This window comes from Carassius auratus, chromosome 19 (genome assembly GCF_003368295.1).
Source record: "Carassius auratus strain Wakin chromosome 19, ASM336829v1, whole genome shotgun sequence".
NCBI classification, from domain to species: Eukaryota; Metazoa; Chordata; class Actinopteri; order Cypriniformes; family Cyprinidae; genus Carassius; species Carassius auratus.
The window spans coordinates 24,049,808-24,121,896 of record NC_039261.1 but is presented as its reverse complement, the minus strand read 5'-3'; the positions used below and the strand labels follow the sequence as shown (position 1 = coordinate 24,121,896).

General features: G+C 39.5%; 2 protein-coding genes across 6 annotated transcripts in view; both read right to left on the bottom strand.

Moving 5' to 3' along the window:
* The window catches only part of LOC113119860 (protein capicua homolog), a 24,561-nt gene extending 2,106 nt beyond the window's left edge, over positions 1 to 22,455 (bottom strand). The window contains exons 1-20 of one of the 4 annotated variants that reach the window (XM_026289567.1): positions 22,282 to 22,455; positions 15,213 to 18,929; positions 14,226 to 14,357; positions 13,955 to 14,105; positions 13,674 to 13,767; positions 13,243 to 13,425; positions 11,725 to 11,857; positions 11,327 to 11,611; positions 9,278 to 9,375; positions 6,657 to 7,506; positions 5,631 to 5,770; positions 5,373 to 5,533; positions 4,468 to 4,655; positions 3,987 to 4,388; positions 3,153 to 3,325; positions 2,944 to 3,068; positions 2,342 to 2,493; positions 1,925 to 2,056; positions 1,710 to 1,832; positions 1 to 535 (exon numbers count right to left, since the gene is read on the bottom strand). The exon at positions 1 to 535 is cut by the window's left edge and continues 2,106 nt beyond it. In XM_026289567.1, the coding sequence (XP_026145352.1) occupies positions 264 to 535; positions 1,710 to 1,832; positions 1,925 to 2,056; positions 2,342 to 2,493; positions 2,944 to 3,068; positions 3,153 to 3,325; positions 3,987 to 4,388; positions 4,468 to 4,655; positions 5,373 to 5,533; positions 5,631 to 5,770; positions 6,657 to 7,506; positions 9,278 to 9,375; positions 11,327 to 11,611; positions 11,725 to 11,857; positions 13,243 to 13,425; positions 13,674 to 13,767; positions 13,955 to 14,105; positions 14,226 to 14,357; positions 15,213 to 18,762 (7,344 nt within the window). In that variant the 5' untranslated portion in view covers positions 18,763 to 18,929; positions 22,282 to 22,455 and the 3' untranslated portion in view covers positions 1 to 263. Of the gene's footprint in view, positions 536 to 1,709; positions 1,836 to 1,924; positions 2,057 to 2,341; positions 2,494 to 2,943; positions 3,069 to 3,152; positions 3,326 to 3,986; positions 4,389 to 4,467; positions 4,656 to 5,372; positions 5,534 to 5,630; positions 5,771 to 6,656; positions 7,507 to 9,277; positions 9,376 to 11,326; positions 11,612 to 11,724; positions 11,858 to 13,242; positions 13,426 to 13,673; positions 13,768 to 13,954; positions 14,106 to 14,225; positions 14,358 to 15,212; positions 18,930 to 22,281 lie in introns of those variants that run through there. The other 3 variants (XM_026289568.1, XM_026289564.1, XM_026289566.1) reach the window with 3 other exon arrangements.
* Positions 22,456 to 27,459: 5,004 nt separating this feature from the next.
* Positions 27,460 to 55,178, bottom strand: LOC113119867 (ETS domain-containing transcription factor ERF-like). Of its 2 annotated transcripts, none has more exons than XM_026289580.1 (5): positions 54,654 to 55,178; positions 37,661 to 37,895; positions 31,786 to 31,901; positions 30,747 to 31,684; positions 27,460 to 30,659 (listed from the first exon to the last, which is right to left on the bottom strand). In XM_026289580.1, exons 1-5 carry the CDS (start codon positions 54,673 to 54,675, stop codon positions 30,102 to 30,104), a joined length of 1,869 nt encoding a protein of 622 aa, XP_026145365.1. In that variant the 5' UTR covers positions 54,676 to 55,178; the 3' UTR covers positions 27,460 to 30,101. The 2 variants fall into 2 exon arrangements, with proteins under 2 accessions (XP_026145365.1, XP_026145366.1); XM_026289581.1 differs by having other exon boundaries at positions 37,661 to 37,880.
* Positions 55,179 to 72,089: the final 16,911 nt, after the last annotated feature.

The following is a 72,089-nucleotide window of genomic DNA, read 5'->3' as shown; positions in this document are numbered from 1 at the left end:
CAAGTCGTTAATGTGTGAAAGTGATATTATTATGTAATTGCATAAAGTGTGTGTGCGCGCGTGTGTGTGTGTAACTGTGCATAACAACAGAACATCAACGAAGTGAACGCAATGGCAACGAAATCAGTTAGACTAGGAACGAAGCAAAATCCACATATGTGCTGAACTGTATATCGCCAGCGGAAATGGGTTTACACATTTCTAGAATCCATCCCTACATTCGTCTTTAATTCTTTTGTTTCGCTCGTCTCCTTCGTCATTCTTTATCTCGACTCCTGCGGCTCGCCCATGTCTTTCTTTGGCTCTTCCGTGGCCCTGCCCCTCTCATCCGCATCGGAATTCTCCCTGGCCGCTGGATTGGATGGTCCGGGAGTAGAGGCGGAGTCAGAGCTTCCACTGGCCACGCCTCCCATGGTTTCCGAACTGCCGGCATTCTGCATGATCTTCTGCCTTACCTCGCGGATCTTCAGCTGCAGGCACACCTTGCTGGGAAACGTGTCCGAGTGGCGAGCTTGGAAGGCAGCTGTGGCTTGCGCTGTACCAGAAAGAAAAAAATATGAGATTTACGGGGGGGGGGTTTTCATTTGATGCTGACAGTTAAAAACAAAAATAAATATGTATATCATTTTTCATTTTTCATCATATCATTTATCATTTTTCATAAATTTGATAACTGTAAAAAAAAAAAATGTTGAAAAAAATATATTAATTATAAAAAAAATGTTTTATTGATTTATAAAAATGATCTTTTATCACACGTTTTTAAGTTTATATCTGGCTTTTTCTCAGAATTGATATGTAAAGTCAAAATTGAAACAAACTCTGAATTCTGGTGGAAATATTTTAAAAATGTACATTTTAACATTACTACAGTCGTCAGTGTCACATGGTCCTTCAGAAATCATTCTTATATGCTAATTTGCTGCCCATTTAATTCTTACTCTTACCAATGTTGTGAACAGTTTTTTTTTTTTTAGGATTCTTTGATGAATAGATCATTAAAAAAAAAAAAAGATTTATTTGAAATTGAATTTTTTCGCTAAACAGTAGTATGATTTCAATGGACCCTTTGTTTTGTCCAGTTTTTTACTGGACAGCAGCATCATAAATCCTTCCAAAAAAAAAAAAAGTGTATGCACATTTATAACACTATAGTTTCTATTGTATTACCATTGCGTCAAATTACAAAAAATTTGTTAACGCTAATGCGGGGGTGCTTCTGATGCAGTGACGGTACATTAGACATTATTCTGAAAACACTATCATGGAGTTTTCTTTTGCTATTTGAGGAAATGGGAATGCAAAAAATATATTTGTGGTACTCTCCCTATGATGACTTCCTCTGCTGAGAAACCCGGAAATGTTAAAAATGACATGACATACAGCCAGGTGTATGGTGACCCATGCTCAGAATTCGTGCTCTGCTTTTAACCCATCCAAAGTGCACATATACAGCAGTGAACACACACACACACAGTGAACACACACACAGTGAACACACACACCCGGAGCAGTGGGCAGCCATTTATACTACAGCACCTGGAGAGCAGTTGGGGATTCGGTGCCTTGCTCAAGGTCACCTCAGTCATGGTAGTGCCAGAAACTTAAACTCTCTAACCACTAGGCCATGACTTCCCCCTTTTTAAAAGGGTCCATTCAAGTCAAAAGTCTGGCTGTGCTGTACTGAGAGATGGTTAACTTGATGTTACCCGAGGGGAAGAAGCCGTGCTCCTGGAAGAGCTGCATAACGAGCGCACGCCGCTGGTCCAACATCCTACGCAGAGAGGAAGGCGGCACACGGTCAAACTCCTCCAAAATATGCTCTGTCTCTCCTGCTAAACACAAAAGATAAGAAAACACACATGAATACATATTTTTATGCACGGGTTCATGAGACTGAGTTTAAAGATCAAACTGAGCCCACCAGCCCTGTCGAAGGTAAAGATGTCCCCCTCACACTTGGCAGCACTCTTGGGTGTGTTGGGCTCTGAGCTGCAGCTGGACAAGCAGCGACTCTTCCTCCGAGGTGAACTGGGGTCGTCAACAGAGTCTAGATCTAAGGAGGGGAAGAAAAGGTTATGAAAGAAGGGATCAAAATCACCCAAAAAGCAAACGTTAGGCACAAAGTATCCCTTAGATCCCTTTCCCTAGCTTTCTTCCCAATGTAGTTGTCTAATAAACCTGACATCGTATATAACAAATTTTACTGGCTTTAGTTTCTCTTTTGTAAGCTGCTTTAGATAAAAGCATTTGCTAAATGGATAAATGTACATGTGATTGTTTGAGAAAAACTTGGTTTTTGTCTTTGCATTTTTTCATTATATTTATAATCTTCTCTGACCTGTAGAGTTCCTCCGCTTCCTGCGGTAGCTGCCCAGGATGGCTCTAGGGGAAGTTGCTAAACTCTGTAAATTGGGAGAGGGCAGTACATCTTCAGGCTTGAACTCTGGCAGCTCTTTAAGACGCTCTTCAAAAGAGGAGCCAAACAGCGCCCTGCGGAAGAGCAAATATAGCTGTTACAAAATGAAATAATAATTGTCATATCAGCAGGGAAATTATGTAATAAAGAGAATGCAGAACAACTGTCTTATAACTCACGTAAATAGTACTTTGTGAAAGATATGAGCAGAAATGGAGGGATGTGACTAACCAGTGACTACTAATTTGGAGTAAATTTAACTTTATCTAGTCTTTACTGAATGAATTACAGCTGAAACAAAGCAATATATTAGATCCAAAATGTAAACTTTAAACCGGACCTTCAAACCGAGAGTAATCTCAATCTTAAAAATGTTAACTTCAAACTGAAAATGAGAAATGTTCCCTGGCAACTGACTGAAATAAACAAGTTTGAGTTGAAGTGCTAATATTCCAGCTAAACTACAAATAAAATAAAAATAAATTAATGCTAAATAACAAATTATTACAAATAATGCCACTCACTTGTCACCAGCATCTGTGGGGGTTTTCAGTGGAGGTGGGCGGAATTTGGTCTTTTTAACTGAAGGGGAGTCAGTCTGCAAAGGGGGTGGTGGGGGGTCCAAAACAGAAGCTTCCCTGCGTCCTGGCTGAAATAAAACAAAACATGATTATGGAAGATTGTGGGGATCTGAACCTGCACGGTTGAAAACGGTGTGAGAAAAGCGTCTTACCTCTCGACTCTCGTCTTTGCTGTTGATCTCAGCTTGACTCTCGGTCTCTCCTTCCATCGCTCTTGCTCTCTCAGCTCTCTCTGTTTGAGACGGGACCCCTCCAACATCTCTCTCAGACTCTCGCTCCAGTTCGCTCCCTTTCTTTCCATCCTCCTTCCCTTCACAATGCTGACCTATTGAACATTTTGAACATGACTTTGAACATAAGGGACTGAAAGAACATACAGTAAAATGCAAATGCATAATCAATATTTAATGACAACTGCTGTTAAAGATCTCGAAATAGCCATAATATCCATTTTGCAGTATCTTTTGAAGTATCGATGGCTAGTATAACCAAAAGCTTATATTAACCGTGGCACAAAATAAATATTTTTGTAGATTTTCTTTTTTTTTTTTTTTAGATACTTTAATGAATAGAAAGTTTAAAAGAACAGCATTTATTTGAAATTATATATTTTTTTCTAACAACATAAATGTCTTTATTGTCACTTCTGATCTATTTAATGCATCCTTGCTGAATATAAGAATTGATTTAATAAATTTACTTTTTAAAAGTCACTTTACACACACACACTCACGTACAATAAAAACTATTTTTGATGCACATTTTAAAGTGTTATTTTTACGTTGCATGCCCCTCATTTGGTAATAACAGTCAATTATGCATCATTATATGCAACTAACTCTAAACCAAACCCTATTCCTGAACCTGACCTTACAGTAAGTACATGTTGTTAATTATTACTCATTATGTATAATTTCTCTATAACAAGGAGGAGACACCTTAACTTAAAGCCAAATTTGTAACTGAGATGATTGAGGTTCCTTCACCTTTATTTGTGTGCTGCACCGATTCCTCCAAACCACTAGGTGGCGTCTGATGTCCATCCTTTGACACCACCAGGTCTCTCTGTTTCTCCATCTCCTTCCTAGTTTCTGGTCCTCTCTCGTTTTCCATGTGCATGTTTCCCTGAGACTGAAGCTGCGGGTCTGTCTGTGCGTGTGGTTGCGCAGCCGCGGCTGAGGGGGTCTTCTCTGGATGCATTGAGGATGATGCTGGAGCTGATGTGGAACTTTCTGTGCTTTGTGGCACGGCTGTCACTGACACAACTCCTCCGGCTAAGCTGACGCTGGGGTAAATGGCGGTCACAAGTTGATGGGTGGCCGTTGAGGCTTGTGCAGGTTGTGACAATCCACCCAGGGGTGGGCATGGAGCCAGGAGGGGTGGCTGACCTGCGGTAGAAATTGAATGTTGTTTGTCATGATGTGTTAAATATGTGTTGATGGTTTAAAGAACAGTTATAACACTCACTTGCAACAATAGGTTGAACCAAGGCCTGACCAGCTGGTGCAATTGCAGTGAAGCCAATGGTCGCCACTGGAGATTGTAAAAAAGATGGAGCCGCAGGTGACGGGGTCTGGTGGGTGGAAGAGACTGCAGGTGTTGAACCCAATGGAAAAGGAGCTGTAACTCCAGGAGTTGACTGGACATATGTGATCCTGTGAACAAAAGCACAGCAGAAGTTAGATTGGAGACACAGTGGCTTTTCCCAAAACAGACATGAATCTGGATCTCTCTTAACACTCCTGTCAAAGAAATAAACTCCTAACTCTAATTACTCAAAATTACAGGATGAACAATTGATAAAATTGTATAAAAGTGTTGATTTTTACACCATTGCTTTAGTTTTAGACAGTGTGTTTTTTGACAAAAAAAGTCCTTTCAGTGTAGATATTTAGTTTCATCATGCCATATTCAAAACTGTAATTAACTTCACATATAATTTTAGAAATAACAATGCATTTCAGAATTTTCATATTTGTCAGTAATTGTATTATCATTTGGTGCCCATGATTAAATATTAAAATATTTAATAAAATCATAAATTTATTAATTTTTTATTTATATACATACATACATACATACATACGCATACATACATACATACATACGCATATATATATATAAATATATATGAGTATGTATGTATCTATATACAGACAGACAGACAGACAGACAGACAGACAGACAGATAGACAGATAGACAGATAGACAGATAGATAGATAGATAGATCAGATGTTGTTCGAAGCCCAACAAGAATGTTGATCCAGGAACATGTCCTACTTGGCACAGTCACTAGAAGGTTAGACTGTGTTATGTTTCAGTGCTCAGATGTCTGGCAGCAGTTTTAAAAAGACAGTGGGCAGTAAAGTACCTTGTAGGTGGTGGCGTCAAGAGCACCGTCTGAGGAGGGGTGGGCGCAGGGGCCATGACAGTCGCGGTTGGCATAGAGACAGGAAACGAGTTGCCGGTATGCACCGATCCTCCAGGATGCACATTTGTTTGGACCACAGGCATTGGTGCAATTTGAATGATCTGAAAAGCAAAGAAGCGCATGAAGCCGACACATCTGTTGCAAATACAATAAATGCTTCTCACTCCTGTAGCGGGATAGTAGCTCAAGCCAATCTACCTTACTTCCTGGTTGAGTCCCATGTTGAACAGGAAGGGGTGGACCCACCAGGGAAATTGGCTGCGGAGGTGTAGATCCTGTTCCCATTGTTGCCATGGGAACCAACATCTTGCTCTGCAAGACTGGGGACTGTGCATGAACTGAGCGGAGAGATGAAAAGGACTGATATAGTAGAGACCGAGAATAGACTTGATAAACACTGTGCATAATCTTGATCCTTGTAAGCGTGGGAAACCTCATTAAATCTATTGAAACGCATCAATAAAGCTCACATTCCCTTGGATGAGGACACATCAGATAATATACAGGGTTCCCACATGTTTTGAAATGAATTTCACTGACTTGGTCATGAATGAGTCATTTGTGAAGTGGTTCGACTGAGTCATTGAACCAATTCACTCACACTTCAAATATTGGGCTTGTTTTACACCAAATGCAATATCCAGTCCAGTCATACACAACCATAGGTTTTGCTCTGTTAAACCTATAAAACAGAAACTTGAAAATATCAGTGCTGTCCAAAGGTTAAAATAATTACACTTTTTTCAAATTGACCTAATTTACCTTTAAGAAATGTTTTGAGTACCAACTCAAGCATATTAGAATGACTTCTAATGTGATTACAGAAATAATTTACGATTTAAAATACATTCAAATAGAAAACCATTATTTTATATTGTAACAACATTTCTGAATATTACTATTTTTACTGTATTTGTAACAAATAAATGTAGCCTGGGTGAGTGTAATAGATGAAAACGCCCTAAATCCCTAAACGGTACGGTAATGTACACCAATCACACAATTTTTTTAAGGGAGAAAATTAAATGTTATTAAAAAAAAGTCTAATGTCTATTATTTACTTAGTAAATAATAGACATTAGACTTTTTTTTTTATGTCCATTGATTTAAAGATTTGATTGATTTACATGAATTTTAAAGTCCTGAAAATCCCTGTGGGAACCCTGAATTTATCTGAACATGTGCTGGGTTTCTTCACCACAAGTGAACTGCCCCAAATCTCACCTCCACCTGCCGTGCTGACTCCTCCCACCGCTGGGACTGAAGCATATCTTAATCCTTGCCCTGCCCCTGAATGTACACCATTGGCCAGGCTCACATGGGTGGGTGCGGCACTGGACAAGGTTAGGACGCTGGAGGGCTGCTGGGAGGAGGGACTGTTGGGATTGGCAGTTGCAGGTAGAGTTGGAAGAATGTACTGCACCTGTGTTACGGGTTTCCCACCACTAGAGGCAGCAGGGAGGAACTGGTGATGAAGCAGGGGAAGGGGTACTGCGCTGTTATTAGGGGCTCCGTTGCATGGAGTAGGTTGTGGTGGGGTGATGAGCTGAACGGTGGGTTGGTTTTGGAAGGCTCCTCCCAGGACTAGGCTAGTTACTAAGCTTCCTTGCCCATTAGGTTTGGGAGAAGAGGAGGGAAAGTACCCACCTCCTCCTGCTCCGCCAGCACCGATCAGTAGCTTGGGCTTCCTGTCTGGAGGAAGGGTCCCAACAGCCACACCCCCATCAGCTGGCTTGCTGGCGATGGGGATAGGGGTGCTAGTGATGGGACGAACAACATTGGTCACTACAGTGGGGGCCATCCTGACAGCACCTTGCAAAGGGTATGTCCCGGGATTGTGTGGCAAAGTGGTAGTTATACCAGTCACGGAGGCTGAATTAACATGGAACAAAACCTGCCCTCCTCCACCTCCTACTTTGCCTTCTTGAATTCCCCAATTATCCAGTTCTGCACCACCCATACCTCTCTTCTCCTTCTTCTCCAGGTTCTTTTCACCCCCATCTTCAATGTCTTTGTTGCCAGTTGTGCCAGTCGGAGAGAGCGCCGAAGAGGAATGGACTGGTTGGAAGGTGCGCTGAAGAGAAAAAGATCATTTGTGACATACAGTAAGATCACTACTATACTCTGATTATCTGATCATTTCATTCACATTTATGCTTTATTTGATGTCAGTGTCAGTGTGTGTGTTTCATAACTGCACATACAATTACGATTCAAATATGCACAAAGTTCATGTATGGCTTCAGACCACTGTGATTTTATATTGACATTACATTTACACATTTGGCCAACATTTTTTTCAAGCTATAATCTTTTAATGTTCATGCATTCCCTGGGATGCATGACCTTAGCATTGTTTGCATCAGATTTTTTTTTTTTTTTTTACTGTTTTAGCTCCAGGAAGGCTCAATGTGGAATATAGAGCCAAAGTCACATGTCATGTGTACTACTTTAAGTTAGTTTTGTTGTTTCTGGAAGAAAATATAGTAAATGTTGTATATACTGTATATACATACATATATATATATATATATATTATTAGAATATCATCAAAAGTTTATTTATTTCACTAATTCACTAAATGTCTTGCATACGTCTGTGTGTAGTGGTTCTTGAAGCACTGACTCCTGCTGCAGTCCACTCTTTGTGAATCTCCCCCACATTTTTGAATGGGTTTTGTTTCACAATCCTCTCTAGGGTGTGGTTATCCCTATTGCTTGTACACTTTTTTCCACCACATCTTTTCCTTCCCTTCGCCTCTCTATTAATGTGCTTGGACACAGAGCTCTGTGAACAACCAGCCTCTTTTGTAATAACCTTTTGTGTCTTGCCCTCCTTGTGCAAGGTGTCAATGGTTGTCTTTTGGACAACTGTCAAGTCTTCCCCATGATTGTGTAGCCTACAGAACTAGACTGAGAGACCATTTAAAGGCATTTGCAGGTGTTTTGAGTTAATTCGCTGATTAGAGTGTGTCACCAGGTGTCTTCAATATTGAACCTTTTCACAATATTCTAATATCCTAAAATACTGAATTTGGGATTTTCCTTAGTTGTTAGTTATAATCATCAAAATTAAAAGAAATAAACATTTGAAATATATAAGTCTGTGTGTAATGTATGAATATAATATACAAGTTTCACTTTTTTAATGGAATTAGTGAAATCAAATATACTGATAAAAGCTATAACAGTATCTCAGTTATACTAAAATAATGACACAAGGATGAGTAAATAATGACAGAACTTTAATTTTTGGGTGAACTATGCCTTTAAGGCAAAGAGTCTGTTTAGTGAACCATCTAAGAGACAGAACACTTCGAGACATCTGCTGCCTTGTGGGGTATATCCACTGGCATGGAAATCCTGAAGAAATAATAGTTACTTGCCAGACAACCAAACACACAGATGCAGAAATAATCTGGTTTTATAAATAATAACTAGATGAGAGCAATTATAATTTCAGTTGCTATGGAAATTAGGCTTATCTAATTTAAAGCATATTTCTTAACAAACAGAGATGGTCTTTTCATCAATTAAATATAAACATTAACTTTATTCTAGATGACATATGACAGCTGGATGCAGTTAGGAGGTGAATAAAATTGACATTTTTAAAACATCAAGATTTTATAACTTGTGTAATGTGAAAGTGTGCTTTTGTCACTGTTTTTAGTTTGCATGTAGTACAGAACATTTAATTATTTAAAAATGACCTAAAACTGCATGCATAACAATATAACAGGAGGATAAAAAAAGGTTAAAAATAGTCGAACTCTAACAGATGCACTGTGGGACATATTGCTTTACATATCATGCAAACTACCCATGTGATGTATTAAGTGTTACCTTGCTGTCAGCTTCATCTGCATGCTCGTTTTCATCATCGCTGTCTGTCACTCTCTCTTTACACTTCAGGTCAATGGAGCCGTCTGCAAATGAGTCTTCTGTGGGGGAATCACACGTTAGCTGTGAGACCAGGGCTTGCAAATCTCACACTCATGGGACTGAGAGCTTGCCTTTCCAAAATGAATTAATGATGTTTGGATGGTGGTGGTGGTGCATCAGAGAGCACAGAGCTCGTGGGAGACACAGACTCAAGAATCAGTCAGGACTGACTAATAATGAGAAAATAAGAATGGAATGCAAAACACTTGTAAAATCAAAACCGAATCGCTGAAAGTATCATTTTCTGATGCTGTGTACATTCCACAGCATTATCTACAGATCAGGGGGTTTTGGGGTCTTATGTTTTCCAAAATGCAGAATTCAATCATAGAGATGGAATTTACTGTGTAACGCGGAATGACACAGAACTTGACTAAATCTGGATCAATAAATCAAAAGTAGGGCTGTACACAAATCCTGATATAAAATAGAGTCTGTGATTATTAAACCATGAAAAGGCTGTTTAAATATGATGTGTGCATGTTCTGCATGTCTGTGTAAATGAGTGACGCAGTCTCATCTACTGCACTTAAGCGTCAACCGTTTCACTATACGAGGACATTCAGCTTCTGCTGTATGACAATTTGTTTACAAAAAATAAAATAAACTGTTCAAATTTAATTTGATTACATTTTAAGATATTTTAAATTAAGTTAAATTAAATTAATATGTTAAGGTTTTACATATGTGTCCCTGGACCACAAAACCAGTCAAAAAGGTCAATTGTTTTAAATTGAGATTTATACAACATACGAAAACTGAATGAATGAATGAATAACTTTCAACTGATGTATGGTTTGGTTTGTTAGGATCGGACAATATTTGGTTGAGATACAACTATTTGAAAATCTGTAATCTGAGGGTGCCAAAAAATGTAAATACTGAAATAAATCACCTTTAAAGTTGTCTAAATGAAGTTCTTAGCAATGCATATTACTAATCAAAAATTTACTTTTGATATATTTATGGTAGGAAACATACAAAATATCTTAATGGAACATGATCTTTATTTAATATCCTAATCATTTTTGGAATAAAAGAAAAATCGATAATTTTAACATATTCAATGTATTGCTGGTTTTTGCAACAAATATACCCCAGCGACTTAAAACCCTGGTCCTGGTCCAGGGTCACATATTTATTTGATTAGCAATTCAATAATAACCACTTTATCACTTCAATAACACAATTGTGAAACACAGAATCCAGAAAAATTTAAACAGACTTCACAGAATTTCAAAAACAAAACAAAAAAATATTTACATTTTTAATAAATCATTAAATTATAAAAAGGTTATGAATGTAAAAAATGGAATGAAAAATGGAATCCAGAAAAAATAAAGTGGATTTCATAACTGTTTTTTCAATAGATCCAGACCTCGAGCATGAAATGTGCGGCTTTCTCTTGGCAATTCTATATAATAATTTCATTACAGATTACATATCATTACTTAGAATGTTTTAGATAACATTTTATTTTAATATTACTCAATACTTAAATGTATAATTACACCATAACGACAACACCATAAAATAAAGTGTAATCAGTTTGTACTTTTCTGAAGAAACTACGAGTGGTGCATATGCAAAACTAGCCAAAGTGATGCCAATGAGATCTGGATGGTAGCTAGGGCATTCAAGGTTGCTGCTATTTATCATATTGCCAAAGATGTATCCATCTTACATTTAATGTACGGCAATTTGTAACTTGACCTTCCATGTCATTCACTTCCAGTTATTTGTAGCAGCCCAAAACAAATCTGCTTGATATTGCAAACCTGTATTTCTTATCTTATTTTAGTGTATTATAAACACACTACGGTTTGTAGTGTAAACAGTACCATTTGCTACACTCCAGTTATTTACCTACAGCGGCTAATGAATCACATTCACAGAAAACAGCTCACTTTTGTGTTGCAAAATGAGGTGGATATGATGCACATAATTTACCTAGGACATCATCATCCCCCTCTTCGCAGATCACCATAGGCTCTTCATCACTGGTCACATCCTCACTCAGTCGTTGAGGGTGAGCAGGGGCACGGGGATGAAACGGTCCCGTGCTTTCCAGCACTCTCTCCTTCTCCCTCCTCTCCAAAGTATGCACAGCGCTCTGGGAAAAGGCGCGAGGCCGTTGAAGCTGCCCTCCCATTGATCCGTGACCGTCAGGCCGAGGTGAAGTCCAGCTGGGTCCTGCTCCTTTGTGGTCTGCCCCCTGAGATGCAGAATGGGCCTCTGGGGAAACAAAGAAAGTTAATGCAGCATCAGTTGTGTTTCACACTACTATGCACTCATAGTTTCACACGACCAACAGACGCCCACGCATATAAACAAACTCCCACACAGACCTGTGCTTTCAGACATGCTGCGCTCGCGAGCTTCTTTGGCCCCTGGAGTTCCCCTGCCCTCAGACAGGGACTTCCTTCTGTCCTTGTTACACCATTTCCAATCAGGGTGAGCTCGGAAATGAGCCTCCTTCACCTAAAAGAGAGAAAGTGAAAAATAAGTGTACTAAATGCATTTATAATACATTTATTTTTTGCTAAGTATACTACAAATACATTTACATATTTAAGTAGTTAATTAAAATACCCTGCAATTATACTTAAGGTATGCTAAACTGCAACAACAAATTTTGTACTTAATGCACTTTAATTGTGAGGAAATAGTGCTTAAGTCCATTTAAAGATATACTAAAGAATATTTAATTGTGGATCTATTGCAAATATACTTTAAATACACCCTTAAATATCTTGCAATATTATTCAAAGATCATACAAACCTCATCAATATTGACATTAAAACCTATTGTAGGCTTAATATTAAGATGTGACACTCTAAATAAAGTTGAATTATTTTTTTTATCAGTAAGTCTCGAGGTATTTGCCAGTAATTATGTTAATAGATTTGAACTATGGTTAATATGAAATAAATGTATTTTAAATATAGTAATTTTGTTACACTGGGAGTTACTTATAAGTTAATAATAAAGTAACAGGCTCAATCAATAATAACAGTACAACTCTTGGATCGTGCACATATTCAGGTTTCTAATATTATTTACTCGAAAATAATGTAAATGCATTCTTTTTTTATCTGTGACCATTTTATTTAATACATTTGTAATCAATGTAGTATTAATAATTGATGAATGATTAATTTAAATAACAATACACTACATTAGCATTTAAATGTTTGCGGTCAAAATAATAATAAAAAAAATTAGTCATTATGCATTACATTTTTCCAAAAGGATAGTAATACTACTTTATATTGTTAGATATCTATTTAAAAAAAATGTATTGATCAAAAATAGTAAAAATAAAAATGTAGTGTTGTTGACATAAAAATATTAAGCAGCACAACTGTTTTTAACATTGAGAAGAAGAAGAAGAAGAAGAAGAAGAAGAAGAAATGTTTGTTGAGCTCCAAATTAGCATATTAGAGTGATTTCTGAAGGATCTTGTGACACTGAAGACTGGAGGAATGATGCTGAAAATACAGCTTTGCAACACATGAATAAACTACATTTTAAAATACACCAAAACAGAAAACAGTTGTTGTAATTGTAATAATATTTAACACTATTACTGATTTAGTGTATTTTTGATCAAACAAAGGAGCCTTGATTAGCATGAAAGAAAAAAAAAAGAAAAATTTGAATGATACTAGTGCATACTGGCATTAATTTGGCCATCAACCATCCTGCTTTCCAGATTTTTGCATCTATAGTACATACTTTATATCGACCACTGTAAAACTGAAATCAGTTTATCACAAATTCAGATGTAAAACCAAGTTTTAACTTCAAGTTATGTCTTAGGAAAGACAATATATTTGATAATATTTCACAAAAATGACTGTACCTGGAAGGCAAGATCATGATACTTCTTCTTCTCTTTGGGTCCCAGCGCGTACCACCACTCACCCAGTATTTTACTGACGGTGCGGTTGTCCTGGTTGGGGTGCCGCTGGTGAACCAGTGCACGGTGCCGCTTACTAAAGATCATAAATGCATTCATCGGCCGTCTGATGTGGTCCTTTTCCCTCTTTTCGGTTTGAGCGAGAAGAGACAGAGATTGGAGAAATAATGAGTGTACATTTACACGACTTTACACACTTTCAACAGAAGATAAAAAGGGAAATGTGGCAATGGCAATGCTTAATTCTGTGGCCTGAAAACCTTGACAAGTTTCTGGGTAATTTTTGGCGAGGCTGTCTAGTGATACTCAAAGGAAACCAGGCAACTGATAAAATCTTTTAAAAAAAAGGACACTAATAGCAGACCGAAACTTACCTTCTTGTCACCTTCTTTCGGGAGTGCACTGAGAGATTGTGTGCGTCTTTTCACTGGACTGGTGGATGGAGCAGTGTCTTGAGCTGGGAAAAAACTTTTAAAACAAAATTGCATAAAAAACATTAGGCAAACCGTAAAAAAATGTAAAGATAAAATTATTGTGACTTTTATAAAAGGGCATTTCCCCCTAATATGTGCATATTACAGCTATTTTTTTTTTACTATTGTAATCTAAATGTTTGCTGTCATTGTCAAGAGGTGAAATGCAAACAGATATTTACAGGTCATCAGCATCACTCTCGGTCTCACTGTCACCTCCTCCCTCCACGGGTGGGTCTTCAGCAGGAGGAGGTGGGCAAGACGGGGAACCTCTCTGTGGAGTTGGATGGTCAGTAGGTCCCTCAGTCACAAGGGCAACTCCACAGCGAGGTTCTGCAAGTTTATTCAGTTTCAAAACATCAACAGAAAACATATTCTGAATGTGATTTTGTGTATATTCTATTTCTATACAAGAAAATATTACAATGTCAAATTTTAGCGATCAGAAGTTACCTTTGCTCTGATTTACAAGTGTTTGGCCATCTGCAGGCTGCATGGACATTTTTGTCTGGCTGGTCTCCAAAAAAGGAACCAACGAATGCCACGCGAACACTGGCACAGAGCGGGGCTCCACATTGGTCCAAACTAAAAGCAGAAACAGACAAGCCTATTATATATTCACACGACTCTTTCGGAAAACCTACAGCCTCTTTATTCTCTTAGGAGGGAACTGGTGAAAAGGTGCCTTTCTATGTCGGACTGAACCTGAATGTAAGCCATTCATGTACATGTCTGTATATCGGTGATTGGTGAAACAAAGAAAGTGTGTAACTGTCTTGTGCATCTGTCATTCCAGACATCTGTGTATCTCAGATTAAGTACTCATGAGAATCAGGGCGGTCCAGTAACCCTCTAGCCATGCATGTCTGGGCAAGTTCCCTTGTATCATTTCAGACATGCTGCAACTGTCCAAAGAAACACTGACCCTGAAAGCACAGTGCATTCTTCACTACACACACCCAAACACACCTGCTGCTGACCAGCATACCAAAGTCACTCTGACCCCCCTTATTTTTACAGTTTGTCAGCCTGAGAGGAAATAGAAAGTGTTTGTTGGTGTCCTCCAACTTACAAAACATATTTTGGCCTGCACAAACTAATCCAGAAAAAAAAATCTCTTTTGTAAAAATAAACTATAAACAAATTGTGCAAATAATCAATTTGGATAAATGTGAATAACTGCCTAGATAATTTGGAAGAATTTGATACTACTTAAAAGAACACTGAAATTGACTTCACTGAGATTTACTCTGAAAGTCTAGCGATACATGAGAATCTATAACTTTTACAATGCTTTTGAATCGTAGTTTACAAATAATATAAAGTTAGCACATTCACATTCCAAAATTATTTTACATACTTTAAACTGTTAGTCGCTATGTTAATAATTCACAAACGTTAGTGTTATAATTGGTTTTATTCATCTTTAAGGTTTCTTACCAGTGCCAGGCCGTCCCATGATGATGTCTTTGCGAGGAGCAGGGTGAGGGGACTCAGCTGGCAGGATGAGGGGCAACAGAGCAGTGGGTGAAGGATGGCAAGCCACAGGCTGTGGGAGAGAACCACCTGCAACTGAAGGCCCACCCAACTTCCTCTCTTGCTCTTTACCTCCTGAGCCAGATAGTGCAAGGGTAGGTCCAGTGGTTGCATTAGAGGTGGACACATTCAAAGCGGCAGAGTTTGAATGGGCGGGATGCCCAGAAGCCACAGTTGTCAATGACTGAGAGGAAGTCACCAGGACTAAAGTGGGAGCAGGATTACGAAGAAGAACGGCTCCGTTGGTGGCAGCACCATTTATGGGCACAGGGGCCTGGAGGCCCACGGCATGGTGAAAGGTCTGGCTGTGCTCCCTAGAGCGTGAGCTTGCTCTACGGCTCAGTGGACCATCGCTGAATTTTGCCAACGGCACATCAGGGTTACGAACAATGACAGGTGAATCGCGTAGGGGAACGATACGACGTGAGCTGGGATCCTGTGGCAGTGGCGAGGGTGGTGTGGGAGAAACCAGCATAGGGGGTGGAGTGGAAGCGGCAGAGGATGAGGGTCGGCTTGTGATGCTCCTCTGTCGAGAAAATGAGAGATATGAGGGGGTGGTAGGCTGGCTTTGAGGGGATAGAACCCTGAATGCTGCTGCGTTGAGGCTGAGGCTGGGGTCATTGAGTTGGGGATCAGATTTCCCATAGTCTGATGTACTAGGCAGCGGGGGTGGGGGGACATCAAGTTTACGTTTACTGGGACTCATGGGTACAGTGAATGTCAAGTTGTTCTGAAAAGTGGGGACGATGTGGCCAGAGATGTGGCGCTCACGTTCTGAGCTGGGAGTGCCAGGGATTTTAGTGCCACTGAGGTGGCGAGGGCGGCGAGGGGTCAGTGGTGCTGTGATGGGGCTGAAATTATCTGGGCGGATGCCAAATAGCGTGGGCGAGGGGGATGGCGCAGGTGAGAATGGTGACTGATTGGATACAGGTGAAAATGGGGGCGTGCATGAGCGTGAGCTTCCTAGTGAGACCAACATATTTGCAGCCTCGCACTCGTCAAAGTCAAAGCGCGACATGTCACGTGTCAGTTCTTGTGGTATAAGAGAAGTCATCACCAGACGTGGTCGAGAGTCCCCGCCACGGCTGCTGGCTTCACTGCTGTCTCTTGAGTTGTCGTCCCAGTCATATTCGCTGCTGGTGCGTCCACCTAAACGAAGGTCAGGTGTGATGGTGCCAGTGCTACTGGCGCCACTCCTGTCTCGGCCAACCCCGCCTCCGGATTCCATCTCTTTGGTGCGCATGGAGAGATGCCGAGAGCAGTAGCCACGCCTCTGAGACTCCTTCGAGCAGCCTTCACGTGAGCAAAGTCTGCGCCACTGCTTTCCGTTGAACTTCTTGCGGATGCCTGTAGGGGTGCACACCACATCGCCCTTCTTGTACTTCTGTTGAGCGGCCGTGAGGGGTGTGCGGGACCGTGACGAAGAGGATGAGGATCCAGAGCCACCCCCTGATGCACCATGTAAGTTGGAGCTGGGGGTCTTGTCCAGGGAGCCTTGAGAAGAGCTTGGGGGCAAGTGAGGAAGCTGGGACGTGGATGAGATGACTGCTGCACCTGTGGCTGAACCCAGGCCCAAGAGCATAGGGGGGTGATTTGGGTGAGGAGCAAGGGGCAAATGGGGTGTAATCGGGGTACTGAGCCCTCTCACCACAGAAAGGTGAGGGCTGAGGTAGTTTGGTTTAGAAAGAATGGGCCGATGCTGAGAAGGAGCCCCAAGAGCTTTGCTTCCCAAGGCAGTGATGCCACCATCCCTTAGCTGGCTAAGACAGCTGACTTCCAAGTCCACACCATCTGGGGTGGATGAATAAAGATGATGGGGTTGATGATGCTTTTGCCTCTCCCTTTCTCGTTCTCGTTCCCTTTCTCTCTCTAAGTGCCTATGCAAGTCTCTTTCCTGATCCTTCTCTCTGTGGGTTTCCCAGTCTCTGTTTGGGGGCACACTGAGTACAGATGTGATGGCAGTGTTAACGACAGAGGACGAAGAATGGGGTGAGGGGAAAGGTTGCAGCAAACTCTGAACAAACGTTGGTCTAGTCAGTTGAACCACCTCCTGCTCCACTTCCATGTCCTCTCTTTCCTCCCACTCTCGTTCTCTTACCCTCCTTCCATCAATACCTGGCTCTGCTGGCTGGGCTGGCTCAAAATCCCAAGGAGGAACCAGAAGACGGAGATTTTGTCGTGAAACCCAAATGGCCTGAGCCCTTCCGTCATCTTCCACACCACTCCTCTCCTTTCTCTCATCAGACCGATCTTCCCTTAGCTGAACACGGTATGGGAAAGACACAGCTGGGTGTGGATCTACTTGAGTGACTATACCTTCTCTGTACCACTTTTGTGCTCCCTCACTGCCCTCGTCACCTCCTCCGAAGGGGATGCAGACTAGTGATCCTATAGCCACCGGGGCCACACCAGGAGGTGAGGCATCTAAAATAAGGTCAACAGAATCAGTAGCAACTCGAAATGGATACTTGCATATGGTCTTTTCTCCATTAAGTTGCACCTCCACAATCCCATGCTCCTCGCTAACTCTCCGCACAACTCCAGTGCGAAACACACCAGATATTTCCCGGCCCCGATCGTGAGGCCAGCCTTCCCCTAATCTTGGACCCTGTCGGGCCAGAACTCTCTGATTTTTTAGACCTTTGGCGAGGACACCGGCTACACCGGATGACAGGCTCTCCTGTGAGGATGTCGAAGTGCTATGTGCTTGTTGCTTTTGGGAGTTGGAGTTAGAATCACGTCTTGAAGTTGTCACGTCTAGGTCAGCCGAGTGTTCGCTGGCTGTGTCGGTTGAGGAGCAACGCTGTGGACTGGATGCGCTCGGCCCGTCCCTTTCTCTGCACTCACCTGCAGTTCCACCTGTAGGCCCAGTTACATCGTTGTGTCCATACCCAGTGATGTTATCCTCAGCCAGCTGGCTTTGACCGTGTAGGTCCGTGTGTGCAGCAGAGGCAGCTGGACCCTGACTAGCACTACTTCCGTTATGAGAGCTGCTGCTGCTCTGTGGGGGAGTGCTGGGAGTGCTGGCGTTGCCATGGTTTCCGGCATAGTGCTCTGAGGTGTACTTCTTCTTGGGCACACGGGCCTTAAAAGTGGCTGTCTTGCGACTAGATGAAGGGTTGGGGCTGTTGCTGGCGCTGATTGTACTACTGTTGCTGTCACTCTGTGTTCCCCCAGACTTTGAGCTTCTGGGGCATTCCTCTGTCTTCCCAAAATCCACTGCTATACTGAGGGGCCCCACCTTTTCCGGAGACCCGCTTCTTGTCATTGGCCCTTCCTGTGATGAGTCAGAATTTGAGGAGATATGTCTCTTGGGAGAGGTAGATGAAATTTGGGTTTTTTCCTCTGTTTCTCTCTTCTCTTCCTGTGGGCTACTGTCCGCTGTCCTCTTCTTACCTCCCTTGGCACGAGTGGATGGGGGCGACCGCCTTTCTTGCTTTTTAATGGGCTTCATCTTGTCTTGCTCTAAGAGAGTTTCTAATGCTCCTGATTTCCTGCGAGTCCCAGCCTATCAATATCTTCCACTCTGTTTCCCTCTTGCATCCCGCCCCTTCTCTTTTTCTTCTGTTCTTGTCCAAGCCTCTTCCTGTTTGCGCTGTCCTTTCCTTCTTAAATTAGATCCTGCAATGAAACACAGTACATGAGATGGAGCAGTTTGTAATGCAGCACTACAATTCTCATATAGAGGACTGGGAGTATAAAAAACAGAGCATACAACCAAAAACAAGTTAGTGCACAAAATAAAGTTTTAAGTTTAGTACCTAATCTTATCTAAACATCTTGAGAAGTGTGAATTTATATAACGTAGTCTTAAAAAGTGAATATAACACAACTTAATACAAGAAAATTTGACAACGACAGAACACAAAGAAAAATGCTTGCCCAGACAAGTCACACACACACTTTGGTTTTTGGCTGGATCAGAGGAGGCGGGGGAATTCCTTGTTCAGTGGTATTACTGTGACTCTAAGGCTCTATCTCGCTCGCTCTTTCAAATGACCTTTTTGCATTCGTTACAGAGACAATCCACCCCTACAGTCCTCACTTCCTGTCACAACACTACAAACATCTCAATGTACAATACCATCCTTACACATTACTACTTACGCATTCTTTCCTCCTACCAAAACACCATTTTGTACACCATCAAGCCTTCTGTTTAAAGTCCATTTAAAACCCACATATATGTTATCAACATTAATGTTTGCAAAATATATATTTAGACACTTGGATACACTTTCTACAACCCAGTTTAAATACACTCTACAGATTACAAATAATTCAGTATAGTCAAATGACAAATAATAAAAAAATTTAATATCTCCAAATACTGCATGCAGGGTTTATGCCTATAAAATATGACTGACTGTTTTTTATTAAATTACGGATGTGCATCTAACGATGATTAAAGGTCAGAACATGAATGACCTCTTTTGATAAGCCAGTGCATGCTGGAATTGATGAAGATATAACAGATAATTTTAGGTCCGCAATGCAAAACTGTCCCATTCTTGTGAGCAGAAACCACAATTACCACACTGCCATTTGCACTGTAAGACAAGTTTGCAGGCAATATGCAAATCTAAGATATGCAGTATATAACCTTCAGTAAGACAATTCCATCATAAAATAGTTTACTAAGACCTGCTATGACTTTTATTGCTAGGTTATGTAGGTGAGTAAAATGTTGGGGTCAATAAACTTATTCCATTGCATATAAGATAACACAAACTAAATAATGAAAGGTTCTATTTAAAAGGCCACTCAGTTATTATACCAATAGTACCACCGGTTCTGATTTTATCCTGACATCACTTTATATTTTTTAATCATTGCACCCTTTTATGGACATGTAGATTGCATGCTCATACATACAATTATATTTGTGCTTTTTTTTAAGTCATGCTTGTACAATTCAATACTTTATAAACACTATTAATTGAATATAACTTGTATATGTTTTATAATTATATAATAAGTAGTAGTTACTGTCAAATCTGCATGACACATTTTGTTACGTGATGACAACATGGCAACGCCCATAAGGTGGCAACCCGCTTCATATAGGAAATGTATATAACGTTAATGATTTTGTAACTCAAACCCTAGAGCATGACACCAGCAACATCAAGGTTATGTGTTTGATTCCCAGGGAATCAATGAACTGGTAAAAAGTATGCATTGAATGAGTCACCATAAAACGAAACGTCTGCGAAATACATCAATTAATACAATTTATTTATTTATTTAGATTAGATTCAACTTTATTGTCATTATGCAGAGTACAAGTACAGAGCTAATGAAATCCAGTTAGCATCTAACCAGAAGTGCAAGAATATAGTGAAAAAAAAAAAAAGTGAAAGTGACGTGACATTCAGCCAAGTATGGAAACCCATACTCAGAATTCGTGCTCTGCATTTAACCCATCCAAAGTGCACACACACAGAGCAGTGAACACACACACACACACACACACACACACAGTGTGAAACACACACCTATTTATGCTACGGTGCACAGGGAGCAGTTGAGGGTTCGATGCCTTGCTCAAGGGCACCCAAGTCGTGTTATTGCCGGTCCGGGATTCGAACCCTAGGGTTAGGAGTCAAACTCTCTAACCACTAGGCCACGACTTCCCCCTAAATATATAGTGTTTCATATACATATAAGTGCAGAGTAAGTGAAGCTATGATTTACAGAATGTACAGTGGAGTTGCTATATACAGTATTGAGCAGAGTTTATACAGAATATAAATAGGAATGTAATGTAGGAATTATATGTACAATATGAACAATATGAACAGAGCAATGTAGGATTATATATACTTCATGAACAGCAGCAACGTAAGAATAGTGGTAATAAATACAGTTGGATGAGTGTTCAATAGTATTGTCAAACAATGTATTCTATGCAAAATAACAGTAGTGCAATGATATTTTTATAGAAATAGTTTACTGTGCTTTGTACAGTAACAACTTTAAACAGTTTACAGTGTAATTTATTTATTTATTTTAATGTGTGTAAAACTCTCTGAACTGGCAAAAGAAAAGAAAAAAAAAAGGTTTATATGCAATGCACTAAATGGGTATTTAACTTCCCTGGCATGCCCACCGCACTCACTGACCCTTCAAGTAACAATTATAACTCAATCTTGTAATGACTTGCCAAATGCACAATAAGAAATGTTCCCATGCAACAGCAAGATTCCAAATACACACAAATGTTCTAAAACAAAGTAACAGCCCTGTTTGCCATCAACAATGGAGCTGCTGTCGTCGACTTGCGAAAGTTTTGCTGAGTAGTACATACACCGCCGTATCTGTGTCAAGCGCTTTTATTGGTCGTAGTGCCCTACTCTACGCTTACAACCACACTATGACACAGTCGAGTGCTGTAGGCCTGCTCCAGAACACAAGGCCGCAGAGCAGTTCCCGTCTCCCTGAGGATCCTGACTCGAGGGCGACCCGTGTTATTAAACATGAGATAAACAAAACAAACAAACAATCCTTCTCAAATATATGCGCCTATAGGGTATAAATATGAAAACATCCGAACTGAATTTACTGAATGCATCTGAAAACATATTATTATAATATAGACAAGTTTAAGGACCAAAATAATCGCGTTGTCTTTACGTAAAAAACCTATAGATATAATCAGTGACAGTTCCTGGAAGGCAAAGGAATACATGAAGGCAGTTCGTGGAAGCTGTAGCTGTTGTGTCACACAAATATTTTCAGGAAAGAAAGTTTTTAGGCTGACTGTGCACCTCCACCCCTCCCTTTCAATGTGTGTGTGTGTGTTAAAATGCTTACTCCGCCATTTTATAGAATCCATAAAGAGGAAAATAAACAACTGACGGCGAAACATTGTAACGTTTGATGGATCCGCGACGTAAAGGCGAAACACAGCATTAAATGTAACGTTATAGGCAGATGACTGCAGTACTGCAGATGAAAGGTTTCAACTCACCCCGTGAATATTTACAGTGCCGTCGAAATGGTGTCAAGGCGAAAACCAAGCCTATAAAAACCACGGAACCCCGAGAAAGCTTTTGCAAAGAGTGTTTTTCTTCCGCAAAATGAGAAAAAGTCCAGCCGTCGGTGTTCCAGGGTACTCTACAGTCGCAAAATGGTGAATGAAGCTCTAAGCCTTGACATCCAGCGCCCTCAGCCAATCAGCGTTCACAGAAGGGTACAGTAGCCTATGAGTATTCGAGCTGCGGTGATGAGGGCGGAGTCATCTGTCAAAGTCCGGTTGATCGACAGGTCGCTCGGACCAATCGCGCTATGGGAAAACAAGAAACAGCTGGTCGATCCTGAAACTGCATCAGCCAATGGGATTCGGAGGGAGGGGCAGCCGAAGGGAGTAGGTGGGCAAAATCGAGAATATTAACAATTTGCGACGTCTAAATACTTTCGTAGTCAGTCTGAGCAAAGCGTTATTGCCAGTGTGAAATAAAAGAGAAAATATAAATGAATGAAACTACAAAATAAATAAATACACTTCAGCAGGACATTCGTGCATTGTAAGACTGCAAAAAAACGTAGTTGGTGGTTAGATGAAAGTATACATCTTTTAAAAAATCTTAAATTATTTAAAAACCTCAAGAACAGGGATGTCAAACTGTCAAACTCAATTCCTGGAGGGCCCTGCAGAGTTTTTTTTTTTATTATTATTTTACAAAACTCATAACCACATAAGTTTCAAATAAGCCTGAAAGTCTTGATTAGTTGTCACGTGTGTGTTTAATTAGTGTTGAATCTAAATTATGCAGGGTTGTGGCACTCCAGGAAAAAACAACAACAAACTACTCCTCTTTCATTTTACACATTCTATACCTTCACGAATCCAGCCAATCGCGGAGGCTCGTTCAGACTACTTATGACGTCAGCGGCTGTCTTGGGCCCGCCCTCCGCGTCATCAAATCGAACTGTGATTGGTCAAGCCGCAGGGGTCTCCAGACCAATGACCTAGCCGTGTGATGAGCTCATTACGCCTGTTGCCATCACAACAACCAAACAGGAAGGCTTGAGAGTAAATAAGTCTAAATGAGGAATTGAAATGCACTGCCACAGAGTGCAGCAGATATAGGTTCCTGCATTTCAAATTCAGTTTTGATGCGATTTGATCATTGTGGGTGGCCTCCTTTGAGCCATGTTTGAATAAATGTGTGGTTTCGACGAATGCAAATGTTTGTGTGTGGAACTGCATACTTTGGAGATGATCAGTTCATGCATCACGGCTCAGCTGGACCGACCGTCACGCACTCTGCATGCAATTATGACATGCAATGGAAAATTGCATAACATGCACACACACAAACACACACACTTAAGCAGTCAGTCTTCCACTCAGAGACAGTAATCTCTCAGTCCACGCCACACCCTGTTCTGTTGTTCTGTTCAAGCTCCTCAGAAGACCTGTTCAGTACAGACACGTATTCACTTGTGTGTCTTGTATAAGGTTAACATTTAAATAAGAGAAGAAAAAGTTATGCCAGGGCTCAAAGGCCAGTTTTGGCCTGACCAACAAAACAAAGTGAAAACGAAAGAGAAAGGCAGGCCGAAATATCACTTATTCAGTCATAATGAGACTTTCAGGTTGACTCGATACACACTTATTACAATACAATTATACACAAATATTATGAAGTGGAAAGAAAAGGTATGAGGCCTACATAATAAAAGGGCAAATTAGAGTTTTTGACTCAAACAATGAGGAAACAAAAAACAAACCCTCAAAGATGTTTACAAGATCCTTTGAATTATTGAACACCTAAACATTTTTGGATGATTACAATTTTTTTTTTATATAACTGGTAAGTTAGTTATATTATGCACATTCTCAACAATTAGCCTATGTTTTACGCAGTGTATTAGTAGTTATTTAGTATGTTACACGAAAGTCACAATCTACTATTAATATGACATAATTTTTACCTGCATTTTAAATTACGCATTGTGTTTTCGGGTAACAGGGTTACAATGGATGACTTGGAAAATGACAAGTATCTTTTCCATTTTTTTTACAACGTACTACTACTGTAACTGATCAACAATCGCAAGTAGCTACAAGCTACTAACAAAGTGTATCATAAACGAACTACTATTAAATTATTATTATTACATTTAACAATTGCAAATAGTAGCTAACTCAATTCACGTGATGTTCGTACTGTTAGGCATCTTTGGTTTCCGCTGTTGGAAAATGTGTGCCTTTGATCACTTATAGACACTTATCAAAAGTTAATAAAAGTTGCCAAAACATTTTTAAAATGGGAAAATTTGTTGCAGGGTGCTTTTGGAAGAAAAAATTGCCAGGGTAGCCTGAAAAAAAAGTTGTTAAATTTAGCAACAAAACTGCTAAGTTGGCAACACTGCGGTTAACATCCGTCACATTGCATTTCATTTATCTTTCTACCGTATCTCAGAGAAAGAAGAAGCACATTTATCTGCCAATCGCGGCTCTTTTACGCCTAGTACTCTGCTAATATTTAATACATGATGCATTTAAAAGTTAACGATCAAACTGATGTTTAGAAAGGTTCACATTGATGTTGCAGATGAAATATAACACAGACTACTTTATATATATATATATATATATATATATATATATATATATATATATATATATATATATATATATATATATATATATATATATATATATATATATATATATATATATATATATATATATATATACCAGCTTAAAAGTTGAATGTTAGTAACTCAAAACCCTTTTTCGAAGCCTCTCTTCCTAACCGCCGGTCGCGCGCATCCGCCATGTTTGTAGTTTTTTAATGCGTTTTATTCGTGTTTGTAGTTCGTCACCAAAGCGCATTGGATTGTGGGCAATATTAGCCACTAGAGTGTGCACGAATCCACACTTTAAAAAATAGATCTGAAATAGTAAACAATCCGGGGACTTTTGGCATTCTCTTTCCAACATACTATGTTCTGGGTCAGAAGTCTTGAGAGGACATAGTGAAGAAAGATAACATTTTGAAACATTAATATCATGAAATATAGGCTATTATTAGAAAATTCACATATAAACAGCGTACAGTAAACTTTCATGAGCACACTTTTTTTTTTTAAATAAATTTTACAAAATTCTACTTTAAAAACAAAAATCATGTTCCTTGCAATTATGTATTTATTTATTGTTCAATATATACATAAATTAAATATATTTATATATACATTATATATATAATTGAAAATGAATAATTCTAAAATATTTATTTATTTATTCTTCATTTATGGCTGTACAACTGCATTATCTCCATTATCTCCCTGTATTTTCTCTCTCTTTTATTTGGATACATTTAAAGAAAGTCAAAAGCCTGTCAGTGTCAGTCAATCAAGTCAAATAGCACAGATATGCACGGTCTCTTCAAAACACACAAACAATCGCAATCATAGACAAATCAGGCCTTCTTGTTACAAACAACCACTGGTTCTCCAGAAAAAACTTAACCTTTGACCCACGCTTACCAGGTCAACAAGCCCTCACAGCAAGGGTCCAGGTTTCACTGTCAAGCAGTGAGTGACCTCCACCCCCCACTCTTCTGTAAAACATTTGATTAGTTCAGGGTGAAGAAAGAAAAATCTAAAGAGAATATGCAATCCAGAAGAACTGTGGGAATGACTCCAAGACGCTTTAAGAAACCTTTAACTATGCACAAGTGAGGGTGATTTAATTTAGTTAATAGAAGTTATTTGTTAAAGAAAATTGATTTATGACATTATTTTTGAAAGCATCCTCATTTTATAGCATTTTTGCAAGTGACTAAAACTTTTAACAGTACTGGAGCTTTCCAGGAAGGTCTCTTGAAGCATCTTGGAGACATTGCCACAGTTCCTCTGGATTGAGTCTGTCTCAGTTTGTTCAGTTTCTTCCAGGCAGACTGATGATGATCAGATCAGATCTCTGTGTGCAGCACTGACTGCTGTCAGACAAAAAATATAGAATAGACAAAAGATAGAAATAACGGTATTAAAAACATTTTTTAGATTGTGAATATACTAGTTTTGTAATAATAATAAAAACAAACAATATTAACTTTGAGGCATCCCTAAGACTTCGGAATTACTTTCACATATAGTAATTTGTTTAAAAACTTTAAAAGTTTCAAATGTAAGCATGATTTAGATTTAAAGGTGAACTATTTCTGCACCACTAGCGGTGTCAAACGATTTGCCAAATTGCAAAAATAGTGATTAATGATTACTACAAGTGACAGACTTATTGACTTTGCACATTAAACTAGAAAAGGAGACGGTATTAAAATATTTAAAATGACGCTTAGCCTTTATTGAGAATGAGAAGATCCTCGATAACCGCTTCGAAACAAAAGTGAACGATGGCAATATTTTAGCAGCAGAGGGCGCTGTTTTGCAAATAATTACACGTGGATACGATTCTCAAGTTTGAAGTTATCTTCTGCACTTTACTTTCTTAACTGTATGCAGTCTGAGGGAATTATTTTAGTATACTAGATTCCAGGTTTTTCTATAAAACGACAGAGAGCTGTTTCGCGTCTGGTTTGAAGAGGAACGTTAGTGTGAACGGTCTTCATGTAGCGTGAATTTCCACTTCATTAGGAAAGCAAATCCTGATTTTGCATCTCGCTTCACCTCGAGCAGGATCTGGAATAACAGCCCTTGTTCTTTTATGTTTGAAACTGCAACTACAGAAGCATAACCGAGTACACAGGTAACATGAAAATACCTTAAAATATATATATATTTATGTATATTTAATTTAAATAATATGTATTTTTGTGTGTGCGCGTGCACGTTCCTGGATTCATGTTCAGCAGCTTTTAGAATTACTGTCCCAACTAGTAAAAAAAAAAAAACAGTTATTACTATGGTATGTTACAGTAGTACTATGCCAAATAAAACACATATCAGTGAAAATCTGCCATTCTGATTACTGGTGTTTGAGTTAGTTTTACATTTAATTGGATATTTTTATTATATTATTAGTTTAAAATGTTTAAGGGTTGAGGTTTAATAGACAGTATCGTGAAAATGTTGAAACATTATTTGCATTTTGCAGTTTTCAAGTGTATTTTACCAGAACTAAGAAGATAGCATCAACAGAGAAAAATAAATGAAGGACAAGAAACCCAGATCTGTTTTTACCTGTTTTAATGAACCCTGATTACAGTTTTAATTACAGGAGCAAAAGAAACCACATGAGAAACTAAAGTATACATGGTTCTTTGTAACGTCAAGTTTCGTCTCTCTTTACAAAGTATTACATAACCGTCGAGAGACCGATGGAAAGCTTTAAGAAAGAAGCAAAAGGAGAGAGACCTTGAACACAATTAAGAAATTATTGTCTTTTTCTTACATCATCCCCTCAAAATGGAAAATATATATTTATATATGTACACAACCAGAAAAAAAAAGATTAAAATAAAAATGTGATCGCATAATGTCACCCTACCTCTTCACCTGGTTTTCTTAATTACAACTTAAAAACCAGCAATAATACAAATCCAGAGCACTTTTATATCATGGTATCAAAGAGGGTAGAGGAATACGCTTTATTAAAATGTTCATCTCAACAGGTTAAAATCCAGGTAAGGGGTACAAACGAAATACCAGCAATAATATCAACATTAAAAATGATAAATGGTAATATAAACAAACAAAAAAAGGTATAATAAAACAGCATTGTTTATATTGAATAGAGAGCAAGAGGAAAACAAAGTATTTTCTAACAAATAAGGCAGCTGTCAGTTTAAATACAGATACTGAACCGGTGTAAGGCCGCCAAACAAACTCCATAAAAGTAAAAAGAAGGGGAAAAATGAGTGTTAAGTGTGTCAGGTCCTATACTTCCTCCTTAGATGAGGGCTAAGAGGCTGGATGTCCACTTTTTCTAGCTGTCAGTTTGTTGAAGTGAGGTCCCTTTCTCGAGGATGTCATTGACTATGAAGTCCCTTGCATTTTGCTGCGAATCGAGCTGGTTGTCGCCAAACGCTAAGCCAAATAAGATGTGTTTCCTGTTCGATCTTGATCACTGTAGATAAAGAACAGCCTCCTACAACTAAAACACTGCAGAGAGACTGAGACGGAGAACGCGAATGCGACGGGTCGAGTTTAAACTATACATGGACCTTATAAGGCCAAGGACAGCTGTGCCATTCAGGGTTCTCAACGATTGGTCAGTTATGTTTAACTTTGTCTATAACAACACTTTTCTGTCACAGTAAAGCACTGTAGGGCCCTGGAACCAAACGAGTTACCATATAGATTTACCTTCTGAAATATAATTTGTATCAAAACCAGCGTTTGTTCTTTTATCAAATATATACGACTATCGTGCAATAAAGTGAGAATATATGGACTCTAAATGCTCATCTTATTTAGGATGCTTTCTTTTAAGGTACAAAACTAAATAAGGCATAAAAGCAGTGTTTGAGGTCAGTTTCTAAGGCCTCTCCTGTATGTGAGTCGATAACGTGTCTATAAAGCAACCCATTGAAAAGCACTGGGCGGTCAGTCTTCCATAAAAAGGCACAAATGTTTGTTCATTTGAAGGCTTTATATTCAAAGACAACCTGTTGGATAGAGGATGTGGGGTGTGGGGTGGTATGCCTGAGATTAACCGCCAACAAACCGTGAAGATTTGCATCCTTTACAAAACAGCAGGGTGTACAGGATTGTTTAAGTGGTTTTAGGGATGATTACAATGATTAAACCATAAAGCGCCCTCTCATATGTTGCCCCAATGTTCATATTACGTTCCCTCAGGGTTAAAACTGCATTATAACAAAGGAATAAATAAAGTTGGTGAAGGAATAATCGTATGAGATCTATAATTTGTCATCCAGCTGGTGGTCATGAAAACGGACTAACATATATAAAAAGAGTCCCCCAATGTATATACATGTGTTAAGATACGTAAAGAGGTTGTTGAGTGGTCCCGTCAGCCGCTGAGCTTGCTGGAAAGCTGGTAAAGTTGGTGTCCGGAGTCGGCAGTGAAGGCTGATAGCACGCTAGCGTTAATGGCTCTGGAGGCAGTCAAATGAAGGGCCTGGTTTGAGAGTGAGAGGCAAGCTGGTTCTGCAAAAAGTCTGGGACTTGAATCTTGGTATGCAAAAAAAATGAAAGCGTCTGTAATCGCAAAGTCTGAGAACTATGGTTGAGTTGGAGGTGGAGCCAGCATAACTTCCTGCATTTATCACTTCATCCAAGAGTGTCTGTTTTAAATAAGATGATGTCCACTTGCCCGTGACCATGTGACTACATTTCATTTGCATGAATGACGAGACAAAAAAAAGAAAAAGATCACCATCTTTACCCATATTTTACAGGGGTGCACCAACGTCCAGTTTAGGCACTTCTGTAATCTCTTGATTTACAAAAAAATATGTATTAGGTTGATCCCTAAATCCTAACGGAGAACTTCTTAGGGGGAAAAAAAGTGTCCAAGTGTCCAAGAATACTAGTGGGATGATGTTAGTCTAACACAGTAAACAAAAAGGAATGGGTTTGGGAAGCAAGGGGCTCTGACTAAGCTTGGGAAAGGGGCCTTGGTACTTAAATGCATTAAAAAAAAAGAGATGTCAGTATTAATAAATTTTAGTGTTGCAATATTTTGAAGTGAGTGAACCTGCATGTACAGAAGTTTAAAAGATGGTTTGGGCATCCGAACATGCTGAATGGATGGTCTTCACGCAACTTCTGAGAGCAACAGTCGCCTTCAGCCCTTAAGGAGGACAGCTATGTGTTGGTAAGTTTATGTGTTTGACCGCGTCTTCTTCAGCAAACGTCGTTTTCTAAAGACAGCTGTGCTGTTGCTCGCTGCAGCTCAGAGCTCACTCTCCTCTGGCCCGTCCCCAGTTGTGCAGCCAAAGTCTCCGGACTCTTCCGCTCTCCATTTTCCTCCCCCAGTTTAGGCTCCAACTCTTGGGTAAGTTCCTCCCTCTCTGCCCTGCTCTTCTTGTCCTCAGCCTCTTCAGTTTCCGCCTCCATTCGCTGGTCCTCACTCCAGCGGCGTTTAAAACGCAGCTTCAGAGGAATGCAGCGTGTTCCCCCGGGGCTAATGGGAGCGCCCTGGCCCAGGTTTAATTCTCGGGGTTCTGCTTTAAGACCTAAAAGATTTGCCCCAACCCCTGAGGTTGGTGCAGCTGGGGTCTTGAAGACGTCTTCCTCGAGATCATCATCATCAGTCATGCGATCGTGGTTGGGTGGAGGTGCAAGGCCACCGTTGGGGTGAGGAGGGGAAAAGACATCACATTCGTCGTCTTCATGCTCCTCCTCGCTGATGTCGGTGACCTCGACTTCTTCCTCCGATTCCATGTCTGAGATGGGCTCAACCTACAGAAGAAAGCAAAATGAGCGTTACAGAAAACCATTTTCATTCTCAAAGGAGCTACAGTGTGGATTTTTTAAAGGTCAACGTACCTTGATCTTTGGTGGACCAGCTGGGGTTGAGTTGTTGGTCATCATTCCAGATGAAGCAGAGTTTGAGGATGCACCAGGCTCCCTGCTGTAAGAGAAGGAAGCAGCAGCGCTGCCAGAATTTGGGGCATGTCCTGGTCCAGCCGAGTTTGGCCCGTCTCTCTGTTTGCGACCCAGTGGTGGTGGCTGTAACTTGAACTTGAACGGAGAGAGATGAGGCTCCTCAGCCTGATGGTGCAGAGGGTGACTTGACAGGTGTGGACCTACACCCGCTGGCCCTCCCAGTCCCTTGTCTGGGCGCTGGGGCTGCGGGATGATGATGTTGGGATAGTGCAAGAATGCACGGGGACTCAGATGATAGTTGTAGACACTCTGAGTGTGAGCTTGCAGGTAACGCTTCATGTCTTCTGGATTGAACGAGAAGTGGGAGCCCAGCATGGGTGAGAGGGATGGAGAAGGTGTGTAGGCCATGTGAGATGTAGGGGTCATGGAGAGAGCTGGAGAAAGAGCAGGAGCCAGCAAGCCTCCAGTGCCTGGGAGAGGGGACACTGGGAATGGAGACATGGGATCAGGGTGGACCCTGTGTGGGGGCGCATGGGGCCCACTCCTGTGGAGCCCAGTTGGGTTGGGCGGTGCACCGTAGACACGGAACAAGGAATCATGGGATAATCGCGGATGGAGCAGGTTTCTGAAGGCACGGTCGGCCTGGCGGTCGTCACCGGGAGCTAAGCCAGTTTCTTCAAGCTCCGAGTTGGTGGAGGTGCCATCGCTGCAGTCGGAGACAGAGCCACGAGCTATGCGTCGAGGCACAGCACTGAAGACACCAGGACTGCGCAGTTCCTCGCTAGGAGAAAGGATGTCCGATGGCGTGGATGGAGGGAAGCGGAAATGAGTGCTTACCCCTGATGGGACAGGCGGTGCACTTTGAGGAACACCAGAACCTATGAAAAAAGTTGAGAATTTTAATAAATGTTTTACTTTGTACATGAAACTAAATGGGTGGGTTTCAGAAAGATTGAGTTTGAAAAGCAGGGGTCTTTACCTGCAGAGCCCATGTCAATGAACGGATAGTTGACCAGCACCAGCTTGTTGAAGTTGAACTTGTAAGTGAATCTTTTCCCTTTGGTCTTGTGCAAGATCCTTTTGTTGTAGTAGTATCTGCAGAGACAGTGTTGGCATGGTTACACACTTGCCAAAGCCATTATTAGGAGTCACAGTTTGTTGAAGGCCTCCCATTTTTATGTATTTTACATTCTTGTACTTGTTAGACTTTGCAAAGGAAATGACCAATTCAGAGATGAAAGTTACAATAAGTAAATCTGCATATTTCATAAAAACAGAGTGACTGGTTTTTGAACACATGAAATTATAGTTTTCATGTACTAAATAATTCAAATTCTTGTCCGAGACTGAAAACTTGGGACAAATCCCTATGACTGTGACGGTGGCAGATTTTTCCACTGCGGTGGTAATGGATCAACTACTGGTGTTGCGGTGTGGAGATGGTGGTGAGGTGTTATATATGTAATGTGACTGGTTTTTGAACACACACACACACACACACACACTCACACATATAATATTAGTTATATTTGTAATTTATGTATAAATATACAGGGTGTGATTTGTGGGGAAAAAACTGGGATGATGCCTTTGAAAACGTATTAAATGCATTTAATATGATGGAATTTAACGTTATTTAACATGATCACAGTTTAATAAAACATTGTGTGTACATTAGGCCTATTAATTGTAATGATTTCTTTTCTATGATTATTCAAACAATAAATGATATAGAGAAAGTGAGCAAAGAACACAACAGAGCTTTTCAAAACTCTGAATCAGTTAAAGCACTGCATTGCAAAATTATTCACCGCTTCGAAGTGCTCTAATCGGATCGCGTATCACAAATCATTTGATTCAGATCGGGACTTCAAACAGTGTATGATGAATCATTTGATTCAGATTGGGACTTGTATGTATATATGGTCCTATAATTTTTACACATATAATAAACGAGGCTAAATTATCTATTAGCAAAAATGCATGTTTATTTTAGCACTTCTGTCATTGAACATGCAGCCTGCAGAACACTAAGATAAATATCTTAGCCTAAATAAGAAAGTTAAATACACCCTGTGTAATGGATGTGAGCGGTGCGACACAGCAAAATACTATAGAAATCATTATAATCAGTGATGCTGCACTGTATGCGGCGCAACACAACATAACAAATCCCTAACAGTAAATTGCCTCGTCCTGTTTATGAAGTACTGGCACAAAGTTAAAATGTCCTGGGTAGAGACTCAACCTGTTGCGATGCGGCAGTGTCACGTCTGTAGTAAACATGGTTTAATTCATTATCTGCACGTGCTCTCTTTGAAATCGTAATCATTGCCACATTTCTTGTTAACATCTTCAATTTATCGTCATCTCATTTGTATTTGGCCAGTTTGGAGAAAACCGAGCGTCACCAAACCTGACCAGCCAGGCGCTTGCGATCACAGGAACAGGATCTCAATTCAAGTCACCCATCCAAGTGTGTACAAGTGTCTCCGTGATATGAATGGAGATGGCTCCAGATCGGCAATGTAGTATTTGGTTTCCCAAATCCATCGCCCAACACAAAATTAATTTGCCTCATGCAGAATAAACTGTATTTTCCTGCATTCAAACCTTCCAATCTTAAGGAAACACTGTGTATGTCGTTTGAGGTCATTTGTGAATTAGACTACCAAAGACCTATAGTCTAAATAAAATTCCTATTATGCTTGTTATAGAGTGCATGACATCACGTGTGCTATTGTCGGTTATAGTGATGCGGTTGTCACAGTAACTGTCACAGCTCCACAAACCCCCAAACAGAATTTTAAATTTAGCTTCTGAATACTTATGAAAATTCTATAAATAAATGTCAATATTATTATTCAAAATTCTATAAAAAATATTTGTAACAAATTCACTATATTCTTTCTCAAATTAGACTGGACTTAATGTAACAAAAAATAATCGTTCAAATAGCAAATTACATTAAATCCAAGTAATGTAATGTAACTTAGTAAAGATAACGCGCACACTGCTTCTTATGCTTAAATGTTCTTAATTTTAAACAGATCTGTTAAAATTCTTGTATAGCCAAAATTCTATGATCATATGCAGCACATGTCAGGAAACAAAATGTCAGACCAGCTCTTCCAAAGTGAGAAAAACCAAACCTTTTCAAGTTAAAGTCCGACGTAATTACTATATCGTTAAGGAGCACTGAAGGTTATTATATATAACACACACACTTTAAATTCCTCCATACATGAAAGGTCTCAGCCAGCCAGATTCAGATATGTGCAGAGTATACGTGACTTCATGGATATTTGATGCTTCAGATGTTAAGATGATTTATGGGTTGAATGTGTTTAATTAAGATGTCACTGAGGGTGCAGAGAGTACATGTGGGAGAAGACATGATTGTGATATACAATGATGTGTGAATCAGGGCACTGAGAAGTTCAAAGGCACATACTCAACCAACAGAGAAAAGGGCACATACACAAACCTTTGAAGTGCATTTGAACTTGCTTCAAAAGAGCACAAGAACTCTTAAGCATGTCTGTATTTGCACATGCGTGTTGTGCAGACATTCACATTCATGCAGTACATATGCGGTTGAGTGAAACGGCTGATCCATATGACCTTTTGTTTACTTTCACTAAGCTTAACACGGATGACATCCATTATGAAAGCAGTGGTCTGGTTCTATGATGGTCTACAAGCAGCATCAGGTTATCAGGTAAATACAACGAGCGTGTACATGTTGTTTTGCATTGTCTGTTGGCCTGCAGTCTGTTCGTTTTCAACAGCGTAACAATGAGACGTCTGTGCAGCCTGGAGTCTGTCTGAAGGGTGTTTGAATTTTAGTGAACACATGCAACCTCTTAGGTATGAAAGAAAAGAAAGCAAAGAGAGCGCCTTCAGGCCTTTCTTTCCCAAATGACTCATGCTGAATGTGCACACTTTTCACATATTTGACAAAAAAAAATCTACAGAATAGATTTAATGGTAGTAAAATGGGTCAAACTACACTGAAAGTACTGTTATTGGTTGCTGATGAAAGCACGATGAAATTAGCCAAAAATTGTAATATCTGACCAACATTTAAATTAACATTTATAGACCAATTCGATGATCAGCAAGTCGATGATGTTTTTTCTGGGTGGAACTTTTTAAATTAACAGCCTACGGAAGCCATGAAATTAAAGAAATAAAAGGAGGTTATATTTCAAAATTCTGAAATTATTCTTGCAATTCCGAGATTATCTCTCACAATTCTGATAAGGAAGAACAACTCGTCATTCTCTCATTTCCCCTCGGCTCATAAACATGAGTTTATATCCCTGACTGAAATTGACAAACTTGTTATTGTTGAGTTAAATTGAGTTATAAAGTCTGAACTAGGAGGTATAAACTTGCATTTGCAAAAGAAAAAAAAAACAACAACTAATATTTGTGATATAAAATTTATGTAAAATGTTAGAAGTAATAGGTTTAAATAGTATTTCATGCTGTAACTGTAAGGTTAATATAATAGGTCCCCTATGAATTGCATATGTGAATGTTATAAAGACCTATTGTTTAAATCAAATGTATACCTTAAAATTGTCACCCATAGTCTGTCCATTAAAACATCTGTGTTAACTGTAAATGGCGTCTTTGACAACAGTATCCTATTAAAATTATTTGCATTATGATTCTGACATCCAATTATTTTTGTTCTCTTATTCACAATAGTACTCTATTTGATTTTACCCATTTCCCTCCATTTGTTACCTGCGTTCTTCTCCCACCACTATACGTTTGCAGCTGCAAATGACGTAACCGTGATGTCTACTACAAATTAGTTATTCAAAACTCATTTAAAATGCAATCATATACTTAGTGTCTGATGGTATTACTATGGGGTTTTTTTTATCATTCAGTACTATGTTATACTTTAAAGTTGCTATTGTATTCTGGTTAGTTGCTAGTTTCTGCTTACTGGCCAAAGTCAAGAATTTACAAAATGCAGCTAAAACACCAGAATGTAGTTCATAATGTTAGCCATTTGAACAAACCATTAAACTTGAGTAATCGTGATGTTTACCTGAATAAAAAATACTAAGGATTAAAGATTTGAAGAATTTTAGAAACACTGGCAATCAATTTTTGCAGAAATCTGCAAAGGTTTTGTCCGAGGATTCTGTGTGGGCCTAAAAATGAAAACCACAAACTTCACAATTATGCGAATGAAGAAAACCGGCTTCAACAACAGAGCATGACAAAGTCAAGATGAGGTCACAGTAGAATGTGTGCATGCTTTTTGGAGTTAACTTGGAGGACATGTTTTGTGTCCTCCACATGTGCTGAACAGAGCCAGTTCCTCTGTGTTTCTCAGAAGTGTGACACTGAGGAACTTTCTGCTTTACATCTGAACTGTACACAGCTCTCTGCTGCCTTTCTTCTTCCCCCTCCCTTCCTCTTCCATTCATATGTCCATATTTCTCTTTGAGAAATGAAAGAGTTTTCTCGGAAGTGGAGGATGCACACTAGTCCTGTAAGTGATGGCTGATGAGCACTAAGTGGGCTTGATTATTCTGGGATGGTGAAGGCAGGTTCAGCAGGTTTGAGTGGGCATCTGCTGGTTGCCATGGTTACCAATCCAAAGCATTGAATAACACGAGGAGACAGACAAACAGGCAACTGGACAGACTGCGAATGACAGACGAGGATGGAAAAAGGCAAAGGCGGAAAAATGGTATACAGGGAGGAACGCTAACACAGAAAGAGAAGCGCAGAGGCGTTGTTGATGAACACAAAATCAGTGAGAGCACACAAAATCAAAGAAACAAAGTGCTCTAGACTGAGCAAAGATAAAACTGGCAGCAATATTAGTCTACCTCAAGCTGAAAGCTTTAGTTTACAGCAACCACATAGTCGCAAAATTCACTCATTCTCTTTATACCAAACTCTATTGCGCTGTCTTGCAGTTCCAAACTATTGTGAGACGAAATGTTCTTTAAGTGAGTGAGATTAATTGCACTTCATGCTAATGGTTACTAAAATGAACCTCAAGAGAGACTTGACATCAACATCAATAATGTGATGCGGTCAAGTTGCTAATCTATGATGCTATTTTAAATTAGCATAAACGGCATCATCAGCCTGGTGGTTAGCATTTTGCTAAGCTAACACTCTACTTTAATGCCATCCGTCAAGAATACGCGGTCTGTATCGGTTATCTTTCGGCAGTGTGTTGGCACATTGTTAAGCTGTCAGGCTGTGTTAAGTTATCAAGTTGCCAAAAGTGAAAAGGCCAAGGATGAGAACTATAACGCTAACTATATAAATAAGCTTTAGTTCTTATGACAGCAACAGCATCCACATTACTGCTAAAACGATGATGAAACATTACTTTTGGAATCACTTTCAAAATAATTAATATTGAACGATAAAAACACTGACAGCCAATCAGAATCTTTCATTTGACCTTAAAGAGTATTTAAAGTGGCAGACATCATAACTGCACGCTTATAATATACATAACATTAATGTTCATTGGTGTGGGTGCTAATAAAAATATCGTCATTGGTGTGAATAGACCTACCTCGCGTTTGATATTTCCAGTTCATTTTGGAAATTACTTATTTCGGCCAACATCTTTGATAATATTCCCAATCTTTTTGTCACATCTCGAGCAGTCACTACATCAGTATGGTTCTTATTGTTGTCTAGGTAGGCAGCTCACTTTGTTTTTGAACGGAGCCATTACCCAAGTTCATTCAGTTACTCTAATACAGGTGTTTTCATCAGCAAAGATACAGTGGGTGAAAATGACACATTATGAGCACAAGTGGCATTACAATGGGATTTAATAAGCAGATCCTCACCTGAGCGCTCGGCTGAGCTTGTCATAATTCATCTGGGGCTTGCACTTGCGGGCGCCCCACAGTCGTGCCACCTCGTCCGGGTCTTTGATGACGAATTCACCGTAATCCCCCTGCCAGGCGATGACATCGTGGTACTCCTCCTTCCGCAGCAGCTCCAGGATGAAGTGCCAGAGCTGGATCTGTCTGGAACCAGGACTCGACTCCGGCTTATAGGCCCAGTCTGGGAAGGCAAACCCTAGAGGTCAGACACAAAACACTCTTGAGAGTCTTGCCAATTCGATGCAATCTAGTCAACATTTGGCGAGAGTAAAGAGAGGGCATGTTTCGCCACATCTTATCTCAAATAATAAGAGGTTGTATTACCTCTGCTGTCTATTAAATGACATTAAGCCAAGAAAACGATACGTTTCCAAGGCTGTAAACCTTTATGCAGACTGACTCTCAGGATTTTAGTCTGGTAAAAGTTTGTTTAGGCGATTTCCATTTATCTCTCAATCACCTCCAAGTCTGAATAAGTTGTAAGAAATGCCTTCGTGTCTAGTTAACGAGCGCTTCGATCCTGAATCCTTGAGGCAGCAGTCAAAATAACACTCTTACACACACACACACACACACACACACACACACACACACAGAGATGGTACACACTCTACTTTTAGACTCAATACTTGCAGAAAACGAAGCAGGAGGCTGCTGGAGGCGAGACAAAAACACGGCCGTGACTTTAAGGGTCTTTTGTCTCATTACAGGAACTGTTTGTGCTTTGGAGACGCTAACACGGACAGACGGTTACACAACATGCTAAGTGGCAGACCTATTATGAATCCATGCACAACGCTGAGTCAACGTGACATCGTGAGACGGTTCTTTGAAACAAGCATGAGAAACACACACTTGGACGAGTGCGAAAAAGCCAGACTCAACCCAAACGAGGTGAACCTTTTCTGCTGGCTCTAAATTAAACACAATGTCCTATTAGAAAAGAAAAAACAAAATCAGGGCAAAAAACAATGAAGCAAGATTCTATCTTTAAGGCGCGCTATTTCAGGTGGGAACGACCGAAAATAACAGCATAATTCCCACAGTCGCACACAAAAGAGAACAAGAGGGTTCTGGCGCACACGACGTGTTGTTGTGCTCACTGGAATGCCCCTTTCAGACTGTTTAGAGCTTGGCTGCTAATAAAGACTGTCGCCGTGTTAGGCAGCGAACGCAGAACAGCTCAGCACTACCGCCACCGCCAACCGCACACATGTGCTGCGGGGACCCACGCTGCGCAGGGGGGCGGTAGGATGACTTGGACACCGTGGGCTGGTACTAACTGTCCGTGACAACTGCTGAACAGTCAGCAATGTGGCTTGACTCATGATTGAGATGTTTGGTTGAGAGATCTGGCAGATCGGAGATGGAAAACTCACTTGACCCACAGAAAAGCAGCAGATCAGTTCCACTTCTTGTGATAAACAACACAATCATATGAGCAACAAGTCAGTGAATATTTAAGTTTCACAAACATTAAGTTCACAAATTTGGTTAATATATAAAGTAATGATAACTTGCAGTTCAGTAAGTGAGTCAGATGTTGATTCAGTAAGCACTTAGCAAGTTCGTCAGATTGATTCAGACCAGCTCTTAAGAGTTATTTACTCATGAATTAGACAATGTTTCTGATTACAGCAAATAAGAGAGAATCAATCGTGAATGGACTATACAGCTTGTACTGCATGTTATTGCTTCACTAAAAAGATTCAGCTCATAAGAGGTATTTGTTAATCAACTCGACAGAAAGATGCGTTTTCGCTATTATTCAGCGAGAGTTAAAACAATCAATTCAGACTCCAAACTCATATTTGCACCTGGACTAAAACTCAAAGACTTGATTCCTTTTGCTGTGTGTTGAAGATTCAGCAATGCAGGAAACACTGGCATAACCACAACAGAAGTGATACTCAAGGTATATACTAAAATAAACCCACCAACTGGGCCTGTATTTTTGGTGCCTTTTTCAAAGAGATTTAGGCCTATAGGAATGCGACTTCAAAAGGTCTTCTCATCATCCATCACCATTCATGCCAATTTTACCAAGACATGTCACATTAAACGGCTCATATATGATTAGTTGTGTGCTTGTGGGACCAGACCTCCACCGAGTGAGTGGGCACACAGAAACACAAAGCATCCCACAGTGTGTGCGCGTCAGCACTGACTCACGACGTATGCGTGAGTGTATTTGTCATTCAGCTTTCACAAGAAGTGCGCCTTTTCCATCCACTCTCATACCTTTTTCTCTCTCTCGTGCGTTGGGTCCCTGGCTCCCACACTATCTCCTAGCAACAAGACACTTTAGTGCTATAAAATGCACGTTTAAGAAAGAAAAAAACTGAATGCAATTAATCAATTAATGAATGCACAAGCTAAAATATTCTAAAGTACATTTGATTCGAAAAAACAAAGAGATTAAAGGGACCGTTTCCCCAAATTTGAAAATTCATTAATGTCATTCAAACCTGTATGACACAAAATACAAAAATAGTTTTTCAAGAAATATCTTGACGTTTTTCGTCCATACAAGTTTCAATAGGTTCCAAAGTTGTTTTGGACCCCACTGACTTTCACTGTACGGACAAAAACATTCTTGAAAATGCCTTCTTTTGTGTTTTGAAAAAGAAACACAGTCATAGAGGTTTTAAATGACAAGAATAAATTTTACATATTTGTCTATTGTCATATATAAATTGATATTTGATCATATGTAAAGTAAAATGACAGACTTCCCTTGAAGTAGCCAATTCTATTTATTGCTACAGTTTTACTTAATTTTATAAAAAATCTTTGAAAAGTACTACATAAACTGCACAATTTGACTAGTGGAATGAGTTCTGTGCCAAATTTTAATCCATGCGCTCACCAGAAACAGTAACAGTGGTGTTTGCTCAAAACGATCAAAAAAGAAAGCGACAACAGGCAATAGGTTGACAATCAACAGGTAGACATCCCTTAAGAAGAAGGGACATAAAATAAACCCCAGACGATGGCGAAACGTCAGACTCCGGGGAAGGCCGAGGAATGACTTTACAAGAAACCGCTCTGAGGTACTTTCAAACAAACCAGTGTGCCATTTTTTTTTTTTTTACATAATACCACAAGCCCACAAGACAACTTTGCGCGTGCACACAAACACACTCAATCAAAGCGCAATAACAGCTAAAAACAGGCACGTCCCCTGGTGTCTGTGGGTTCTGCTGGGACTGCTGTTTCTCTGACTGTTACTGTCACTAATGGGTATGGAGTCAGGAGACCGCCAGACGAAGCCCTCGCTTGACAGGGCACTGTACACACGCTTACAAAAACAATATGACATAAGCCTTACATGATACCACCTGTACAAACTGTACCGGCACGAACAAACAAACCGGCTGACGAACATCTGACCAAGCATTACACGCAAGTTCAAGGAAATTGGATGCTAATATCCACATTGGCATCGTTTTTTTGCCATTTCTGTTCATGAAGTCTCTAAACACAGCACCTATTGCCTTCGTCTCTGTTTACGATTGGCGTTCAACTGCATTGGCTCTTTTTTATGGCGAGGCCGTGACGCAAGTACGAAAAAGAAAAACAAAAACGCCGTCCTCTGCGACTCTGGTCTGTATTTAAAGGCTCAGAAATGTTTAGGGCCCCCGCACTCATTCGTTCTGTTTCTCTCCATCTCTCCCCCACTTCCCTCCCTTCCTCCTATTCTTTGTGGGCTCTATATTTAGGCAGAGGAAAAGGTCGTTCGCCATCTACTAATGATGGTGGCGACAGGGAAAAAAAGGGTACGAGTGTGTGCCAGCATGAATGTGTGCATGATGAGTAATACAAAAGAACCATGAGCGGCTCTGCTGCCTAAATGTTCCTCTTACAATCGACAGTGTCACTCTGCCTTGAAAGATACTGACGGTCGATTGATACGGGGCACGTTGGCGTCGGTCCATGTACGTTCAGCAGTTGGTTGCACTGATCCGAGCTGCGTGGAATGAGTCAGTGTTGTTTTGCGTTAATAAGAACGCCCCCGACGAAAAATACAACAAAACCCTGCAACTGCATGTTTACGTGTTTCACATTCTCTCTGGGAAATATGGATCTCACCTTCTTATTTGGGTTAAGACGACTCCCTGGAGGCTTTGTTTAGATACACATAATCAGTCATATAACAATGACATAACGACTGGAGATATGAGAAATATTTATGACATATGCAATGTTATTTTGTCATCGGTACAGAATTGGTCAGTACCAAGAAAGTTGTGATAACACTTTTACCAGCAGTTTTGTGCCTGCCACTGGTCTCAAATGACATGAAAGTGTCAAGGCTGCGCTATTTATTGTAGCATCTCTGATTTAAAGCCCAAGAATAGAATACCAACATTAGTTGAGGTCTTGTGATTGATTTATTTTGTCTATTTTTAGATTATTCTGTCTGTTTAAATGAATCACTGATGTATCAACTTGTTTGCATCATCACTCAAAAATAAAATTAACTAAAAACCTATTTAGGTAACAGATTTTCACAGATTTATCAATTTATTTAATAATTAGCAAAGTAGCATTATGGGCGTCCCAAGTTCGAATACCTTTCCCAACCTTGTTAATTCAACTACACGTTCAAAAAAAATAGAGACGTCATGAAATACGCTGTTGAAATCGTTTGAGCAACACGATAGAAGGCTCCGCTGACCAGCTATGCATTGATGCTAAAACAGAGATGTTGCTTTCCTAGGACATAACCTATTTTCACAAATATATATGCCTCGGCTTGGAGGACAGATGCAAATAATCGCTCTCTCTCATTCACTGTTGGTTAGGCTTGTTAAGTGCAAATCTATGGAGCCTCTACTAACTTGTTTACTATTCAGTCCACATGCATGAAGTGTAAAATGAGAATGGCATAACCTTACCAAACCAAAATACGTGGTAGCTGTGGTTCTTGCATTCCTCTGTGCAGAAATTGGTAAAAATCAATAAAATCATTAAAATATTTTTTCTGTATGAATGGCCATTTACACAAAGGACGATAACTATCCTTTTTATTTAATAATCACTCTAATTTTATGGTACTAGGCAAGTCCACAATGATGCTGCAGGGGAACTAAATCATTGTATAAATAATCACTTCTAGAACTAATTTCTCCAACTGAAGAATGATACAAATACTGACAGCCAATCGGAATCTATTAAACTTTAAATATCATAAATATCAATATCATCCATTGGTGTGGATGCTAATAAAGCATTAACTAATAGTTAATATTTATAGTTAGTTATCACTCTTAAGTGTTAATGGACGTTTACACAGAAAAAAAGTTTAAACACACTGAACAGAATAAAGTGATCAGTGGACAGACAGACAGGGAAAGGGGAGGATGTGGAGAGAGCGAGTCAACCAGAAAGAGAGAACAAACACTCAGGTTGAGAGGAGAGGATCAAAGCGTCGGCCAATCATCTGTAGATGCACAGCACTAGCCTGCAGCCCTCACATGATCGCCGCCATGCACTCTTACATAACACGCTGTGTGTGTATTTGTCTGCCCACAACAGTCATGCCTCCTCTTGCCAACCCTGATGGAAAAGGTTCAGGGTTGTTGCCCCTACCATGCAGCAGACAGGCACTCAAATCCCTCCGCTTCATCTCTATAACCCCCAAAGAAATAACAAGCTTTCGGATGCATTCGAGCCGCCGGCACGGTGCTAACTGGAGAAGGTGTGCTGATACTCTGCTGGTTAATCTCTAGTTACCTACTGAAGGGTCAGGCCAGCGGTGTGAGTTTCTTGAGGACACTGACCAGACTGGAAAAAGACAAAGAAACTGTCTGAAAGTGGATGAATGATACATGCAGCCAGCCAATGAAATTTGCTAACACAATTGACTTTAATACTGCATCGAAGAAGAAAAGATAATAGCTACAAGCAGTTTACATGCTTCCGAATGAATTTTCATTGATTTTCCGTCTGTGCTAATAAAGTGCCACCACCAAGGCGCAAAGGTTTACAGTTGCACTTGGTTGCAAAATGGATGCTAATTTAATATATAATGAAGACGGCTTACTTATGCATTAACATTTAACTAGAGTTGTCTCTCTAAACATGTTTTTAATGCAAAAAGAAATTCACCAAATATGATGTCAATATCACTTTTATATCAATGCACAGAACAAGGTTGAGTAAATAATCAGCTTTCTAAGTAACACTTAAAAATGAACGGTGTGGTTGCAAGATAAACACTGTAACAGAGCTTTAATTTAGGATGTGTTTGTCGACACGCTGCACAACTAGCTCATATGACTGAACAATAATACTCGCCTGTGCACCGCAAGTGTGGCATTATCACTTTAACTGTAAATAAGTCAAGGTTGATTAATCACAGCATGCTATTTCCGTCAGGGCCATTGCTGAAGTGTACAGACGCATGACAACGTGCAAAACGAAATTGAAAAGCATTGACAGAATTGGCATCAGCAACAGGTTTACACAGATAGTGGCATCTCTAGAATAAAGCAAAGCTAATTCAGAGCTGACAGAGTGAAACGCCACAGACACAATAAACAAGCGATTAAAGATTTGCACCGAATGCACGCAGATAAATGGCTAATATTAAACTAATAGCATTTTAACTAACTAAAATAAATAAAACACTGACCAAATATTTTTTTAAATTCATATTAAATTTAAACAATTTAATAATAATAATTAAAAACAATATTTAATAGTAAATTTAAATAAAATGTTTAGATGCTCAAACTGAATTTACATGTCACATTATAATGTACAATCATGTATAAATAAAATTTAACAGTGCTATTAAATTATAAGTGTTAGATTAGATTAGTTTAGGTTAAGACTTTAACTTGAGTGCTAAAAAACAGTTTAAAAAGAGGAGAAAATAATCGGTACGGATAGCTAGGGGAAATGAGCATGCACAATAAAAATAAACCAATATTGAACAATACAAAAATAAAATTAAAACCATAGCAATAACACAATTAAATTGAGAAAAACAAGCTGGTGATATGGTGGCAACAAATACAGCATTCCAATTTATTAATATAACATTGACATTTTTAACGTTAAAAACTATTTTTAAGCCATTAAAATGTGAAATGCAAAATGGTAAATTAAAATAAAATAAAAAACCCTGAAAGAAATTCTTGATTTTTCCACACACAAGCATAGACTCCACTATCCCAACAGAATGAAAATAATGCAACAGGCAACCTGTGCCAACACACTGCGTTATAGTCAAAATACAGATAATCGGTCTCCTTGATCTAAAGTGTGTGATACTGCGCACTTGGACAGGTGTTTTGGGAACACTTTAACCCAAATATGAGAGAAACTAGGGCAAAAGGGATCAAGTGTTTGATTATGTTTGCACGCGTGTTATCCTCCGCACTACGTGAGACTCTAGGTCATTTTGCCACCCATGTCACAGCGTGAGGGTATTTCCCACCCAAGCAGCGACTGAAGAGCACCTTGTGTCCCGAACGCCTTCGCCAAGGAGGAGCCATTAGCTATGTCTAATACTTTCACAGCTGTGGCTCCGTAAGCTAAACATCTAGTAGCTGTTATTTTCATGTCTACAATCTTCATGTCAACACCAGCGAGACCAAAAACTCCAGTTACCGGCACATGGCGGTGGAGACAGCGCTCCAGATGTCCGGGACGCCGACGGCCAACTCTGCCCAGACAGAAACCAGACGCGTCACAGGGGAGTTCCTCGTAGGGATATGATTAAATCAACCATAAATGGTCAGGCAGGGCGAGTTTCTGGGCCAATTTTCCTTGCTATGTGAGGACTGCCGAGCATGAGGGAGCAGCCTGCGACGGCCGCCTGCCAAACAATCCTTACCAGCAGGCCTGTGCAGGTCTCCTGAACCGCGTGTGCACTCGCTAACCGAGGCGGCGAGCATCATCGGAAACATTAGCTTGTGCCTCATATGACACATCAAAACTGGGCTGTTTGGGTTCAATATGTAAGATGAACATAACACCTGAGACTATATGTTTTTTCATGTGTTTTGTTCCAACTAAAGTTCATTAATTTAACTTTAGAAGAGGTAAAACAATCTACAAAATACTGAAGCAAACACCAATGCTTGAACAACTACAACGAGTTTTAAGCAAAAGAAAAAGTCAATCTATTTTGGGTATAATTTTGTCAAACAATTCTTCAAAAGAAATGATAAACTATAATAATCAAGTTATCCTGATGAAGTAATCCTAAATTATTAATCAAGTTAGTATATTACAGTCAATACACCATAATCAGTTTATTTTCCAGGGTTAAAAAAATTAAGTATGTGTAGTACATTGGTAAATTAATAAATGCCGACCACCATCCTTTAAATTATCCTACAAGTCGGCCTCTAATTAGAAGCCTATACTTGATGCAATCTCTTAAGAATTCAAAATGGGTATCGGCCACTCAATAGGAAACGTAACCAATATTATACTTGAAAGAAACCTTAAATTTAAGATATTAAAAACATGATTTACCAATGCAAAAAAATATATATATTTTGAAGTAAAAAGCAGAAAAGCAAGCCCTTTAGTTGACTGGTAATGTGGAATTGGTACAATTCAATCTTAAAGTCTTCCAGCCATCATGTTCTCTTCATCCGAGTCTTAAACCACACACTCCAGTGGCCTTCGCTCAGGCAGCCGAGCAAAAGTCATTAAAACCGCCGAGGTTGCAAGGGTGATAGTGGCATTATGTTTTATCAGTGAGATGTGGATTTCTAATATCTTAGAGTAAAGCTTTCATCCTGGCTTTATCTCCAGCTGGGAGCCACTTCTACATGAACTTTTAACCGATTTCCTTTCCTTCCCCCACTTCTGTTGGCACTTAGTCATGGCCAGAGAAGATCAATCGAAGGAAAACCAGTGCAGATCTGCTTGATTTTTCCGGTTCCAGATACCGGTTCTAGATAAGAGACCCCAATAAACTGATAAGAAGTATATGCCACAAAGTTCAACCTAGATGTTTTTAATGCTGTCTCTACATAGGAGCATGACTTTCAAGTTAAAAAGAGCTTTTCAGCAAGTTTACCAAAAGTCATCAATAACTCAATCGAACATAAAAGAAGGAAGACATATCAAAGTATTGCTGACTTTGTATGGACAAAAAAATAATAATCATGTACTGGGAGACTTTTAAAAAAAAAATTTGGGGGGTGGGGGGGTCTACAGAAGAAAAAGGCATAGGTTTGGAATGCCATGACAGTAAATAAATAATGCCAGGATTTTAACTTTCGGGTAAATTATCCCCTCAAACCTGAGATACTCCAACGTAGCGACATTATGCATGGTAATGCTGATGACTCGAGGGAAACTAAAGCGAACCTCACCCTCCTGGTCCTGGAGGGCAGGTGGAAGTCAGCCAGATTGAATCCAACTACAATCACCAAGCTCAGCGTTTTCTCCTTGATGCTCCAAACTCATTCAGAGTAGCTAATTTTAACTGCCATTATGCAGTCTGTGCCAGATTATACAGGGATGGGCAGGACTGACCGAGAACTCTTCTCCAGAGTTGCCGAAAACAGCAACACAAACTTAAACTGACTTAGCTGAGCAATAAACATGGTGTGCGTCTGTCTCGCCCCGTCACTGCACTCCCTATTATTGGTCTGTTCAGAAGACAGCTTACTAAATTCTCTACGATGTTCCCTCCCAGTTGTGGGCTTTGATTCTGATTCTTCCTCGTCCAGTTGTCGGAGATCATTGTTCTATTACTGGCCTTTCCACGTGGCTGCAACTGGCGATAGACGCCATACCTACCCCTTGCAGCAATGCAAAAGCTGTGCAAGTTTCTGTCTTGTTGAAAAAACGAGGCGTATTCGCTGGTGAACCCTGCAATTTCCATGATGTTTAAAACAGGATTTAAGACAATTCTCCAGCAACAGCATCTAAAAGATAGCATTTAACACAAAGCTCTGCAACTTGTTGCAGCACGTCTGAAGACGTTCTCGGTTGACGTCCCCATTGTGAGATTTACCTGTGGATTGGGGGATGGGGACAGGTACTCAACTGATATGCAAAATCGGTCGAGTTAGCTAATGTTGACTGAAAGATATACCAAAAAACAGCATCATTCAAACCTTGAATGCTGAATTTGAAGTAATGGGTGGAGCCAGCATTGAGATAAACCTAAGCTTGCATTTTGCCAATGATGCAACGTCTGATAACATGAAACTGCAAAGTGATTGTATGATTTCAAGCCCTGGTACCCTGCTGAGAGCTGTGATTGGTCCACATCAACTGCAAGAAAGCACCATTAAACCCAAAGTCTGGCCAGGAGACAGTCATCTGGGCCCCAGGTGATTCTCTAGATTGAATGTGTGTGACCTGGCTGAGAAGTGTGTGTGTGTGTGTTGTGGAATGTCTAAAGAAAAGCGAACAAGTTTGAGAGTGTGGCAGACAGGAGACTAGGTGTCTGAATATCTCCATGGGGACCCTGGAGGCAATGCTTGGTGTGTTCAACCTCCCCCATTAACGACCAACCACAGCAGGCAACAACTATGACTTGCATCTCACCTCTAAAGTCAACAAGAATTGGCATTTACAACCAGTTTTATCTAAAAAAAAAATATCAGACTATACTGAAGAAGTTTAAAACATCTTATAAAGTAAGGAAATGAGCAATGAAACCATTTTAAAGTTTCTTTAAAGAATGGTGCAATTTGGTGCAATTTGATGCTCAAATTAGCATGCATTTTGGTCAAATTTTGGTCAAATCTAAAAGAAAGAAAAGCTCTAATTGATTGGACAACCAGTCACCTAGACATCCCTAATTGCTAAAGTTAAAACATTTTAATCTTAAAAAGAAAAAAAAAAGTGTACCGAAGCTCATTAAAACCATGAGTGCGTATTTAGAAAGTAAATGGGAGTCAATTTTGATTTCACATTGACTTTAATTCCACTTTCCACCTCCGTATCAATGTGTAGTATTACGTAGTTTCCTAGACACTATTTTGTAGAGTAGCACAATGACTACAGAGCGCTGCGTGTTCAGCGCTGATACCACCCATCTGGAAAGAGGGTTGAAATAAAAAAGAATTAAGAACGTAATATCAAAAAAGAGAATAAGAGCATGATGGAGTGGAAAAAGAAGTGGCGGTGTGGGGCCGAGAACGAGAAGTCAATAGATTGCCTCTTTTCAAGTTCTGTGTTGTGGTTAAGTCTCTAGACTCTGGCTTCACTTTCATTTTCCTCCAAAGACGAATGCACAGACACACACACAGTTGCTGAAGGCACACGCCGCGGCTCCAGCTGTGGGATTAGAACGCCGTCTCCACGATCGCTCCCCGTTTTCTCTCCCACCCGGGCCAAGACTGCAGCACCAAGAACCCTCGCCAATCCTTTCCCCTCACTGCTAATGGGCCTTTCATTTACAAGCTTTCCATTAGCACGCAGACATCAGGCCTCCGCAAACTATGCATGGCCACATGTCAGTCACAGCCACTAGCTCTAGATGAAGTTAGAATGAGGCTAAATGTCCCATTGAGGCCGGCACGACTTTATAGGTCGTTCTACCCGAAACCACACGCTTTAAAGGTCTGGAAATCACCTAAGAGCAACAAGACATCAGAATTCCACTGAAAACATTCAGTTCGCGAATAATTTAGTCTGCTAATACTACAATTTCCACTGTTCTGCAAAAGTGGCTAAAAGTTCCACTGCCACATTCAGTGGCCTACACGGAATCAGAAACCCACTGACAGGTTCTGAAAGTACTCTCTCCTCCACGCAGACCTCCATGACTCAGATCAGGAACCCAGATCGAACCTGCGTGAACCCTATGTAGTATCAATCATGATCACTGACTCTCTTCCTCTCTGTCTCTGTATTCCCAGCTGTGCTGCACCAGCACTGGATCCTGCCTGCAAAAATAAATTGGTTGCATAAAAATAAAAGTGGGAGCGAGTCAAAGTGGCGTCACCACAAAGATGGCAGCTCAAGAGACGGAGAGAGCGCACAACTGTGAGAATTAGGAACGTGTGTGTGTGTGTGTGTGTGTGCCGCCTCCTTGAGTGTAGGCTGGTGTATGTGTGTGTGTATAATGCAACACAGACAGCAGCCATTAAAGTGGAATGTGGGGGGTCTGGGCCCCACTAATAAACTATGAGCTCCACACACATATGCACACAAAACACACTTGAACCGTGACTTCTTGTCTTCATTACAACCATATTATGGGAATAGGGTGCGCCATTGTAACAAAATCACCCTGATTTATATTTTTCACCAAAATGATAGTTAAATGACGGAATCTAGAATCTTAGGATAAAATCTATTAAAGACAAAAATTTGTTCAATTCTATAAGCTGCATATTTAAAAGTTGAATCTTAGAATCTATAAGACAAATTCAAACATTTGTTCAATGCAATTCACTTACAAGCTATGAAGAAAAATAAAAACTTTAAAACATAGGCTATATAGCCTATACATAATAATCAACAAGTCTTGCATGTAAAGAGCAAAGTTTTTAAATTTAACATTCGCAAAATAAATGTGCACTAAAAGATAAATCTAGAAAAACAGACAGAAACTACTGAACTGAACACATCAGGAAATAAATGAAGTGTAAATTGGAACTATTTTTAAACAAAAACTTCTGAGAGAGTTTTACGATGTAAACTGTCCAACAGCTAAAGCACAACAATTCTGATTTATTTCTTTTTTATTAAGAAAAGTGTATAAAAAAATGGACTAGTCAGTTGTTGGATGACTAGTCATCCATCCTGACTCATGCATACCAAAAAAACACTTGTATCATTAAAAATAAAATATTTAAAGCCACAAATATTCTGTACAAAAAAGAAAACATAAAAAGTGTTTACACAGAGACCATTTCATTTTTTAACCAGTGAACAATCCAAACAAACTGATTTATTACAACAAATAGGACTTCGCAATACTTCATATGAGAGACAGAGAGTTTAGACAAGTGTGTTTGATTATTTGCCATAATTTGTTTGCCTGCAGTGTGCAATATGACGTGACATAAAAACCTGATTTGTGGTGTTTGTGACGGCAACAAATCTTCCCAACCTAGTAACCCAGGAATTTATTTTTTTGCCCCGTTCTTCCTTTTCAGATCGAGTTCTAAACTGAAAATAAACTCTCGAATGCTCACTAACACTTAACAACTTTCTTCACCATAAGCCTGGGCACAAACTCCAAAGGGGAACGCTCTTGAAAATGTCAGGGAAAGTATACACATTGCAAACTCACAAATTGTAACACGAGCGTGACCACACACACACACACACACCAAAAGGACGGCCAAAGCCACACGCTCTCACAGACAAACACATGAGGGGGGAAAATCTGTCAGCCGCAGTCTCGACAAAACCTAAGAGTTCCCACCAAACTGTGGTCTCCACTAGACACAACACTCCACAAGTCGGTTGAGCTCAAACCTCGGTTAGCAACCTGCTTGGCACGAAGATCCAGCGTGCATGGCATTAGAAACACGGGCACCTGAAATGCAGATTAAAGAAAGGTGTGCCGCTAGATGACAAAGCACCACCTGAACTCAACACCACCTGCGTACTATAGAGAAACTACGATACGATGAGCATGCCATTACAAACGCCATTGCTCATCAGAAGATCAACCCTGTATTTCAAGAAAACTAGCTTGAATCTGACCGAAAGGTATTGATTTCAGACTACAAACAGACTGACTCAAGAAAGATAAAAAGAGAAGATATTTCAAGACCTTTTGTACTAAGATGAGCCATAATATTCAGGTCACAGTGATTGAATCCATCTTTAGATGCTGGAAAATGCCTTGCACAAACCCAACGGGATGTCCTATGACAACAGGAGCTCATCACAAGCTTTCATACTATATAATATTACCGTCTATATTTTAAGCAGAAAAAATTGAGGTTTCAGTTTGAACTAACTTTAGCTCTGGCAGAAGTCATCCTTATTCAAATGGAAAAATAATAACTCATGTGTCTATTTAATGGGAGGTGGAAAAAAAAAAGTGTACAGATGTGACGAGGAAGCTTCAAAGTATCTGGTGGCTGACATCTAAACTTCACTTCTGCTAGGATAATTTTCCAAATATTCAGAAAGGAAGCTTAATACTTGGGGAGAAAGTAACTGTGTCATTATAGGTTAAACCTTAGTATACATCTAGTTTCACCGTGTGGCTGGGTTATATGTTTGCTATAGACGGTGTTTCCAGGAAAAAACACAGGCCAGGAAACACAGCCAATCTGCTGAGCCACATAAAACACACCAGCCAATCGCATGCACACTTCCTGAGCAACTCTAGACAGGTTAAGTCATACTGATTACACATGTTAACTCAAAAAGCAAGTGTAGTTTTCTAAAAGAAATCCAAACATTTAAAACAGAGAAACAAAAGTTTCCTCCAATCCATACTCAACAGTTTGTTACTGAAGGTTTTAGGGAGAATTTAGTACAGCATTAACACTCATCTGACTGACTACTGCTTACAAAGGAAGAAAAGAGTAAAAAAAAAAAAATGCAAAAACATCCAGATAGTAAAAAGAAACACCCATGGCATGTTCTTGCCAATGGAAGAGTGAATCATACCTTGCAGTGAAGAAGAAATTAAACACTAACACCTACGCTTAGCCCACCCTGACCTAGACCCTCCTTTGAAAAATAATGGCATCCACCGCCACCCTCCCAAAGCGCTGGCTAATTGCCCATGTGGGTCCCTTAAACTTCATACGCTGGAAGAGACAACAGAGAGCCCGGTTCCAGATGTGAGACCCACATGTGGCAAACTGTTGATATAATGAATAACGCAATTGGAAAAAGGCACCAAAAATAGGCCACTTATTGGCCTACAAAGCAGACAGACAGATATCGCGCTTAGCTGGGCAAGAGTTGACGGCCAAACTAGAGTGCCAAAGTGCAAATGACTGATGCAACGGTGTATCTTTTTGCATAAACCCTAGTGAGAGGCACACTGGAACGTCAAAAGCAGAGGTTTAATGCAAAATGAATGTGTTTTTTCTGTCAATTTCAGACAACAAAACTTATCAGTAGAAAAAAAAAACTCACATGTGATCAAAGCTGTATGGCAGTGAGTTCATTCCAACACAATATTATTAACCGGCAGGTAAAATAGCTGGTTTAGGTGACTCTTTAATCCCTTGGGTGGCAAAGTAGCTATTCAAAAGAAAGAGGCCGATCTCATCGCCCCAACACAAAGCCTAGGTGACCTGGGCGGGGAACACCTCGCCTGAAAGGAACAATTTGATATGGCACAAAGACTAACCGTACACCTCATTTCCGCTTGCAGAAACTCTTTTCACCTTCTGTTTATTTTCCAATCTTAAAGTAAAGGGTTGGGTGATAGATTAAATCAATTTCAGCAATACCTGACCTACATGTTGGGCATTGTTACCCACAATGCACTTCTCATGCAGGAACACCTAATGAAATGCCCCGGGTCGATGAAAACGACTAATATCCGAGACTTTGTGAGTTCTGCTACCTTTAAAACCCCACTCTGTTTGGAGTTGACATGAGCTACTAAGCGTGTGCAGAACCCCACCTCTGCACACCCACGCGAAAACGCAGACTTGCGTCCCAGACACGACGCACAACATGGAAAACTTCTACCATACCATAAGAAGGCTTACTTTATACTGCAGACCGAATGAGGGGGAGGACGAATGGAAGAATTAGCTAATGGTTTAATGCATAAGACCACGACTTCAGCGTTGGTGGAGCTCAGACACCCAACAGAGACTGAACTGACATGAACTGCCAGCGTTTTTCCATACAAGCAGATGAATATTTACCAGGTTCTTATGAATCAAGCTGCTGTAAAGCGCAGATTACAATGCTTTAAGATAACAGATGCACAAGGGTGGTATTACAAATAGTCACATGAGTTAATCTAGTAGTAACATGAACTGAACTCAACATAAATGATTATATCTTTGACATGTTGGTGTTTATATTACAGTTACATAATGTTAAACTGAAAATGAAAATCTTATTACGTTCCTGCCCAGCTGAAGGGTACAGAAAGAGGTTTTACCTTGTCAACCAGATCAAGCAAGTAAAAATGATTGTCAGCTTAGCCAAAAAGAGCATCCATATAAAGTAAACAAAGAAAAGCAGGACTTGTAGCTGAGTGAAACATTTAAAAGACATTTAACTTCACACGTTAAGACCCTCTAAATGAACTGAACACGACAGTAAACACAAACAAAGCAGAAAAGTGAAATATCTCGTGTAAGATCCTCGAGCTCACACAGAGAGGCGCTGTGATGGGACGCACTTTCTCTGGCCCAAATGGCTGAAAGTTGCTCGCAAATGGTGGATGCCATACTGGATCAACACAAGCGGTTATAAAGGCATTATAAACACCTTTACATTCTCTAATAAAGTTTAATGCACCTGGGAGCGTAATGAACGCGTTTACCATGTGAATTATAACTAAAACAAACCTGGCTGTCTATGTCGGGACCGTTCAAAAGTTGTGAAAACTTGTTCTAAAATATCGATTTTAATATAAGCAGTTTTTTTTATTGTTAAAGGAAGCAGACATAATGACAGCTACACACAAATACATGTAAATGGCATACAATATGGAGGTGATCAGTGTAGCAAACGCAAAAACTGACCCAAAACTCATTATAATTAAATATGCCAACTAACGTTAGCTGCCTGCTTTAGAAACTTTCAAAGCCCTTTAAAACAACATCTTATCGCACACCGGGACTTGTAACACTTGACTGACTTAATACTAGGCACAAAATCGTTTAAAATACGATTATTATAAACGCATCACCCAATCCGAGCGAAATTAGCGGGCTGCATATTTAGAGTGAAACTCATCTAAAACGACAAAAACTCTCTAAAATACGTTATTTGCATCTTGGTTTTCTTGTAACGGCACTGTAAGGTTGGATTAAACCGATCTGTTGTTGTTGTTGTGTGGAAAACTTACCCGTATCGCCCGGGGTCTTCATGTTGGAGAGTGTAGCCGCTTCGTTAGCAGTCGTGCTAACTCAGAAAGAGAGAGAGAGAGTGAGAAAGAGAGAGATGAAATGAACTTCTTCCTCTCGGTGAGCTCAGGATCGCGCACAAAACTTTTCCTCCTCAAATCCAGCCCCTTCACTCGTCCTCCTCCGGTCTGTTTGGGGTTTTCTCGTTTTGTTTTTCCTCCCCAACGTGGAGGACGCTCGTCGCTGCCTTGTGGCCGGACAGACTCGCTCTTTTGCGGTCAGATATCGGAGCGCGTCGTGCCGATGGAGGAGCACCGTGTCCGCGATGAACTCCTGATTACTTCATATACACTGCGAAGTTGCATATTCAAGCCTTCTCGCTGAAACACGAGGCGAAACCGACAAAATCAAAACAAACGAGAAGGTGGAAATGCCCGATCCACTTTTCTCCCTCTCTTTCCACGGACTTTTTCTTTTTCCACTCACTCCGTGTAACTCTCTCCCTCCTCCTCCTCCTCCTCTTTCTGGGTGTCGTGTTTCATCCAGCCCACGCGGAGCGGGGGAGGGAGGGGCGGAGAGCGTGAGTAGCCACGCCCACTCACCATTTGTGCCGACACTGCTACGGAGACCAACGCCGTCAGATCTTGGCTAACATGTCATACAAATGTGACCCTGGACCACAAACCAGTCATAAGAGTACCTTCTTTTGATCAGATTTGTATTTATACACCATTTGAAAGCTTAATAAATAAGCTTCCAACTGATGTATGATTTGTTAGGATAGGACCATATTTGCAAATCTGGAGTCTGAGGGTTTAAAATAAAATCTGAATATTCAGAAAATCACCTTTAAAGTTGTCCAAATGAAGTTCCTAGCAATGCATATTACTAATAAAAAATTAAGTTTTTAAATACTGTAGGAAATTTCCAAAATATCTTTATGAAACATATTTTCTAATAATTTTTGGTATAAAATTCGATAGTTTTGACCCATACAATGTATTTTTGTTATTGCTGCTGCAAATATAGGGTACCCATGCTACTTATGACTGGTTTTGTGGTCCAGGGTCACAAATCTTAAAATTTTGTTAAGAACAAGAAAGCCCTTAAGATGACTTATCTCTTGGATTTGTATAAATTTAATTTATAAGTACATTTTGTTGTATTATATTTTTTAAGCATGTATTTGTTTTCTTAGTTTTCTTCTTTCTGGTTTAGTTTGGTTTATTTTGAAGCTTCAATTATTATATATTTTGTTTCTGTTTTTGGTTATGCTCAAACAAGGCTGAATAAGATGGGTTACATTTTGGAATGTGATTAAGTACAATGTTTGGTTTTAAAGTTAATGCAAAAAAAAAAAAATTCTTGGCTAATATAGCGACGTGCTGATGACATGTTGTTCCACAGACACAGACCGAAAACCAACAAAATCTGTCGTCAGTGGTGGTCTCACGTTCCTCAAAGTTGACACTGCTAAAAATGAGCTTTGTATTAAGGCTTGTTGTGTTACTTTGTGAATAATGGCTCACACAGAGACTGCAAATCTGTTTTTATTTACTCATCCTCACATTGTTTCCAATCCAAATGTCTTTCTGTCTCCAGTGGAACTCAGTTTAGAAGAATATCAGTTCTGCTCTGTTCGTGAATGGAGTTCACAGAGGTATAGCACATACAACTTGTGCACAGTTGATGCTTTGATATTAATTTATTCATTTTTTAAAGCTTGATAACTTGTATTTTTGTGGGAAAGTGCAACTAAGCTTATTCCACCATTTATATTTTATTTTTGGTATGTTTCTTCGCTCCTGGTAAGATGACTTAATTTTAAGAATCAGCTTGCTTTAAAAGTAACATAGGAAACCAACACTGTTGGCATTGAAGGTAAGTTTAACAGACATAAATATAAGCTGAGGACTGTAAATATAGAATGAGCAATAACCTTACTGCAGAAAAGGCCATGGATCCAACAGATGCTGAAATTATAGTTTATTATTTAGACTATTTATTAGACTAGGGGGCAGTAATGGCCTAATGCATCACTACCCACTGCTGTGTGTGTGCACTTGGATGGGTGAAATGCAGAGCGCAAATTCTGAGTACGGGTCACCCTACTTGGGCACAAGTCACCTCCTTTCCTTATTTGTGCATAGCGAAGTGTCACAGTGTCGTAGCATATAGATTGAACGCGACAGAATGTTCTTCAAGGTTGTTTACTCAGAAAAATGCAATTGTTATTGAGAGTGCTAAATGTGGGCTGGAGTGAGAAACGAATGTGAGTCTGTAGGTGGCCTTCTCTTTTCCTTATCTCTCATTCTTTTCCTCCACCGCCTCCCTTTCTCGCTCTTAGGGCGGGAGCAGTTGTCAGTGGAAACTCAAGGGTAGTACATGACATTTGTAAAGCATTTGCACGTAAGTGCTAAATTACCAGTTCAGCGTTAATGCTACTAGCGAGCACACGCACATAAACCAGGCCTTGACTTCTTCTTGCATGCGAACCTCATCTCTGGGGACTTCCAAATATTAAGCATGCAACGAAACCCCACACTTCATCTTTAAATGTAAGCGATGGCAAAATAAATGATAAACAACATTTGTCTTTCATTAGGCATGATACATTTCACACGTAATGCTTAACCTCAGTCATTACACTCTAATTAACACTGGAGGAAAAACTGACGTCTACCAGTAATTGATGTTAATTTGAAGATGGCTCTGGGTGTGAAGCACTGAATACAGCCATTTGCTGGTGCATTAGCAAATGACTCAAAACGAGCAAGACAGAGAAGAGAAAGAGACCGAGATCTGATCTGGTTTGTGGCCTCGTTCGGAGATGTTTTCTTTTGCTCCTCTCCTTTGTGGCACGACCCCGCCGTCTCTAATCAGAATGACAGACAGACGCGCAGGAGAGAAAGAGAGGGGGTGAGACGGAGATGAGAAAAAAAGAGATAGAGAGAAAAAGAGGAGTCATACTCAAAGCAAATGGGCCTTGGGAACATACAAAGTGGTACACGGCACAGGACGAACTGTAGTGCTCCTTTAGTGCAGCACTAATGGGCAATTCACATATTCTTGTAACTTAATGAAAACCATAACCGTGAGCTTACAGAAATAACCCTTTTTTGGGAATCCAAGAATATCAGAGCGATGGAAGGACATCGCAGTGTAAGTACGTCATAAAGATTACTCCAAAATGGATTCGTAGGGAGAATAAATGTAATTTATGTGCTGTTTTTTCCATGGTATTCTCAGATGCACAGAACACTTTTGCACGTTCACGAATCTGAACGCTGACATGCACGTGATCATGTGAAGACGAGAACGAGAGCAATGTTGCTGTGTCCCATCGCTCACTTGTTCACTTAACCACGTGTATTTTTCCACATAACAAATACTGTTCTTTTGAACTTTCTATTTATCAAAGAATCCTGAAAAAGTTATCACAAAAATATTAAGCACCACAAATATTCTCAACATTGATAAAAAATAAATAAATATAAATATATATATATATATATATATATATATATATATATATATATATATATATATATATATATATATATATATAAGAGCAGTATTTTTGAGGGACCGTGTGACACTGAAGACTGGAGCAATGATGCTGAATATTCAGCTTTGCATCACAGATACAAATTATATGTTAATATATATTAAAATAGAAAACTGATATTTTAAATTGTGCTAATATTTCACAATTTTACAGTTTTTACAGTATTTATGAATTCTAAAAAAATCTGCCTTGGTCAGTATAAAAGTCTTCTTTCAAAAACATTTTAAAAATCTCCAAACTTTTGAACAATAGTTTAGTTCACTACATGGAAAATAAGTGAACTATAATAACTGGATGAATTTTAACACATGGCATTAAACTAAAATAAACAGCTTAAACAAACATAAATATTTCTAACTCACTACATTTTAATCAACTGATGATAAAAAGAGAAAAAGCAGCACCAGTTCAAATATAATATAACCATAAATCAGAGTACATTATGGGAATAAAATTATCTCTATATATAGGGAGTTAAGGACATAAACTTTTAGACAAAGAAATCAAATAAAAATAGGCATTTAGTGCACATTTTAATTGATTTTAGAAAGAATTAACACCTTGAATTATATAACCAACAATTTTAAACAATTACCAGTTTCTTTATTCCTACGCATGACTGCGTCTCATGGCGCATCCCTAATTTCAGTCATGCCGTATTAAATGACTTGTCTTACACAGAAACAAGATAGATGTCATAACAAATCAAAGTGATCCTTCAGCCTGTTGTCCTTTACTTCAACTTCTCACCCGCTGACAAGTCTACACAAAACACCACAATCACTGCAATTAGCGTCCCATCTCCCACACATTTGAGGCCAATGATCACTCAACCGAGGATTCAGAATGAATGAGGAAGATTAATCACTGACAGCTAAAAGAACTGATTAATGAGCGGTCATTAAAACTTCATAAAGGACTTGTCAAAGCAACTTTGTATATGTTGCAACCAGGTTTACAGCGCAACAAATAGAAGCTTGCTGAGCAAAGCAGAATGGGGAGGAAGGGTTTTTCTGCTATTTTTGATGAAGGAAATCTAATGATAATGCGATTGGGGTTCGGCAGGCAAAAGAGTTTTCTCTTAGTCATCTCCCAAACACGACTATAGTTCTAGTCATAAATGCCCCTCATTGACCCCATGAAGGGGGCCCAATATACACGTCCACATATGCACGCATGCAGAATCCAAACACACACACTCAAATGCACAAAGGGAGCTTTGTGCACCAATGATGGAAGGTTCTTATGTGTGTGTGTGTGCATATGTAATTGGTATTTCGAAGGTGTTTAAAGGTGTCAAGGTCAGCACCATGGCATACCTTTTCATTTTTCTTACCAGGTTTTCAAAAATGCAGTTAAACTACGGCATCCAAAGTCTGGTCTCCCAAGCTGAGAGAGAGAGAAAAAGAGGCCGAGAGAGATATAGAAGTGCTGTGGGACCAACAGAGAGGAATTCTCAAGGGAATCGGGGATTAGGAAAGAGTGTCAGGGAGAGAGAGAAAGGAAGGGGTGGGGCTAAAAGTGCAAGGGGTAAAAGCAGAAGCCCAAAAATGGTGGGGGAAGGGCTTCGGGGGAATGAAAAAAGAGAGAGAGAGTTTATGTATACATCTGTGTGTGTGCGTGTAAAGGAGCGTGTGAATAGACTCTTTGTGATCAAAAGACTTGTTTATTTTCTCGGCGCTTGAACTCTACAGGAAACACATTTGGCCTGTCTCTCCACCGTCTGGCACACTAACCTCGAAACACACACCTTTGACTTTACACACAACTCCAGAGGTGGACTTTACAGTGCTGCGATCCCATGGACAATTACTCCTGTTCAAATGCACACGTACATCTCAAAGGGATTCCCGATGAGGAGCGTGGAAATCGACGTCCATGTTTTCTCTTTCAAGCACACATAAACTCTCCCTCTTGTTCTGTTCAGTGTGCCCTCGCTCGCTGCTTCTCCTTGTCCCGGCTGGTATTCACACATTTCTAATAGGATTAGCACACTTTCACTTTAGGGAAGAGCAGAGAGACGTATACGAGGGACGAAGGGGTGGAAGATACGAGATAGGGAAAGCAATTTGAGGGTTAAATGTGGAAGTGAGAGAACTGGAAGGGTGCTTGCATATACATAACTTCATTTTGATAAGGTGTTCAGAGTGTTTGCTAGGGTATTCAAAGTGGTTTTCTATGTTATTACTATGGTGTTTTTGGTTTCTAGCGAATTGTTGGCTCCTAAAAGTGGTTGCTAGGTGGTTTCTATCCTGTTCTGGGTGGTTGCTAGGGTGTTATATGTAGTTACGGTTTTGTTTTTATGGTCTTTTTCTGTAAATAATGCAAAATCTGACTTCACTTTATAATGTATATAATGTCCCTGTGGCTCAGTGGTAGAGCATTGCAGTAGCAGTGCAAAAGGTTATGGGTTCAATTCCCAGGGAACCTACATACTGGTAATAAAATATATATATAATTTCCATTTTTATTTAGTTAGATGGCAAACTATAATTGAAACATATCTACACAAATAAATTCTGTGCATCAAAAAACAAACAAATAAATAAATATTTACTTAAAAAATTATTTCAAATTTAGCCTCATGGGATCTGCAATGGCTGCTTCTATAAACTTCTATTTTTATTGTGCACATTTTTTTCTAATTGCATTACATTTGTGCCCCAAAATCAAACAAAATCATCCATTAACACATGGGACCGAAGCACTGCCTTATTTGCCAATTGTTTGTGCAAATACTCCAATTTTTCCACTCAAATGACATTCATAACGTGCATGGAAAAATGAAAAACCCAATGATAGTCCCTAGATATGGCTCACTTCCCTCCTTAAATGGAAACCTGTGCTGTGAGCGCTCACTGACATTTAATACTCAGGGTTACAACCAAGCATGAGCAAAAACAGACTTAAAAAGTGATGAAAAATTAAATACAGATCAATTTGTAAAAAAAGAGAAAAAAGAAAAAAAAGGTGTATAATGTACTCATGTGGGGCTTGTGATGCTGACTAGCTCCTTCCTATAAGCAAATGCAATGAGAATGCAGCGATAATTCATCACACACACACGTACACACACATCATGCAGGCAGAGCTAACATGGGCACCCTCCAGCTATTTAAAGTAAATATTTCAAAAGTGGTAAAACCAGGTGCCCTGCGACCACTTGATTAGGTGTAAATAAAGTCGACTGTAATCCCTGAGAGAGCGAGACTGTTTGAATGTGTGTGTGTGTGTGTGTTAGGCCTCATAAGCCAGCGAGGAAAAGAGACTGAAGGAGAGGAATGCAGGAGTTATATTTGACCCATTTCAGGCACTTTGCCAAGCGCTGTGCCAAGCCCACGAGAGCAAGAGAGAGAGAGCACTGGAATGAGGGTGAGGAATTAAAAGTGAGAACAGAAGTAAATTGTAGAGCAGAGACACAGGGCACCAGCCGAAAGAAACATGAGCGGGGTTAAGTGTTAAAGGACACTGAACGGCTACGAGAGCGTACACGTGTTTATAAGTGCCTTCGAAGGCCGCTGGTATGGTGATGGTCTATATCAGGCCCGGCATGTGTGTGTTGACAGCGTCTCCTGTATCTCAGCTAGGAACTCTCTCTTCCTACTCCTATTCGCACTATTCACGACTTCCTACTCTTCTTTTACCTCCCTCCCATGCACAGACTCTTTCCATCTTTCTTTCGGCCCGGAATAGCTGCGGAGTGAAAAATTTCAAACCGACATCTACACTCTGTTTTGGTTGGAGAAGTCCTCAAAGTCTCCCGATAATTTGTTTCATATTAAAGCAACAAAGCTCAAAGTTATATTTAAGAAAAAAGGACAGTGGGATGAGGAAAAAATGGAGAGGGGATAGAAATGATGGGGTAACATTGGGATAGACAGGGTATAAAGTAAACGTGAGATGGAGCGCAGGGTTCGGAAAGAGTGAAACGCTGCCCGGGGTGAGTCTGTCGAACACTGCAGACTGTGTGGCAACTGCTGCCTCATTACCTCACTGGCAATGAAGTCTCAGCCCTGCCTTTTAACACAGAGGAAATGTGTGTGTGTGTGTGTTTGTGTGTATTGCAGTGAGAGGAACACAGTGTCGGTTTGTAAAGGGGAGAGAAATAAAGAAAGAGGGTGAGAATATGTGTTTGCGTACCCAGTGCCAGGATGACTGTGGCGTGCCGACAGCTTGCCAATGCTCCAACCTCAATCACGTTCATCGGGTGTCGAGAAACACCTCGCGGTGTCTGTTGCTATGGCCATTAGTCTCCAACCGCACGTAGATATAAGCCAAGATAATAATACATAATCATTAAACGCTGTTATAATGGCAAGCCACTGTGATGCCTACTTCGCAGTTTGGCAAACTGAACAAAGGATTCAAGTAGCTATATTTAACACTTTTAAACTTAGGCCTTTTTTTGCGCTATATAATTGCAGTGTGACCTTAGTGAAATTGAGTACAATGGATCTACAACTTAAAGCGACTAGCGCTGAAAAAGAAACTTTACTGAAAATGTGCTGTCCAAGATTAAGATGAGTTTGTTTCTCCATCAGAACAGATTCGGAGACATTTAGCATCACTTGCTCAGCAATGGATCCTTTGCAGTGAATGGGTGCCATCAGCATGAGAGTCAAAATAGAGTAAAAATCCATCATTAAGACATTCTTAATTTCAAACCATTGTTTCCAGCTAAAATACGAGTCCTCTATCCATAAGATTGCTTTTTCCATTCAAAGAGTCGTCTTGTCCAAATCAGAAGAGAAATATGCGTTGATCAAGCAGCTTTTACAAGCTAAAAAAGTCCAAAATGGTATAAACAAATATTTAGATGGATCTTGATGTGAGAGGACATCGGGGGACATTTTCACTGCAGGAAACGCTATTATGGACTTTTGGTATTTTGGCCAGAAACAATATAAATTTAAAAGGTCTTGATGGATTTGTTTCTTACGAACATGCAGCTTTTCACTTCATAATAACTTAACTGATGGTCTGGAATTGTGTGGATTACTTGTGGATTACTGTGATGTTTTTATTAGCTATTCAGACTCTCATTGACGGCACCCATTCACTGCAGAGGATGAAGAATCAAACTCATCTACATCTGGAATGGCCTATGGGTGCGCATATTTTTGGGTGAGCTGAAAAAGAAAATTCTGTAATCCTTTACTGACCCTCATTTTTATCATTTGAACACCACAGATTTTTACATTTTTTTAGTTTTTTTGTCAATACTATGAAAACCTTCATTATATGGATAAAGAAAGTCGAAACATCCTTTAAAACATCTTCTTTTGTGTTCTGCAGAAGAAATAAAGTCATTGAGGTTGGGAATGAATATTAACTCTTGTGGAAGGATACTGTGTGCATTGTGTATATAGCCTTGGATTCTCCCAACTGCTTGAGAGTCTGTACATTTTAAACTGTAAACTGACATGCATTGTGTCAAATGTATTCTGCATCTTGTTTTCTTGCCTCTGCAAGAAAAACAGCCTACATGTTTGGCCGGATGATGTATAACACAAGGCCTTGACTGTGAATGACCTTGTTAGTCAGAACTGTTGGTTTTGCGTTTAAATGCGGAGGAAATGGATGAGTAAATTAGCGAGAGTTAGATATCTTCTCATGTCTTGCCTTGGTGTGATTTTAATACGAATCAGCATGTTCAACACTCATTGAGGGATTCTGAATGCCTGCCATTGTACACTTCAATAATATGATATGAATTCTCATCATATCAGTAACAGGAGCTCAACAATACAAAATAAAGTTAATCAGGCATATATATATATATATATATATATATATATATATATATATATATATATATATATATATATTGTCAATAGTTAAAAGGGATGTGAAAAAAAAAAACAGTTGGGGGGCTGCCGGAATAACAAGTCAACTAAGTTTAACAGTAACCCAGAATAATTAGGTTGATTTCAGTTTGACTCCAGTTTATACGTGTTTTCTTTAGGAGCCTTTAACTAGTCTGCTTCATTAATCGAATAGCTGGACAACCTTTCAGACCTATCCGCCCTAGTTAGGCTAAACCCTCAGACCCATGTTCAAATCTGAGTAACAAAGGTTTTCTGTGACAAAATGTGGAATAATTAAAGTGTATTTGCAACAAAATCAACCATTTAGAGATTTTTTTTCTTTGCAAATTCACTAACTTAGAAGACCATTCTTATTTAATTATATCACAAGGCATGTTTTGTGGTCATGTACAGGCTATTTAAATACTTTGGTAGGCTATAATTAAAATAGAATACATCCTTCAATTTAAGTCTAACTAAATATGCAAAAAAAAAAAAATGTGTCTGTCATGAGAACGTGTTTGTAGTAGGTCTTCAGCTTCAAAACACTATTCAGACTCTTAGCTGACATTCAAATATGTATTCAAAAGAACTCAGCTATCACCCCGGGTTCTGTCACGAAATGGGAAGTTAACAGTCAAGAGGTTATTTACATGAATTCTCACCGCAGACACTTAGTCGGTTTTGCAGGTGGAAATCTTCCCGTAATCTAGTAAAATCCGCCTGGTTTGACGCTGAAATCATCAGATAGAGTTTGGTGTCCATCTAGTGGTTGTTGGACATGTCTGCAAAATCAAATCTAGTTAATCCAGTCAGAGTGGGCGGGAAAAAGCGTGTGCGAATCCTGAACCCTCGATTTCCTCACGTTCTAAACAGAACAACAAATAACTAATAATAATAATAATAATAATTTATTATTTAAAAAAAAAACATTTCAGAATTTGTAATGTTTTTGGGTTATAATGCCACTTGTATTAGTTTTAATGGAAACTACCCTGTGGGTTTCTATGGTTTGCCTTCTATTGGTTGCTTGTTAAAACCACTAAAACCTAATGGAATATGCCCCAAAACACAATACAGAAAACCATTTTTTAATGGATATAATGGTTAAAAGCTGATGGTTTGTAATGTTTGCTATGGTATTTGTTAGGCAAGTCGTGGCCTAGTGGTTAGAGAGTTTGACTCCTAAATGTTGTCATAATGTTCACCTTGGAGATTGAAAATGTTCCTTTTTTGAGACCCCAGAAGCCCAAATTCAGACCCAGAACAATAAAACCCACAGACGAGGATTTTAAAGGAGGAATCTTTATATTACTAAACTGCAGGGAGAGGAAGAGTAAGCATAAATCACGATCTGCAAGATTAACCACAATCCAATGTGATCCGACCACCTCAGAGAAAAAGTTTGTGGATGTTTGTGAAAGTTTGTGAAAGCAGTTCGGAATGGAAATGTTGATATTTTATTTGTAAACAACATACTTTTCGTACCTTAAATTCAGTAAATGTTATGAAATTAGAGAACTAAGTTAGTAACGCTGGCGGTGTCATTTGATGTGGATGGGAACTTCAGATTATGAACCATTTGAATCAGTTCGAGAGTTCGTAGCGGGTTCACGAATCATTTGAGTCAGTTCGGGAGTTCGTCGCGGGATCGCGAATCATTTGAGTCAGATCGGGAGTTCGGAGCCGGATCGCGAATCATTTGAGTCAGTTCGGGAGCTCGTTGTGGATTCCCGAATCATTTGAGTCAGTTCGGGAGCTCGTAGCGGGTTTGCGATTCATTTGAGTCAGTTCGAGAGTTCGGAGCGGGTTCGTGAATCATTTGAGTCAGTTTGAGGATCGCGAATCATTTGAGTCAGTTCGGGAGTTCGTAGCGGGTTTGCGAATCATTTGAGTCAGTTCGGGAGTTCGTAGCGGGTTCGCGGATCATTTGAATCAGTTAGAGAGTTCGGAGCGGGATCGCGAATCATTTGAGTCATTTCAGGAGTTCAGAGCGGTTTAGCGAATCATTCGAGTCAGTACGGGAGTTCGTAGCGGGTTCGCGAATAATTTGAGTCAGTTCGGGGATCGCGAATCATTTGAGTCAGTTTGGGAGTTCAGAGCGGGTTCGCGAATCATTTGAGTCAGTTCGGGGATCGCGAATCATTTGAGTCAGTTCGGGAGTTCGTAGCGGGTTGGCGAATCATTTGAGTCAGTTTGGGGATCGCGAATCATTTGAGTCAGTTCAGGAGTTCGTAGCTGGTTCGCAGATCATTTGAATCAATTCGAGAGTTCGTAGCGGGTTTGCGAATCATTTGAGTGAGTTTGGGAGTTCATAGCGGGTTCGTGAATCAATTGAGTCAGTTTTGGGATCGCGAATCATTTGAGTCAGTTCGGGAGTTCGTAGCGGGTTCGCGAATCATTTGAGTTCGGGAGTTCGTAGCGGGATCGCGAATCATTTGAGTCAGTTCGTAGCCGGATCGCGAATCATTTGAGTGAGTTCGGGAGTTCGTAGCGGGTTCGCGAATCATTTGAGTCAGTTCGGAGCCGGATCGCGAATCATTTGAGTGAGTTCCGGAGTTTGTAGCGGGTTCGCGAATCTATAATTTTTTTTAATGGTGTGCCTTTTAACAGTATCAAGTATATTTTAAAAAACTAAACAAATCGTGCCTAAAAAGTGCATGCATCTAGGCTAATGTCAAATTACATGATGAAGTCATACTAGTGCTTGTGGTGCGTGTGCATTTTGAGTGCTTTCTGTCACTGCATTATTAATGAATGCATGTGAATGATCACAAAATTCAAGATATGGGGGTTAGAAAATGTAAAGATTTATATCATTTTATGTAGTTACTGTCACTGTTATGTAGTTAGAATCAATATCACACGAAGAGTGCCATTTCAGTTTTTCTCCAAAAATCAGCATGATTAAAATGTGATATTAAGTTACTACAAACAATAATTTAATTACAAATAAAAAATGTTGCAGAAAAATGTAATATACAGTTTTTATTGTTTTTTTTTTCCAGCAGTTTCTAACTAAGCTATTTGTTTAAAAAACTTTTTTATGAAAGGTGTAGACTTATTAAGTAGCATATCAAATGGACATCTCTGATATAAGCTTACCATTATTGCACCATGGTGCTGCCACAGTGGGACATAGGCTACTTATTTGAGGCTAGCTATGTTGTTTCATTAAAGGTAGATGGGTAGAAGATAAAAGGACTGCTATAGGGATTTTAAAACGTCCAAATATTTGTGTAATGAGTTTTAGAAGTGACAGCACAATGACGTCACACAGCAAAAGAGTTCAAGAACTGCTGTAGATGTTAAAAAGTGGTGCTTGACTGACTTCTCAAAACACCTCATAACCAGCTTTCAGAAGAGTGGCTCTTTGGAGACTCCAGTCTGAGAAATCATCCGCTTGTTAGTGTTAAAACTTGAAAGTGTTTGGGAATGCCTTGCATTCCAATGCTTAATGTTTTTCTCCTGAGGACCTGGATTTCCACTGCGTGACAGTTGGCAGGTGTGATTTGAAAGTTTTCTTTGTAGAACTAACTATTCCTTAGATAACATAAATGTTACGTTTGTCAATTATGTGTCATTTAGAAGACATGGTTATTGATGTATACGTCCTTCTGGAGTAACGTGAGGTTGCTCTGTGGAATAATGATTAGATGATTTCTTCAGAACAACTCAGAAAGCACAAGTTCACCTACAGTGCAACTATAGTGTTAGCCTTCCAGGCCTTTACTCCGCTTCCAGCTAGAGTTTAAATTGAATTTTTCCAAACCGTTTGTAAAAAGCAGCGTGGATAGGTTTCCAAAAATAATCAATGTATAAAAAGGAAGGTATCTAAAACTGTCAGATCAAATATATAAGGTAACTGAAATTTTGTCAGAATTGAGCAACATCAATTTGGCAAATTAATTTAATACAAATTGGAAGGCAGATTGAAAGTTGCTTCTAGACTTTCCCACCACTTTCTAATAAAGGAATATTACAGGTTCAGAACAAGACAAACTCATTCAGCAGCATTTGTGGCATGCTTGACTATCACAAAAAATTTGGGTTACAGTGAAGCACTTACGGAAATGGAAATGGAAGTGAAAGAGGACAATCCGAAAATGTGAAAATATGCAGTACTTAATATGCAAATTGACATGATTTTAGTGTGATAAAATCATACCTTCTTTTGTGTAAACTTATAAACAATTTTACTACATATTAGTTACCATCAAAACATAACGCTATAAACCCTAGAACCACAAAACGACTGTTTAAACAGCTTAACAGCTCGAGTAATGCAAGTTTTAACTGTCAATTTTTTTAGCAAGTGCTTTTATGGAAATGTTAACATTACATTTTTGTTTAAGGCTTCCAAAAATCAATTCAATTCAATTCAAGTTTATTTGTATAGCGCTTTTTACAAAACAAATCGTTACAAAGCAACTTTACAGAAAATTATGTTTCTACAATATTTAGTAGTAGCTAGTAGTTTGTGCACATTTGACAGGATTTTAGAAAAAATAATAATAATAATACAAGACGTAGTCAGCTAGACGATGAACTATCAATATTATTAATTAAGTTATTATATGATTTAGTCACACATGTAGCAATAATTGTTAGTTCTGTTTGTTGATTCAAGGTTAGCATCATCTGAGGTCCTCTGAGGGTCAGCATCATCTCTTCTCAGGTGTTCTGGATCCAGACTGGAGCTTGTGTAAATCCTACATCCCGTGGCGAAACATAGAAACAAAATACAGACATCATTAGCATAGCTGCTGATCCAACAAAGTAAAATTAGTTTAACCCAAGCTAATGAATAAAAATGCACCTTTGATCAGATGCAACAACACTCACAATTAAAAAGATACATTCAATACATACAAAATCAGTCTTTTGTAAATGCCTCACTTCAGCCTCTCTTTCTCTCTCTTAATTTTTAGTCAAAAGTAGAGACAAATTGAAATCATTTTTGTGTTAACTAACATTATGCCACTAATGCTGTTTATTGAATTTCTATGAAATATTGTTTTTGAACCAGGCTTGTCACACTTGAAACTAAACTCATTTTAACTATGGGTCAACATGATCTTGTTCAAAGTTTCACTCGGATCATACTTCACCCTTGGATAATAAATTATATTAAACTCGTCTGGGTTTGGCTAAATCTGCATCTTATTTACATATTTACAAAACTAAAAACTGGATAAGTGCAAGACAGAACCAGCATGTAACTTGTTTTAGTAAGGAAGCTGTCACTGACACTGTGATTAATCGGACTAACCTCTTCCATCGCTGCACTTTACATATTTACCTCAAACGCTGAAACTAAACCCAGGATGTGAGTTTCTGTCACTGCATTCATTAAGGTGCATGCATATTTAATAACAGGCATTGTTTACCTTATGATTGGATGGCAAACAACTTGTGATATTCTAGCAACACGTTATTTGACACTGCACGCCTTTGGCATAACCCACAGTTTAACAGCAGAGTGAAATGTTAAGCTACTTAACCCAGGGTTAAAAAGAAATGAACCCAGAGTTGAATTAAAATCCTTATTTTCACATACACACACAAGAATTTTTAAAAGGTAAAGTAGAAAACAGAACCAGACATGGACACATTTTTGGTCTAAAGTTGCACTTTAATCCTAACACTTATTGGCTGTTTGGCCCCCTCCCTTCTTTGCCCACCCCGCTCCCACCCCATACAACAGGCACACAGAGAGCGATGAGTAACAGACAGTTCAACAGTTCTGAAACAAAATCTGGATTCAAATCCAGAGCGGATTACAAATTCCATGAAGAGCTTCTGAGGTAAGAGCGAGACACACCGACAGAGAGGGAAAAGGATCTTCGCAAAAACGCACAGAGTCGAAAGTGACCATGGAATTAGCATCGTCATCAACATCAAATGTCAAAAAGAGAAGCCGGTATGTGTTCTGAGAACAAAAGGAAAAGCATCTGCACGTTACGGCAGAACTCTTTGGTTTCAACTCTTGAGGTTTTAGCATGAAAATCTTCCTTTGTTGAGCTAATCAGTTACCTTTGGATTGAAGCTGTAGTAGCTGAAGAGAAACAAATGGGAAAAGCAATGACATGTTGCATTGGGTATTCATTTAAACTCAGTCAAAATAACTGAACAAACTGTTCGAAGTTCTAATTTGAAGACAGAAAATTCCATTTAAATGTCAGATTTACCTCTGTTTCTCAATGCAAAACAACAGAACATACTGCGCACATTGATAATGATGCAGTCGTGGACATTCCTGATGTAAATGGTTGAAGGACAGTTTTTCATGTGCATGTCTACAATAACATCCATGCATTTGAGCGTGTCTAGCATGTGAGAGGTCCCGCTGTAGAGGTTTAACTTTGGTATCATTCAGGGCCCTCTATGGCAGAGCCTTCCACACACACCGACACAAAAACCAGTTATATACAAAAACCAATAATCACATGAGCAACGTACACATAGAAAATCGATGTGAAAACCAAATCTGCCATCAACTGTTCTTCAAAACCGATCGTGCATGGGCCGGATATTTGAAACGGACTGAGGATGGATCATCTGGGGAAATCTGTGAACCCTTATACTCACGCGAAAAAGACACTAAAAAAGACCCTCTCCTGAGCAACATCTCCTCTGCTCCCCTTTGTCAAATTCTTAAAGCTTTTTTCCCATCTATTTGGCATTTCTAATCAAACATGAGGTATATGCAGAAGCGTATCTCTCTCACTCTTTTCCCCTCATCCAACGCATAGAAAAAAACAAATCATAACTAAATAAAAATAAACAGTTGGAACAAGAGTTATACTTAAAATTAGCCCATAACTATACATATCAACTAAGTGTGAGAGACATGGTTTGGAAACTTGTCATCTCTCAAAAGCAACAGTCAGTTTTAGTAGCTAGTTTTGGTTTGTTTTTGTTTTTTTGTTTTTTTCTGAAGCTACCCCACATTTCCCCAGTTTGGTTTTACGAAGATTAAAAGGCGGCCGAATCGATAAAATAAAATGCTATAAATATACATAAATAAGCCAATAAATAAGATGAAGAGTTAGAAACATATAAATCATCGATACACCCTCCCCTCACACAATAAATACAAATTTTCGAGGGAAAAAAAAAATCAAAGAGAGACAGTTTAAAGCTTTTGGTCTAAAATCAAGTCATCATCATCATCATCATCATCAACATTTCATAAGGACTATTTTTATCACAGCCTTTTTTTTTTTTTTTTTTAGTTTTTTACATTAGCAATAGTAAGCAGTTGAACATAGATTTTTTTTCCTACAAAATCTATCAAAGCACTAACAGGTACATTCCCTCTAGAAGTGTAACATCAACTGGATTTCCAGTTTCTTTGAACCCCCATCCCGTCCCACCCACCTCAACATTTCTCCTTTGTCTGTATTTTTGTATGCGTCAAAGATCACATAGTCAAAAACAGTTTTGCCGACACGCCGGGCAAAGGTTACGTTGGCCTAGCGGTCGTGTTTCGGTTTGGTTTCCATGCTGGAGATGAGCTTCCACATTCACACAAGTCTCACACAAGTCTCCCTATCTCTCCTCGGAGAGACCTAGCACCATTATGGTCTTTCTCCACGCATTGTGCATTGGTTAGGTTGCTATTTGGTGTCAAAAAAAGAAAAGTTTTCGCTTTTGGTATGTCTCCAGTTTTGGCTTATCGTTTCACAACATTCGCAATCGAAGCAAAACTTGGAAGCTACATGTTCACAGTATTGTTGCAAACCGCCTGATGAGGGAGCCCCCTCCCCGGCACGATCAATTCAAGATGACCAAACACACGAAATATGAAAATAGGCAATGCGTCATTATCCCCATTATCCCAAAAATATAAAGCAATGAGACGAGTCATACAGCATAAACAGACAGGCCGAGAGGAAAAAGCAATAAAACAAAATATATATGTATTTATATATATATATTCTGAAGCTCAGTTCGATGAGGTTAATAAATATTCTCCTGTCCAGGAAGGAGAGTGAAAGCATCGACTGGTGAAGGAGGTGAAGGAATGATCTTCTGAGAGTCTTTCTACTCTAAACACC

Bases quoted from the DNA above. Each gene is read 5' to 3' on its own strand.
- LOC113119867 (XM_026289580.1), bottom strand. From the start codon at position 54,675: ATGAAGACCCCGGGCGATACGG. The intron at 31,902-37,660 runs GTGAGGATCTGC...CTGTCTCTGCAG, and splicing joins AAGCTCAGCCGAGCGCTCAG to ATACTACTACAACAAAAGGA. The intron at 30,660-30,746 runs GTACGTTGACCT...TTTCTTCTGTAG, and splicing joins CTGGTCCACCAAAGATCAAG to GTTGAGCCCATCTCAGACAT.